Here is a 60948-nt window from a genome sequence, read left to right as displayed (position 1 = left end):
ACCAGCGAAGCAGAAGCTGAGTTCTGACGACACACGCTAAGCAATTATTTCTGTAAACCGCCCAGAGAGCCCTGGCTATGGGAGCGGTATAAAAGTGTAATAAATAAATAAATAAATAAATAAAATTGTTTTCCATTTTTTTCCTATTACACACAGACACACACACGGTTGATCTGTCATCCAAACTCAGCCAGAGTGTCTACAGGCAGTACACAATCACGTCGTGTGTACAGTTGTAGAGAAAAGGGAATGTCAAGGTGTTATTTGTATGCATGCAGCACCTGCTGAAATCCCCCTTCATCACAACAGTTAAAGCTGCAGGAGCCCTGCCCTCTTGACCAGATACAAAGGTGCTGCATGCATACAAACAGCACTTGCTGAAATTCCCTTTTCAATACAATTGTTAGAGATACAGGAGCCTGGTCCTCCTTCCCATATGGTCACCCTATCTAAACCTGAGTTTGTCCTTATGTACACGGGTGCTCAGCGTCCACTCTACCCCCGCCCCTTTCGAGTCCCGACTTCTTCCGGAAAGACCCGAAGGCTTCATCGCGCCTTTAGCTGCCGCTAGAGGGCGTCAGAACTCCCCGCTCCCCACCCCAATGCCGTTGCTGTTCTAGCTTGTCCCTGCTCGGGCACCGTCGTTCTCCCGCGCATGCTCGGCACGGCTTGTCAGCCAGCAGCCCAAGCAGCGGCTGAGGAGGGAAAGCTGAGGCAAAGATGTCGGGGGTCCCGGCGGTGCGCATCAGCATCGAGTCCGCCTGCGAGAAGCATGTGCAGGAGGTGGGCCTGGACGGGAGCGAGACCTACCAGCAGCCGCTCTCCATGTCGCAGAACTTGGCCCGCCTGGCGCAGCGCATCGACTTCAGCCAGGGCAGCTCCGGCTCCGAAGAGGACGAGCCCAGCCAGGCCGGCGCCGGCCGAGACTGGGCCGGAGGAGGGGACGACGAAGAAGAGGAAGGTGAGGGTGAGGTGGGGGGCAGCGGCGGGGGGCGGCCCTGGTTCCCAAAGGGGGCTGTGGGAGGTGGTAGAATCCCGGAGAGGGGGAGGGGCGAAGCTAGCGTGGACTGTACCAGGACTGTTTGAATTGCAGGGGGAGTTAGAGTGGACTGTATTACTGCTGTTTGAATTGGGGAGGGCAGCTAGCGTGGACTGTATTACTACTGTTTGAATTGGGGAGGGCAGCTAGAGTGGACTGTACCAGTAGTGTTTGGATTGTAGGGGGAGTTAGAGTGGACTGTACCAGTAGTGGTTGGATTGTAGGGGGAATTAGAGTGGTCTGTACCAGTAGTGTTTGGATTGTAGGGGGAGTTAGAGTGGACTGTACCAGTAGTGGTTGGATTGTAGGGGGAATTAGAGTGGTCTGTACCAGTAGTGTTTGGATTGTAGGGGGAGTTAGAATGGACTGAACCAGTAGTGTTTGGATTGAGGAGGGCAGCTAGAGTGGACTGTACCAGTAGTGTTTGGATTTTAGGGGGAGTTAGAATGGACTGTACCAGTAGTGTTTGGATTGAGGAGGGCAGCTAGAGTGGACTGTACCAGTAGTGTTTGGATTTGAGGAGGGCAGCTAGCGTGGACTGTACCAGTAGTGTTTGGATTTGAGGAGGGCAGCTAGCGTGGACTGTACCAGTAGTGTTTGGATTGTAGGGGGAATTAGAGTGGACTGTACCAGTAGTGTTTGGATTGTAGGGGGAGTTAGAATGGACTGTACCAGTAGTGTTTGGATTGAGGAGGGCAGCTAGAGTGGACTGTACCAGTAGTGTTTGGATTGTAGGGGGAGTTAGAATGGACTGTACCAGTAGTGTTTGGATTGAGGAGGGCAGCTAGAGTGGACTGTACCAGTAGTGTTTGGATTTGAGGAGGGCAGCTAGCGTGGACTGTACCAGTAGTGTTTGGATTGTAGGGGGAATTAGAGTGGACTGTATTACTACTGTTTGAATTGAGGAGGGCAGCTAGAGTGGACTGTACCAGTAGTGTTTGGATTGGGGGAGGGCAGCTAGCGTGGACTATACCAGTAGTGTTTGAATTGTAGGGGGAGTTAGAGTGGACTGTATTACTACTGTTTGAATTGGGGAGGGCAGCTAGCGTGGACTGTACCAGTAGTATTTGGATTGTAGGGGGAGTTAGAGTGGACTGTACCAGTAGTGTTTGGATTGTAGGGGGAGTTAGAGTGGTCTGTACCAGTAGTGTTTGGATTGTAGGGGGAATTAGAGTGGACTGTACCAGTAGTGTTTGGATTGTAGGGGGAGTTAGAGTGGACTGTACCAGTAGTGTTTGGATTGTAGGGGGAATTAGAGTGGACTGTACCAGTAGTGTTTGGATTGTAGGGGGAGTTAGAATGGACTGTACCAGTAGTGTTTGGATTGAGGAGGGCAGCTAGAGTGGACTGTACCAGTAGTGTTTGGATTGTAGGGGGAGTTAGAATGGACTGTACCAGTAGTGTTTGGATTGTAGGGGGAGTTAAGAGTGGACTGTATTACTACTGTTTGAATTGAGGAGGGCAGCTAGAGTGGACTGTACCAGTAGTGTTTGGATTGGGGGAGGGCAGCTAGCGTGGACTATACCAGTAGTGTTTGAATTGTAGGGGGAGTTAGAGTGGACTGTATTACTACTGTTTGAATTGGGGAGGGCAGCTAGCGTGGACTGTACCAGTAGTATTTGGATTGTAGGGGGAGTTAGAGTGGACTGTACCAGTAGTGTTTGGATTGTAGGGGGAGTTAGAGTGGACTGTACCAGTAGTGTTTGGATTGTAGGGGGAGTTAGAGTGGACTGTTTTACTACTGTTTGAATTGGGGAGGGCAGCTAGAGTGGACTGTACCAGTAGTGTTTGGATTGGGGGAGGGCAGCTAGCGTTGACTGTACCAGTAGTGTTTGGATTGTAGGGGGAGTTAGAGTTGACTGTACCAGTAGTGCTTGAATGGTGGTGGTAGGGAGCTTGAGTGGATTGTGTTTGAATTTTAAGTGAAAGGTAGGGGACATGGGAACCTGCATAAACTGAGTCTGCTATTGGTCTTATTGCAGTAGGGGGGAGCTCGTGGCCTTACAGATGTTGTTGGACTATAATTAACTTAATTCACATTGATTTCATTGGGCCTACTCTAAATATGACTGAATCTGGATCCAACATCTTGAATTTCTCCTTCGTGTTCTCCAGGTTTGGTAAAGTTTCAGCCTTCTCTCTGGCCTTGGGATTCGGTGAGGAATAATCTAAGAAGTGCTTTGACCGAGATGTGTGTGCTCTATGACGTTCTCTGCATTGTCAAAGATAAAAAGTTTATGACTCTAGATCCAGTTGTGCAAGAGACACTTTCCCAAAAGCAGGTACCACACACTGTTTTTCCTTGTTCTGTTCAAACAACTCTTACAGTTATTGAAATATATTAACTTTTCCATTTTAATTAGATTAAATTTCCATTTGAAAATTTTGTTAACAGAGGGCATCTTTCTAAGACCGCTTTTTCATCTTAAAATGTAGGTGCGAAAGGAAGAAGGTAGTTGAACTAGGATATTTAACTAGGGTTATGGCAATAAACCATTGTGTATGCTAATCATGGCTAGGCATTGGCTGCGTTCACACACAGCACTGAGATTCAGGGGAATCCTGGCTTACTGTGAACAAACTGTATTTTAGTGCATGTAGCCTGTTCTCTTCTAGTGCGTGGGTAGGGAACCTGTGGCTCTCCAGATGTTGTTGGACCACAACTCCCATCATCCTTGACCATGCTTGCTGGGATTGATGGAAGTTAGAGCACAACAGCATCTTCAGGGCCACAAATTTCCCAACCGTACATTAGCGACAGCAGCTAAACAAACCAGAAGTCTTGACTTCTTGTTCCCTGTACAAGCAAGGAATTGTAAGCCTGGTTTGTAAAATGAACAACAAACCAACGATCCCTGTTTCAAGTGACATTCTGAACAAGCCACTTCTGGTTTCTTTAGGCATTTGCATGAGTGGAAGGAGCCAAGAGAGAGTTGAACAGTCTGTCTGCACCCGCATATGGCTCACTCACAGAAAGGAGGGATTCTCCCAAATGGCCTCCCCATTATGTCTATACTGAGGCATTGTTTTACTATCTAACCTACAGCCACCCACTCCATTTTCTTCATGGCAACCAGGTTGACATTACTAGGATAATAATGGAATTAAACATCAGTAGATAATTCTTTCTTTGGTTGCTCTACACAAAGATCCCAGTATTCCTGCTTTCACATCCAGATTGTAACCTATGGCCACAATTTATGACTCCTTTACTCTATACATCTATTTATGCCAGTGGGGCTACCCTGCTGAAAATAGATTGAATGTTGCATCTGACTTCCAAAATCCCCAGTCTCTAGACCAGTACCAGGCAGCATACAGCCTGCCATCTTGTTCAGAAATTCTGTAATGGAGCCCAATTAAGAGAACGGGATGTGTTGCCACCATTTGAATGCGTTCAAAGTGGCAATGTGAAACTTTTGCATCTTCTGCCGACAATGCTGTGTATGAAACCAGTGCTACGATACCCCACTTGCTCCCTCCTGCAAATTCTGCATATTTTTCAGCGTTTGGAAATGAAGCCTCCAGCATTGTTCAGGCGAAGACTGGATTGCCTCTTAAATGGGAGTTTAATTCAGCTTCATGGCTGGTATGAATTGTCCTCCTTTAAAAAAGGAAGTGGAAATTGACAACACCTGCTCTTAATTTCAAGCATAAATTGTTGGTTAGTCATGTTTTGGAAATCTTTCAGTGACTACCAATGCAGTCAGAAGATTTTTTTTTTTTGAACTGTGTATACCAGGGGTGGGCAAGTTGCAGCCCTCCAGTTATTTTGACTTATGACTCACATCCTTTACATTGGTTATGCTAACAAGGGCTAATGGGAGGCCAAAACATCTGGAGGCCACAACTTGCCCACCCCAAATGTAGATGGGCAAGATCACATTTAAGTAGATAGCCATTCTGAATTGTTTCTTCATTTCTAGAATCCCCAGGTATTACAGTTGTTCTCCAAGAAAAAGTCGTTAGCTGGAGCAGCCCAAATTCTTCTGAAAGGAGCGGAAAGATTATCAAAATCAGTCGCAGAAAGCCAGGAAAATAAGCGGCAGAGAGACTTCAACTCTGAATTGCTAAGACTGAGACAGCACTGGAAGCTAAGGAAAGTGGGAGACAAAATCCTTGGGGACTTGAGCTACAAGAGTGCAGGTATAGTAGCCGAAGGCTTGGTCTGATAGAGAGAGACGGGGAATGTCTGGACCTCCAGGTGTTGATGGACTGCAACTCTCATTATCCCTCACCATTGACTAATGCTGCCTAAGGCTGATAAAAATTGCAGTCCAACAACATCTCCAAGGGTGACAAGTCTCCCATCTCTGGTTTAAAAGTTCCCCGAATCTGATAATAGGCCTTTGTTCACCTGTTCTTCTTTACACATTTAGGGTGCAATCCTATGCAGGTTTAGACAGGAAAAAAAGTTCTGCAACTCCTAGCATTCCCCAGCTGGCACAGGTCTTAGGTCTTTGTCTCTCCTTCTCAGCTCATCTGACAAGCAAGGTGAGGAAGGGGAAAGATGAATGGTAATAGGCTAAGGAGCAGGCACCAATTGCCAACCCCTGGATTATGCCAATTACTCCTCATACTTGCTTAAACTTTGCTGTAGTTTGTTAGCTTTGAGCTGTTGTAGTGTATAGACAGTGCTGTGAATCAAGCGGTTTCCAATTCAGGTCTCGTCTTTGCCACAGACTCACTCAGTCTCTCAGCTTCTGCCACAGACTCACCTGGGCAAGCCACAGTCTCTCAGCTTCAGTCTGTGATATGGGAATAATAGGGACTGACCAGCTTTACAGGGCTGTTGTGAGGATTATTGAGAATGTATGTAAAGCACTTTGAACACCAAAAATATTATATAAATTTTATTTAATCATTATTCTAAGAACAACATTGTACCTTGTGCCTCTGTAGGCTAACTGAAGTTACTGTTTTAATGTAGCATGAGACTGATAGATTGTATTTTTTTCCCCTTTTAGGGTCTCTCTTTCCACATCATGGTACATTTGAGGTCATAAAAAACACAGACATTGACCTGGATAAAAAGATTCCCGAAGATTACTGTCCTCTAGATGTTCAAATCCCAAGTGATTTAGAGGGATCTGCCTATATCAAGGTTTATTATTATTTGATTTTGTGTCTTTTGTTGGAGTCTTTATGGAATACAAAATAACCCTGTTTTTGTTTTTTGAAAATCTAGGTATCTATTCAGAAACAAGCACCAGATATAGGGGATCTTGGTACAGTAAATCTGTTTAAAAGACCTCTTCTGAAATCAAAGCCAGGTATACTTATTTTTTGTCTTTGAATGTTATGTGTACTCATGAAAAATGGCTTGTTTTCTGAAGCACCAGCTGCTTTGGGAGCTGTGGGAATAAAAACCTGGGAAGTTTTGAATCCTAGTTCCTACAGGAATTCTACATCTGCATTCTTATTGTAAGCTATATCATGTGTGTGTGTTAAATATAGTTATTCTAATGCTGGAGTCTCCAACTATTCCCTTGGCACCCACCAGGCTCTCTGCCCCGCCTAATTTTTAATTTATTTTATTCATATTTTTAAAAATAACATTAACTGGGAGGCTGGCATAGTTCAGTGCTAAAGAACGCCCTCCAGTACTATCTTTAGGTTCAAGAGAGTGTTTTGGATTTCAAACACCGCCTCTGCTTTGCAGTGAAGTCTTTACAAATACAAAATCTATACCTGAAAATAAGGGTTTATTTTTTCTATGCATAGGCATTGTTTAGAACTGTCTACAACTTGAGTGTCTTTAGACACTCTTTTTTACTCAGTTTGGTTGCATAATGTGGTGGACATTACTTTAAACAGATCGGTTTCTTCCCTGATTTCTAGTGATTTATTTATTTATTTTTATTGCAGTTGTGATCTTTTTCTCTCCTATTCAGGAGCTCTGCATTGGCAAGCAAAGCTGGAGACTGCACAGAATGTCTTGCTATGCAAAGAGATCTTTGCCCAACTGTCTCGGGAAGCTGTGCAGATTAAATCTCAAATTCCTCACATAGTTGTGAAGAATCAAATAATTTCCCAGCCATTCCCAGGTAAGAATCCCAGGAAGAATTAACACGGGGGTTCCAGCAGATTACTTGCTTGAACTAGGAGAGGAAAGATATCAAAAATACACTGCGTTTCAGGTTTCATGACTCTTTGAGGCGCTGCTTTCTTGTAAGTGGTAAATAAATCTATGAATCTATTTAGAGCAGGAGTGTTGAACCTCTTTGAGCAAATGCCAAATTCAATTTCAGAGAAGCTCTCGACATCTACATTCCAGTGGCAGGAGGGGACAAAGGCAAAATGGGTAGGGTCAGGATATCAAAACCACCAGGGTAAAACCCCAAGTTCAAGTATAACCTGATGGGATCTGAGCTGGTGGTGACCGACCAAGAAAGAGATCTTGGCGTTGTGGTGGACAGCTCGATGAAAATGTCAACCCAGCATGCGGCCACTGTAAATCAGGCAAACTCCATGTTAGGCATAATTAGAAAAGGAATCAAGAATAAAACTGCCAGTATTATACTGCCTTTATACATGGATGGGAGGGTGCTGTGGCACCCATGTCCTGCTTGTCGGTCCCTGGTTGACAGCTGTTTGGCCCCTGTGTGAACAGAGTGCTGGACTAGATGGTCCCTTGGTCTGATCCAGCAGGGCTCTTCTTATGTTCTTATATTTGAGTTTGAAGCTCTTACTGCCAGTAATTAAGCATTAGGAGATGCACCCCAGCCTTTTAGAATGGAGTGGGGGGAAACATGCAGAAGTAGGTAAGCACCAAACAATGGTGTAACAGGGGAAGGAGCTGTGGCCATCTGGGAAACCCCTGAGGGACAAATTTGGCCCCCAAGTCTGCCAATTTGGCCCACGAGTCTGAGATTCAGCACCCCTGATTTTGAGGATAACCAAAGCAGTCTTCTGTAGTGGCTCAGAGACTATTTGCCTAGATCTAGGCCAAGTCATTAACCATTGTGAATGAATGACTAAATTTTATTATGGTCATTGACCAATACCAGAGTACATTTAACAGACAAACACTCTATACAAAATACGTGTGTTTTCATGGACTAATGTTTACCATCTAAATGTTAGAAATCAACAAGCAAATATAGGGCAAACGGCATGAAATAACTGAGATGGTGTGAAATTACACCAGTTGCTGGGGAACATGGGCAGGAGGGTGCTGTTGCACTCGTGTCCTGCCTTGTAATTTCCCCATCAACAGCTGGGTGAGCAGAATGCTGGGCTAGATGGACCTTCGTCTGATCCAGCGTGTTCTTACGAGTATTTGTTGTGTGTTGCTGTAGGAGGAAATGAAAGGAACCTCTCGTGCAAGCTCTGAGTCATTACTGACTCTTGGAGGGTTGCCAGCTTTCATTGATGTTTTCTTGGCAGGCCTTATAGTGGGGTGGTTTGCCGTTGCCTTCCCCGGCCGTTGTTACCTTTCCCCCAGTTAACTGGGTACTCATTTTACCGACCTCGGGAGGATGGAAGGCTGAGTCGACCCGAGCTGGCTGCCTGAAACCAGCTTCCTCTGGGATCGAACTCAGGCCGTGGGGAGAGTTTCAGCTGCAGAAACTGCTGCTTTAAGACTACGTTTTAAACGACTACGTCTTTTACGCCTGGAAAGCTCTTCCAGAACATTTGAGAACTACAAGTTCAATCGCAGCTTTTAAAGCTCAGCTAAAAACCTTTCTTTTTCCTAAAGCTTTTAAAACTTGATTTTGCTCTGACTTTATACTGTTAGTTTTACCCTACCCTGTGCCTGTTTGGTGCATTCTCTTCCCCTCCTTATTGTTTTATTATGATTTTATTGGAATGTAAGCCTATGCGGCAAGGTCTTGCTATTTACTGTTTTACTCTGTACAGCACCATGTACATTGATGGTGCTATATAAATAAATAAATAAATAATAATAATAATAATAATAATAATAATAATAATAATACGTGGAAAACTCAGCCATCTCTCTTCTCTCTGCCCCCTTTTCGTTTTGTAGGCTTGCAGCTATCTATTTCCTTGTGTCACTCTTCAGATGACAAGAAATCCCAAAGGTCTGCTTCTGAGAAACAAAGCCCAGAGGATCACCTTTATGTTCTGGAACATAATTTGCATCAACTGATCAGGGAGGTAATGTACTTTCCCGCTTTTTTCAGTGACATTTCAGCAGAACCTTGGAATTTTTGTGAACCACCCAGAGAGCTTTGGCTATCGGGCGGTATAAAAATGTAGTAAATAAATAAATAAATGTAACACTCGCGTTAAGAGCTGTGCGATTTTCGATAAATACGTTTCCTCTGTGATTCTTCCCCCCCCCCCCTGCAAAGGATGACACTATGTAGCTGGGCTATTTATTTATTTACGTTTATATACCGCCCCATAGCTGAAGCTCTCTGGCCAGTTTACAAGGGCTATGTTTGTTTCAGTATCTTATCCTGGGTACTGTGGTTCATATCTCTCAAAAATTAGGCTCTAGTGCAGCCTTCCTCAACCTGGGGTGCTCCAGATGTGTTGGACTGCATCTCCCAGAATGCCCCAGCCAGCTGGCTGGGGCATTCTGGGAGTTGTAGTCCAACACATCTGGAGCGCCCCAGGTTGAGGAAGGCTGCTCTAGTGCTTTCTATTAAAACACTAGCCAGGCAGAGAAAACAACAGGCACAATCCAGCAGGCATTGTGAATCCCAGGATCATTTTAGTGGTACTCGCATCTTCCTGCGAGGCTAATTGAAGCAGAGGGTGCAATGTTGAAGTGGTTGTTTGGGATTGGTGCACTCCGCACTTTAAAGGTAAATAGCGGCACAAATAATCATCACTTTCATTGTGTTGTGGGTTCTGCTTGTGCTGACAAAAGCTTTGGACTTTCAGCTTTTGATGGGTCTCTGAGAAGCATTTGTGTGGTGTAGATCTGCAAATGGGCTTCTTGTGACTCTGCCTCTTAACATGAGAGAATAATGTTCCCTATAGACTTGATCTTGGTGTGTGGCTGGAAACTGTCTCCCCACAGTAAAAAAAAAAAGTAATAATTAAAAATGCAAACGGATTATGCATATCAGAAACTCCAGGGGGCGCTTTTCTTCTGCGACACACGTCATGTGCGTGAATATCTGAAGCCCATGGGGACATTTCTCAGTCGTGTTCCAGAGGTAATGGAATGAAGGCACCAACCTCCAGGGGACAATGTTCTTTGGCTTCTCGTTCTTCCCAGATCTGCTTCCTCTGCAGCTGGGGACTGTCGCTTGCTTGTAGGCAACCTCTAGGTTGACGTAATTGAAATAGAACAGATACTGCTCTTCAGACCCAGCTTTCGTAATCCATATTCCCTGCCCTTGCTGTTATTCTTGAGGCTTAGAAGCCACAAGAGCAAATTTGCTTATTTAATCTCTAAAGCATCTGAAGATCCCCTTCTCCTGGAGCCAGAGTGAGGAACCTCTTTCAGTCCACGAGCTAAATTCAACTTCAGAGAAACTCTCAGGGCCACGTTTTAATGGTAGACAAAACCGAAGGCAAAGGGGATGAGGCCAAAAATGCAGGACACCCTCTCCTGTGCAGCATATTGTAATTTAAAGCACTTACTGCCAGTAGCTAAGTCTTAGGAGAGGCATTTCAGTATCTTAGAATGAGAGGCAAATGCGTAAAAGCCAGGAAACCACCAAACGATTGGTGAAAAGTGGGGGGAGGGTGTCCATCTGGGGACCCAGGAGGACCTAATTCGGCCCTTGGGCCTGAAGTTCCTCGCCTGTGCTCTGGAACTTTTGATTGTGAACCATAGGCTTGGAGGACCACTGTTCTGCTTCTGTATTTTGTTGCAGTCAAAATCAGTTGATCATGCTCAGGACAGCATCTAATGCTGTCACTAATGACGTTGCACTACACAAACCAACGCTAGCGCAACTGCATAAACCAACGCTAGGGCAACGTCGTTAGCGCTTGCTAGGCAAAGAGAAAAGCAGTGATGTGCTGCCAAATTTCATCAATAAATCATTGCTTTTTCCCTTTCCCTGACAAATATTGGATGCTTTCCTTAGGTTATAATTGTGCAGCGATTGTCTTTGTCGTTTCTGATTTGAGATTAGACTGGGCTCGTGTGTCCCTGGCTGCTTTTGACTGCTCTCTTTCCTACAGTTTCACAAGCAGACCCTGAGCTCCACTACGATGCCTCACCCAGCTAGCGCACCTTTTGGCCATAAGAGAATGAGACTGGCAGGACCTCAGGCCTTCGATAAAAATGAAATCAATTCCTTGCAACCAAACGAGGGGCTGCTGGAGAAGATTATAAAGCAAGCCAAACACATCTTTCTGAGACGCAGGTATGCAGTCACACCTTTGGAGATCGTTTTCTTTGGTTCCTCCCTATTCAGCCCTTGTTAGGCCTCATCCAGTTCTGGGCTCCACCATTCAAGAAGGACGCAGACAAGCTGGAGCATGTTCAGAGGAGGGCAACCAGGATGATCAGGGTTCTAGAAACAAAGCCCTATGAAGAGAGACTGAAAGAACTGGGCATGTTTAGCCTGGAGAAGAGAAGATTGAGGGGAGACATGAGAGCACTCTTCAAATACTTAAAAGGTTGTCATACAGAGGAGGGCCAGGATCTCTTCTCGATCCTCCCAGAGTGCAGGACACGGAATAACGGGCTCAAGTTACAGGAAGCCAGATTCCAGCTGGACATCAGAAAAAACTTCCTGACTGTTAGAGCAGTACGACAATGGATTCAGTTACCTAGGGAGGTTGTGGGCTCTCCCACACTAGAGGCCTTCAAGAGGCAGCTGGACAACCATCTGTCAGGGATGCTTAGGGTGGATTCCTGCACTGAGCAGGGGGTTGGACTCGATGGCCTTGTAGGAGCCTTCCAACTCTGCTATTCTATCATTCTAAATTAAAGTCTCTAGGTACTGTGCTTGTACAGCAGGTGATTACCGAAAGGCAGGAATGAGCAACCTCTTTTGGCCTGAGGGACTGGATTACAAAATTCACTGGCACGGGCGTAGTGAATGTTCACCCACCCTACGACCTCTACTGCAAGCCAGGGGTTGTGCTATGGGTGAAGGTTCAGTATACCCACACTAGGTGCTGGGTTCGGACGACATGGCAACCCAGAGCACAAGTACTTAGGGTCATCCCAATCACATGACAGGCCGCGAGGGTTGGTGAAACAAACAACTCTGCCTTGTTTCCCCGGCTGCTTTTCCAAACCTGGACTGTGATTCCCAAATGGTGAGTCGTGACCAGCTGCATTGTACAGAGAACTTGTTGGCAGTTGGGTTCCTGGACCCAGGGTGGCATAAATGAACGGAAAGGGAGAAGAAGTAAATTTGGGAATGGGTTCTAATTAAGGAGAGAATACAATTAGTGGGCCATGTTAAAATAAAAGTGTGTGAGTGGGGGCGAGGTCTAGATTTCCTGTTCAGAAAAATAGTGGCTGGAGTGTTGGATGTGGACCAGGGAGATCCAAGTACAAACCCCTCCGCTCAGGCACAAAGTTCACTTGATGACCTTGGGTCAGTAACCACCTCTTAACCTAGCTTACGACACAGGCTTTCTCTAGGGATAAAATGATTAAAATGATTGTACTCCACCCTGGATTTGAAGAAGGATGGGGGGGAAATAGAAGAAATAATAATAGAAGTATATATAAAGCATATATTTGTGCCATTATAAGTAAAATATTAATGGTTTAAGATCGGGGCGTGCACGCAAAATTGGGTAAGGCGGCCTACCCCTGATACCATTTGGTCCCCAGTGGGTACATTGGGAGGATGATCGTTGGGAGGATGATTGCATCCAGTTCTGGGCTCCGCAATTCAAGAAGGATGCAGACAAGCTGGAATGTGTTCAGAGGAGGGCAACCAGGATGATCAGGGGTCTGGAAACAAAGCCCTATGAAGAGAGACTGAAAGAAGTGGGCATGTTTAGCCTGAAGAAGAGAAGATTGAGGGGAGACATGATAGCACTCTTCAAATACTTAAAAGGTTGTCACACAGAGGAGTGCCAGGATCTCTTCTCGATCCTCCCAGAGTGCAGGACACGGAATAACGGGCTCCAGTTAAAGGAAGCCAGATTCCAGCTGGACATCAGGAAAAACTTCCTGACTGTTAGAGCAGTACAACAATGGAATCAGTTGCCTGGTGAGGTTGTGGGCTCTCCCACACTAGAGGCCTTCAAGAGGCAGCTGGACAACCATCTGTCAGGGATGCTTTAGGGTGGATTCCTGCATTGAGCAGGGGGTTGGACTCGATGGCCTTGTAGGCCCCTTCCAACTCTGCTATTCTATGATTCTATGATCTCAGCTGCCATGTGCCTTCTCCCATTGGGGCAGGTGAAGCCGCCGCAGCTGAACCAGCAGTTGGAGGAGTGCTCCTCTAGCTGCTGGCCCCGTTACAGTGGCTTCCCCAATGGGACATTGGTACCTGGGTGAGTTCCCCTTGTTATCTCTGATGAGTGGTTGGAGATAACAGCGGAGATTGCTCCAGGGGATGGGGCTTTGTGTGCCTTTTACTGATAGCTGCTTCTGTCTCTTTCCTTGGGGTGCTTCGCAACTCTTCCTTTGTTTTATGCCTTGCCATTTTGTATGGTACACAGTTGAAGATTATCAATAATATATGCTATCTTCATGAATGCATATAAAATATTGATTTGCAATATAAGCTTCATTTACAATTAGGCATCGAAGACGTTAGTAGCATTTATGACCTGTCTGTATTGTTGGTCTTAAATGTTACGATACCTGTTTATCTTTAGAGACATTTATGGTGTATGTAAATAACTCGATCAGACAGAACCTATTCATCTTTGATTTCCCCTCAGCAATATAGAAAGAGAGATGTTCATCAAACCTTCTGGGATTTTATTTTTATTATTCCAGAACAGCTCGGACCATCGACAGTCTCGCCAGCCGTATTGAAGACCCGCAAATTCAGGCCCATTGGTCAAACATCAATGATGTCTATGAATCGAGTGTCAAGGTCCTGATCACCTCTCAAGGTTACGAGCAGATATGCAAGTGAGTGTGAAATGGGGGAAACCATTTGTGCCTCGGCCCTTTAGTGGGTGAGATGGTTGGGATGTCTCAGTAAATTCCCAGTTGCCAGTTAGGATGGTTGTTTTCTGGTGTCTGCTAACTCAGAGGCCCAAATGCCTTTATGAAAAAGGAGGATGCTTTATTGGAGGAATTGCCTCTGCCCATACCATCCTGCCCACTCCTGAAAATCAGGAAGAGAGGCCATTCTTTGGGTCCCACCAGGGTGAAGGCATAGTTGATGGCAGCAAAAAATAGGGTCTTCTCAGTTGCTGCACCAGTATTGTGGAATTCCTTGTCCCAAGAGGATGGTCCCTGCTCTGACTCTTTCTCACTGGTTGGTAAAGACATTCCATCAGGCTTTTGCCTGCTGTTTGTATATAAAAGTTACGTTTTATCTGTGGTTTGCCTTTCTTGTACTTTTATTATTGTACTCGATGGCATTGTAATTTTAAATAGATTTTAAATGGCTGTAAGCAGTGCATTGGCGCTAGAAGGGTGGGATAGAAATCTCTCCATATATAAACGCTAAGGACAAATGCAAACTCTTAGTATTTGCTGTGCTATTTCCCTATGCAGGATTTGAATTAATGCTTTAAGGATCTCTGTGGTTAAAGGAATGGTTTTTGACCATGATAAATGGCTGTAACAAGCAAAGTCTGGCTTTGCCACCATCCCTCCACCCCTCCCTGCCTCTGTGAAACCCCACTTGTGCTGATACCATCTTGCTTTCCAAGGTCCATTCAGCTGCAACTGAATATCGGCGTTGAACAGATCAGGGTCGTACACAGAGATGGAAGAGTGATTACACTGTCCCATCAAGAACAAGAGCTACAAGATTTTCTTCTCTCGCAGGTAAAAACCAAGACCTTTCCCACCTTGTATGTACATTGCAGGATTGTGTGTATTTTAATGGAATTCCTGGGATTGCAGACTTTTATTTCATGCATTTTTCTCTTTGTGAAGGAGGATTTTGAAATTTGCAGTGCTAGTGACAAATCACAATAAAGAAAAGGGTGTGGGGAGGTAGCAACGGAAACCTATTTTCAATCCAAAGCTAGTAGTGTGTAAACAGCTTGTTTAGCCAGACTGATTGTTCATAACAGCAGAAAAGCAATGGTCACTTCGTACCTCTGAATGTGATTGCCTCCTGTCGTACATGGTTCAGTACTAGACGCTTTCTCAGAAGTGCTAGGAAGAGTTACATAGCAATCTTAACTTCAGTAAGTTGTCATAAATAATCATTTTATCATTTTTCACACCACCAACCAGACTCCTCCATCGCTAGGTTAACTTGAATTCTATAGGAAGTAGATGGAACTACTATAGATTAACTATAAGGTAACTACACTTGCAAGAGGAACTATTATCTTAGAATAGCTAATCAAGTCACTGCTCTGCATTTTGGGAGAAAAATCACAGGCAATCTAGCAGAGGTTAGGAAGAATAAACAGAACTGAAATACATGCCAGTCTTTTACTTTCCCCCCTTTATTTCAGATGTCGCAGCATCAAGTGCATGCAGTTCAGCAATTGGCCAAAGTTATGGGATGGCACGTGCTCAGTTTCAGCAACCATGTGGGGCTGGGTCCAGTCGAGAGTATTGGCAATGCGTCAGCCATAACGGTGGCATCTCCAAACGGGGACTACTCTATTTCAGGTACTGCATCAGAAGTTGAAACTCATTGTGGCTCTTCCAATATGTGAGCTGGAGAGAAACGAATTACCGTTTCGGGAACCAACAGAGTAAACATTGTATTGTTGCGCTCTGTCCTTTTAGAAAAAAGTAGTCAATTGAAAATATAAATTATTGGTATAGGAGTGAAAGAGAATCTTGTGATCAGCATGGTGTGAAAAAGAATGCCTGGAAAAAAGGAGGACAGGAATTATGGCTCCAGAGCATTGCACAGAACAATTTTATGCATTGCTCATAATACATAAAAATGCATAATGCTGTTGCACTGATGTCCTGCTTGTGGGTTTCCCATGGGCAGCTGGATGGCCACTGTGTGAACAGAATGCTGGACTAGATGGACCCTTGGTCTGATCCAGCAAGGCTCTTTTTGGCTTCTTACGTTCATAAATCCTACTGCATTGAGTGAAGCTGTCCCCAGGCGTATGTAGGACTGCAGTCTAGAAGACTCTTCAACGAATCATAGAATAGTAGAGTTGGAAGGGGCCTATATGGCCATTGAATCCACCCCCCTGCCCAATGTTGAATTCCACCTTAAAGCATACCTGACAGTTAGCTGTCCAGCTGCATCTTGAATGCCTCTAGTGTGGGAGAACCCACTACTTCCCTAGGTAATTGGTTCCATTGTCGAACTCCTCTAACAATCAGGAAGTTTTGTTCTGATGTCCAGCTGGAATCTGGCTTCCTGTAACTTGAGCGCATTATTCCGTGTCCTGCGCTCTGGGATGATTGAGAAGAGATCCTGGCCATCCTCTGTGTGACAACCTTTCAAGTCCTTGAAGAGTGCTATCATGTCTCCCCTCAGTCTTCTCTTCTGTTCAGCTTAGTTGCAGCTGGGTCCACCTACCAAGATGTCCCATGTTCCAGGGAAGCGGAACATAGGAAACTGTGTTATAGCTCAGTATTGCCTATTGACTGGCAGCTGATTTCCAGAGCTTCAGAAAGTGTCTTTCCTGGTCCTACATTGTGAGGCCAGGGATGGAAATGGGAACGTTCTGCCTGCAGAGTGTGTGTGCTCTGCCACTGCAGTGTTTTTAGGTGGAAGGGATGGATTGTGAGCCAGACATTGTGCACACTTTTCTGGCAAGGCTTTACTGCTGCAAGTGCAATGCCATGCCTGTGATGTATTTTGTCCTTTCAGTTGGCCAGGGTCCAAAGAACTCCCCGACGATTTCTGTGTGGCAAACGGGGCTTTGGTTTTGTTCCTTGAAGAGCAGTCTCCCATGCTATGCTGCTTCTAAACTTCGGGTGCTTTCTAAAACAATCTGTTAGACCAGCCTTCACCAACCTCATGCCCTCCAGAAGTGTTGGACTACAACTCCCAGCATGCCCCTGGTTGAGGAAGGCTGTGTTAAGATAGCATGTAGGTCTGCTATTCGAAGAAAAAAAATCTATCCCACTGGGCACAGGCAAGCCTTTGGGTGTGTCTTCAGTAGTTCTTAGGGTCCTGGTTATCGTTGCTGTCCTGCTTTGAATATGAAACGGGAGAAAGCACATGATTCCAAAACAAGAGGAAAATATTTCAGTAAGGACACAGTCTTCCCAACCATCTACATTGGGCAGTCAAAACGCGGCAGTAGACCGTGCTGTTCCTGTACCATTGAAGGCCGCAGCGGCAAGTCATTCACATTGACATATGTCTCTCTGTGCTTGTTTCCTTGCAGTACGCAACGGTCCAGAAAGCGGCAGCAAAATTATGGTGCAGTTCCCGCGGTGCCAGTGCAAAGATCTCCCCAAAAGCGACGTGCTGCAAGACAGCAAATGGAACTACCTTCGCGGTCCATTCAAAGAGGTTCAGTGGAACAAAATGGAAGGGCGGAACTTTGTCTACAAAATGGAACTCCTAATGGCAGCTTTGACCCCCTGCACCTAGGTTAAGCAGCATCCCAAGGACTGTTTTGGTACACGCCGAACACAAGGGAATCTGCACAAAAAACAACAGGCAAGCTTGGGAAAGTGTTTGGACTTGCATTACTGCACTCTGATATCCACTCCTGGATTGTTCCTACTAAGTGACATAACTAGTAAAACAATCTCCAGGAACTTGACTCTTTCCCTTAGATAATATTAAATGTCTTTAGTTCTGGATGCATTTTCTCCCACAACGTTCTTCTGAATATTGAATTAAATGATGCCATTTTTGAGATAATCTGTTGCCTTATTTGAGTCCCATGTTCTTGACAAGCGCTTTATTAAGAGCCTTTTATATATATACAAAGGATATCAAGTTTGTATCCACGTCTTACATAAGAGACTGCCTGGACTGCTTAATTATATTATTATTATTATTATTATTATTATTATTATTATTATTATTATTATTATTATTATTGCATTTATATGCCACCTTTTTTCCTCCAAGAAACCCAATCCTCCTCTCCATTTTATTATCCTCACAACAATAACCCTGTGAGGTAGGCTGGGCTGAGAGTCTGTGACTGGCGCAAAGTCACCCAGTGAGTTTCCATGGCTGAGTGGGGACTAGAACCCAGATCTCCCGACTCCCAGTCCAACACTTTAGCCACTACACTACACTGGCTCTTTAGAAAAGGACATTATGCCCAGGGTAGCAAGGGGAACCCAGAACACCAGCAGGGACATATAGGAAGGTCATGGGCCTTAACACAGTTCTTCTCCCTAGCTATACCTTTCTGGGGGGTGCTCAGGGGCACCCACAGCACCATAGTGGCTATTGAAACCGCTGCATAGGCTTGGACAATGCTTACACACACATGCTGGAGCTGAAAGACAGTAAAAAATAAATAGAGGAAACCCTCTTACAAGTTCTTTGGATCTTACTCAAAGGCTGCAACATTGAGTTTAGGAGCAGTTAAATTATTTGAATGGAACTGGACTGCATGAGATGCCTTAGCGCTAAAATGAGACTGCTGATGCTATTGAATGGTTCTAGCAATACATCCTCTTTAATAAGGATCAAAAGATTTTGAAAGTTCCTTTGTCAGTTTCACTTCTGAAACATTGGATAGCAGCCACAGCTTGGGACAGTTGGAGCACCAATGCACTAGGGCAGAGTTTTTAAAAATTCATAGACTACTGCCTCATGCTATTATCATTCCAAAGATATATACGTTTAGGAGACAAAATGTAGAAGAGATCAATGCAAATAGTGGCTATGATTTTGGATTCTGAAGCCAGAAACCCAGATTTAAATCCCCACTGAACCATGATGCTCGTCACATGCCACTCTTAAACTAACTTGCTTCACAGGGTTGTTGTAAGGATAAAATGTGATTGCCCCACCAATGCTACCTTGAGTGCTGCTGCAGGAAAAAGGAGAATACAAAAGTGGAAAATCAACAGTGTTCATTTTATCATTGACCAACGTTGGAAGGTTAATTGAGCAAGCGTGAACTAACAGGAAATAATCCCAAAGTCAGTTATTTCTTCAAACAAACCGTCCGTAACTCTTTGATGGAGGCGGGATGGGGCCAAGGAGGAAACAAAACCAGTTGCTCGCTGCCTTTTTAATGGGTTTTTAAAATGTAGTAACTCAGGAAACAGTTGCAGCTTTTTTAAACGCAATGATTTCATTGGCTACCTATATGCGTTTAAGGCTACTTTGGGTGCATATTTAGCACATTAAAGGTGCAATCTTATGTGAGTTTATGCAGAAAAAAAGCCCTACAACTTCCCAGCATGGCACACTGGGGTATGCTAGGTGTTATAAGACTTTTTTTCTGTCTAAACAGGTATAAGATTGTGCCTTAAGAGCACAGTCACGTCATCTTTGATATTATCAGTGCAAAGTTAGATGCCTTAAGAACATGCAGGTTAAATAACAGAAGCATTCTGCCCTCTTGGTGATACTGAAATTTCAGCATCTCTCAAGGCCTCTGGCTCAGCTGTCTATTATTATTATTATTATTATTATTATTATTATTATTATTATTATTATTTATATAGCACCATCAATGTACATGGTGCTGTACAGAGTAAAACAATAAAATAGCAAAACCCTGCCACATAGGCTTACATTCTAATAAAATCATAATAAAACAATAAGAAGGGGAAGAGAATGCACCAAACAGGCACAGGGTAGAGTAAAACTAACAGTATAAAAGTCCGATCAAAATCAAGTTTTAAAAGCTTTAGAAAAAAGAAAAGTTTTCAGCTGAGCGTTAAAAGCTGCGATTGAACTTGTAGTTCAACCTAGAAAGCGAAGAAACGTACAAAGTCTTTGATATACCAGGTGGTCATCCTCCCCTCTTGTACCCTTGAGGTAAAAAAAAATGACTCGTGCCTTTTAAAAATAGTTCTTGGCTAACATCCCATCATTTGCAGCTCAGTCTCTTCTGTGGTGCTTGCTGGAAGTGAACAGAGAACATTGTTGATTTAAGAACAGTTCAACTGGAAAGGAAACATTCCAGAATACAGTCATAGCAGGAGCAAACAGCACTGACATCTTCGGTAAAACAACAACAACCAACCCGCTGAGGATCATTAAACGGAATTAGATTTGCACAGTCCCCTAGACTCAGGAATATGCATGAATTAAACCGAGGTTCTGTTCTGAGAATTAAAATCAGTCCCATCAACTCTACCTATGCCATCTAAAGCGCTACAAGCGGTTTTTAGTAGAACCTGAGCCACTCATCATTATTATAAACCACTGAGGGATTGTTTTATATTCAGCAGTATGTAAATCCCATGAATAAATTAATCCAATAATTCCGTCCCAAAACACAGATTTCATGTGTATAGGGGCAGTGTTTCTGCAGCATTGTGAAATACAGCCCTGATTTTATGGTTGCTTGTCTTGAGAATCCTGCCACCTTTTCCTGACCTCCTGTGGTGTTTGTGGGCTCTCTGATTGTAGTGAGTTTGTTAGTGAGCAGAAATATGGATTTCACAACGTTCCAAAATGCTGCTAAGAGACCCGTGTAGCTTAACACAGTGAAATAGATTCTAGCAGACTTTAGCTGACAGCAGCAGGCCTCATTCCCTGCATGGGCCTCTCATAGTTATGTCACCCTTTTCTTATAGAGTCATATCTCAAGATGAGGTGGGAAGAGATGCTTTAGAAATAGAAGTAGCTGAAGAAGGTAAGCTCATAAAGCTACTGCTGGTGGGAGAAGAGGAGGGGGTGTCTTAAGAATACAAGAAGAGCCCTGATGCTGGATCACACCAAGGGTCCAATCTGTTCATACAGTGGCTGATCAGCTCTTCGACTGGGAACCCACAGGCAGGACAAGAGTACAATTGCATTCTCCCACCATTAGCAACTACCGAGCATAGGCATTCTGCCTCTTATACTGGAGGTAGCACACAACCATCAGGGTTAGTAGCCGTTGATAGCCTTCTCCAGTAATTTATCTAACTCCCTTTTAGAGCCATCCAAATTGGTGGCCATCACTACATCTTGTGGTAGTGAATTCCATATGAAGTCCTTCCTTTTCTCTGTCCTGAATCTCCTACCAATCAGCTTCATGGGATGACCCCTTTGGGTTCTAGAGAAGAGAAGATTGAGGGGAGACATGATAGCACTCTTCAAATACTTAAAAGGTTGTCACACAAAGGAAGGCCAGGATCTCTTCTCAATCCTCCCAGAGTGCAGGACATGGAATAACGGGCTCAAGTTAAAGGAAGCCAGATTCCAGCTGGACATCAGGAAAAACTTCCTGACTGTTAGAGCAGTACAACAATGGAACTAGTTACCTAGGGAGGTTGTGGGCTCTCCTACACTGGAGGCATTCAAGAGGCAGCTGGACAACCATCTGTCAGGGATGCTTTAGGGTGGATTCCTTCACTGAACAGGAGGTTGGACTCGATGGCCTTGTAGGCCCCTTCCAACTCTGCTATTGTATGATTCTATGATTATGGAAGAGGGAGAAAAATGTCTCCCTATCCACATTCTCCACACCATGCATCATTTTGTACACCTCTATCAGGTCTCCCTTTAGCCTCCTTTTTCCAAGCTAAACAATCCCAGTTCTTGTAACCTCCCCTCATAGGGGAGATGCTTCATAATAGAACAGTCGAGTTGGAAGGGGCCTATAAGGCCATCGAGTCCAACGCCCTGCTCAATGCAGGAATCCACCCTAAAGCATCCCTGACAGATGACATTTGATCATTTTAGTTTCCCTTTTCCGCAATTTCCCCAGCCCTAGATAGCTAACACTTGGGCTTAATTCTCATGGGGGGGGGGGTTGTAAACCTGTCTATGGGATTTCCCTCTTCAAGCCTGCAGTTTGGAGCTAAGATACTCCTTGACCCGAGCACAATCAGGCCACAGCTAGACCTAAGGTTTATCCTGGGATCATCCAGGGTTCGCCCCTGCCTGAGCACTGGATCCCCTGTGTGTCACCTAGATGAACAGGTTTGACCCCTGGACGATCCAGGGATAAACCTTAGGTCTAGCTATGGCCTTGGTGAAGAGAACTGGCAACGCCATCTTGGGCCTGTTCAAAGGCAATCTCCTGTGTTTTACCTTCTACAGGAGCCTTCCGCAACCTGGTTCCTTCCAGATGTGTTTGGACTACAACTACCAGCATCTCTCAGCCAGGAGGGAACCTGGCTGAGAAAGTCTGCTCTAAGGAAAGGGCTATACTAAAACGTCTCATTTGCATTGCACCTCCAGAACAACAGTGCTTTTCTTTGCAGCAGCGAGTTTTCTTGGTTGCGCCTGCAATCGTTATATAAAGCAAATAGGCTCCAGTGTTTGTCTGTTCCTTTGTACGCCTGAAACCACCCGAAGACTCTTTCAAACCAAACAGGCGTGCAGTTTGCAAACAAGGTGGAGAGGAAGGAAAGTTAAAGAGAGAGAGACATAGAGAGAGATTTCTTAATCACCTCCCAAGTTCTGGGCCTGTTGCTGTTCTCTCTGTCCAGGCTTATGTTCCAACCAGACATTTTTCAAACATCCGGGGCTCCTTTCCATGTTGATTCCCTTGCTGAGGAACTCCTGCATAAGTGCAGAGATTGCAGAGAAAGTCTAGGTTGGGTGCTAGGTTTATAAAGGGCACTGGCCAAGCCTGTTGAGCTGACACACAGCATAGACTGGCATGACTTGGGGGTGCACTCTTGAACACACCCAATATTCTTCTTGGGAAGCTCATTGTGGAAAGACCCTTGCACTCAGTAAGCTAGCATCTAAGGGAGAAGAGGGGCAGTTGGTGCATGGCCTAGTTGGGCTTGCTCGGTTGACTTTGTGCCAATGGAGAGCCAGGGTGGCAGCATTTGTCCTATGAGATAGGACCCTTCATCATTTTGGGCCTCAGCAGTTTTTATTTTATTATTACATGTATATCTCACCTTTCCCCCTCTTTCAAGGAACCCAAGGCGGCATACATGATCCTCCTCCTCTCCATTTTATCATCACAACAACCCTGCAAGGTAGGTTCAGCTGAGAGTCTATGACTTGCTGAAAGTTGCCCAGCAAGCTTCATGGTTGAGTGGAGAATAGAACCCAGGTCTCCCAAGTCCCAGTCCAACACTCTAACCACTAGACCACATAGTTGAAATTTCCCCATAGTTGAAATTTCATACCACCTTTTTTCAGAAGAAAACAGGAATATACATATCCTATTCTTATACCATAGAAAGCTGCTTACCCACCCACCCACTCATACAACACACGCTGCTGAAGACCTTACTCAATCCTTCCATATCCTGGCACCCTCCAGATGTGTTGAATGAGAACTCCCATCATCCCCAGCCAGGGGATGGCCATTGGTTAATGAGATCTGTAGTCCAACACATTTGGAGGACATGAGATGAAATTAGGCATTCATGTCATTGTTCTGTAGTAGGTTCATATCTCAAAATGAATTTCTGCAGCTGCACTGGGAGAAATGGCAGCAGCACATGGCGCTCTAGTGGCCACGTGCATGCATTTCTGCGCATGTGCATGAAAGGCAAGTTGCTTCTGTTGCCCACTCTGAGGGAGTTAACTTCTAGAGAAGCTTTCCCCAACTTGTGGTGTCCTCCAGATGCATTCCACTACATAGTCATGCTTGCTGGAAATGATAGGAGTTGCACCAAGTTGAAGAAGTCTGCTCCAGAAATTCTGGGGAGGGAGCATAATGTCAGGATTTCCCCGGATTTGTCCTCTTTTTTGTTCCCAAATATGCTCACCCTACGATAAACAACAACTCTTACAACTCACGGTAACAACATTTTAACAATGTTAAAATTTATGTACCTGCCCATACACTACGTTCATTATCTAAGACCCCCCTCTAGGTGTCTCTTCTGAGGGAGGCTCGGAAGGCGGCAATAAGGGAGAGGGCCTTCTCAGTAGTGGCCCCCCAATTATGGAACAAACTCCCCAATGAGGCATGCCTAGTGCCAACATTTGTCCCCAGGTTCAGATGTTTCTCTTCTCTCAGGTATTTGGCTGCATATGATGATATATTTCTTCTTGATTGTTTAAAGTTGTTTTAGGTACATATGTGTCTCTCTCTGTATGCTGTCTGTTTATATGTTTGTATTTAAATGGTTTTTACACTTGGTATAATATATTTTTAATGGTTTTTTTTAATCTTGGTAAATAGCTTCGGCTATTGGGCGGTACAGGAATGTAAGAAATAAAATGAAAACAAGGGATGGGTAGGAAGAGTAAACCAAATGAAACAAAAATGCAGGGACTGTCCCTGGGAAATTCAAAACGTCCCTTGTTATATAATGTGCTGCTACAAGGTTTACCTTTAAGCCGCTGCCGCTCGTTTTGAATCAGGTGCACGGACTTATTGCACAACCACATGAGGCAGACCAGAATGGCGGACACAGCTGTGAGGAAGGCCAAAAAGACAGCGACGAAGTGCAAGTCTTCATAGAGAATTTCTGAGGAGAAACAGACACAGGACACACGGTGAAGGAGGTGACCCCCCAGTGGAGGCTGGTGGCTCCAATGCCAGTGGGGTGGTGAATCCGCTCCGGGTTTCAGTCGGAACCAGTCAGAACTCTCTGACTGGTTCTGACTGAAACCCGGAGTGGATTCACCACCCCACTGCCTTAGATAGACCCTTGAGAGTTCTGACTGAAACCCGGAGCGGATTCACCGCCCCACTGCCTTAGATAGGCCCTTGGGAGTTCTGACTGGTTCCGACTGAAACCTGGAACGGATTCACCACCCCACTGCCTTGGATAGCCCCTTGTGAGTTCTGACTGGTTCCGACTGAAACCCGGAGCGGATTCACTTCCCCACTGTTGACCACAGTGCATTGTTTACACTTAAGAATCCGGTGAAGAAGAAAGTACAACTAATTCTGCTTGACCTTGCTTCCTGCAAACCACCTTTGCTCTTTGACCTCGCCATTCCCAAATTCCCCACCTTTATCTTTTATTCTTTCAGACTTTTCCAGGGCCTGCTCTACAACACGAGTCCTCCTGAAGTGGCGGCAATGTTCTTTGCATGCGTTTTTACTTTTAAACATTTATACCTTGCTTCCCCCCACCCCGCTCAGACTGGAACCTGATGCTCCCCCTCCCCTAGATGCCTTGGAGATTTATACTCCACTTGGACTACAACTCCCATCATCCCTGCTAAAGAGGACACCATGGGCAGCAGGCCCAAGACAAAATATCAAACCCCCTCATTTCATACCATAAACATTCAATAGGATGGTGCCATAGATGGTGATCCCGAACTCGTCCCTCACCGTGACTAAGTAATACCCGGAATCTCTCATCTCCACCTTCAGCAGCCGAAGGGAGCCGTTCTCATAAATGTTCACTCGGTCTTCGTAACCGCTGGAGATGTTGGTGTAACCTCCCGGTCTCCACTCTGCTATTTTCGTCGTGCCCCTGGCTGACGTGTGCTTCCACTCGATGACCGGGGGTACCTCACAGGTATAGGCAACCGACAGCAAAATGTCCTGGGCCACCGTGGTGTTTAGGTTGGCTTGAGATACTACCAAGGACACTTCTCCTCCTTGGGCTGAAAAATCAAAGGGAAGTGCTCAGGTGGGCGACCATTTTTTTTTCCTGTCGAGGGCCGCATTCCGGTGCGGGTACTTTGTCAGGGGCCGTGTGATGATCGTGAGTCACCTCTTTTCTCTTTTTTTTCCTGGCATCTCCTTTCCTCGCTCTCCCGCCTCCTTCCCAACCAGTAGGATGCCAGAGAAGACACCAATCATTCTTGCCAGAGGTCTCAAACGATTGTATGCATTGCAGAGGGGGATCGAAATGGGTAACTGGCCACCCTAAAGTGGAGGCCAGCATGTTGCTCCCTCCGCCTGTAATGGATGCCTTTTGACTCTTATCTAAGAATTTGTCAAGAAAGAGATCTAACCTCTTCCTTAATTTAAGGGGAAGAACGATCCTCCCAGAATGCAGGGCATGGAATAATGGGCTCAAGTTACAGGAAGTCAGATTCTGGCTGGACAGCAGGAAAAACTTCCTGACTGTTAGAGTTGCCCAACAATGGAATCTGTTACCTAGGGAGGTCGTGGGCTCTCCCACACTAGAGGCCTTCAAGAGGCAGCTGGACAACCATCTGTCAGGGGTGCTTTAAGGTGGATTCCTGCATTGAGCAGGGGGTTGGACTTGACGGTCTTGTAGGCCCCTTCCAACTTTACTATTCTATGATTCTATGAAGTTAGTTCAGATTGACCAATGTGCCACCTCCAACTCCTTTGCCTTTATGACTTTAGATATGACAATTTCTCTCTCCCGGTGTGCACATGGGTCATAATTGCTTTTGCATGACCTTGATAACTTATCTGTTTGTGACTAGTAAATATTCCTACTGCTTTTGTCATACCAGCTCCACACGGATAGTACCATACATTCCCTTGCAGGTCTTCCTGCTCCAATAATATATATTTTATGCTCTCTGCTTTCCCCAAATTATAGGATATTCAGGGCTGCTTAACGGGGTTGACTTTCTTTCCAGACAAGATTAGACTGACCATATGAAAAGGAAGACAGGGCTCCTGTATCTTTGACAGTTGTGTTGAAAGGGGAATTTCAGCAGGTGTCATTTGTATGCATGCAGCACCTGGTGAAATTCCCTCTTCATCGCAACAGTTAAAGCTGCAGGAGCCCTGCCCTCTTGACCAGATACGAAAGAGGCCTAGGCCCTTGCAGGTTTATCTGTTGTGATGAAGAGGGAATTTCACCAGGTGCTGGATGCATACAAATGACACCTGCTGAAATTCCCCTTTCAATACAGCTGTTAAAGATACAAGAGCCCCGTCCTCCTGGTCATATGGTCACCCTAGACAAGACGAATGTTGGCTAACTTGTGGTGCCTTTGTCATCTCTGTTCATCTAGCACAAGGGTGTTGAACCTCTTTCAGCTCAAGGAGTTGTGGCCCTCCAGATGTTTTGGCTTACAATTCCCATGATTCTTCACCATTGACTACGTAGGCTAGGGCTGATAGGACTTATAGGCCAGGTGTCTGATTTTACTGAGGACAGTACTCTGAAGGACTGTCCAGTCCAAGTCAGGTTTAAAGATAAAGAACAATTTTAAAAAAAACATAAGAAGTTTCTTAAAGTTGCCCATCAACAGTTACCACCTGGTCAGCAGGCTCAGCAGGCATAGGATCACCTGGTCACCAGTCCAACACTCTAACCACTACACCATACTGGCACTTCTCAATGTGTGCTGAAAGCTGAATACTGTACGTACTGGGAGATGGACAAGACCAGATCACTACAAACTGGGGTCCTCCATGTGCCAGCTTTTTCTCTTTCCCCATCCCCATGAATGCTTGCGTGAATAGGCTCAGACTTTCACTGCCTTTGCCAGAGACAATGTTCTTTTCCCCGTCAGAGTTATTCCTAATGGAAATCATATTTACCATTTTTAGGGAAACTTGAGCTGTGGCCAAATTAAGTACAGAGACCAGTCGAGAGCAAGTCAAGGCGGCAGTTTTCCTGCGGTGTGCATGGGAAGAGAAAAGAGAAGTTACATTTCATGCTGCGACCTCAGCAAATGGGTTGTATATCACTGCCTTAGAATGCAAATCAATAATGTTGAGGTAGCAGCAGCAACAGCAGAGACAAAAAATGGGAAATCATGTTGGTCCATCAGACAGACCATAAGGAACCGGAAGAAGGGAGAACAGAGCTTTGAGGTTGTCTGTGGCATTACCCACATTTCTATTCCCTTAGGTATGTCTGAGTGAGTATATCTAGAGAGTACAGAATGTTGGACTGAGTGGGTGTGGCTAGTGATGCTGTGGAAAGGGGGGAGGAGTCTATATATGGGGGAGCTGAGTTGTTTGAGGGATTCGGTTGGTGATTGGATTTGGAGGGTAGATGTGTTTAGCTGAGTGATTTTTTGTCAGGAGTTGTGTGAGGAGTGAGTGGAAATAAGATCATAGGGACTAAGGATTGTTATTATTAGATTGGTTACTACCAGTATTCTTAAGAATAGGCAGGATTGGAATAGAATTTGAAGGAACTAAGAACTGTAAACAACAATTTATTTTGCTATCCTAAAACCACGTGTCAGTTTGGCTGTGTCTCCTGCTCTATTGGTTCATAAATAAACACATTACATTAAACCTTCAGCCTGCTATATTCACAGAAAAGCCCTTTTCCAAATCTCCTTACCTTTTCCCTCTGCTTATAAGGGAAAAGTTATACTTTTCTTTTTAGCCCCTTCCTCAGGTATTTAAGTGCTGGTGCTTAGAGTGAGGGAGGTGTGCACGTCAAAGCCTTGTGTGTGAGGTGGTGGCGTGGCATTGTCCCGTCAACGGTTCCACCTGGCCAGCAGGTTCACAGGTCACCTGGTCATGGTCTTTCCTACTATGGTGAGATGTATTGCATTGATATTAAAATTATACATTTCTTTTTCTAAATTTGCATCCTCTTATTTGGATTTTTCTAATGGACCAACACAGTTGGTGTGGGTGTCTCTGTATTTATCTAATGCTCCTGCCTGAAATTATTGATTTGCATTTTGTAGCAGAGATTTATAACCTATTTGCAGCACCAAATGTAACTTTGGCTGCCCAACCTCCCACGCACACTGCAGATCTAAGTGCCAGTCCAGTCCACTTGTCTGCATGTAAATGCATGTAAATGATTCTGGTTTGAGCACACACTGGATAGGGTAGTGGTGGGTGGTGGTGGAAATAAACTATCAGGGAGCTGCAGGTACAATCAACCAACTCATCAGGGCTTATGGTGATAGCATCAATCCTTCTAATCGGCTATTAGTTAGAGCACAATCTTGTACCACCCAACACATTCACTGTTCTAGGCATCTGGATAAAATACGGGTGTCCGGTACAGTATTAAAGGCTCAGTATCAGCAAGATGACTTATATCTTTTTGTACACTTGATTACAAACAGCATATGTATGATTGTTGTAAATATCACCCAAATTGTAGTAATACAATTTGCTTATTTTTCACTTCATATGTGAGTTTTTGTGTGGTTGAGTGCCAAGCACCCCTATTGTGTTTTGGCTTCTAAAAGTGTCTTTGTTTTATCTGGCGCGTCTGTTTTTATTATAAGGATAGTGTGTCTCCTCTGAATGAATGCTTGGAGGCGGTAATGGGCTGGATGAGGAAAAACAAACTGAAGCTGAATCCAGACAAAACAGAAGTGCTTGCTGTCAAGGGCTCTGACCTAGGTTTGTCAACCAGTTCTGGATGGGGCTACACTCCCCCTGAAAGACTGTGTTTGCAGTTTGGGGGTGCTCCTGGATCCGTCGCTCCAAATGACAGAAGCTCTGGAAACATCCCCCCTCCCTCCCCCACACACCCTAGCAGTATTCATTGGAATGTTAAAGCTGTGAACCCCCATCTATGCTCAATCTGTATATATGTGTAAATAAACCACATAAAAAATAAAGAAACCTGTATGTGTATAATGACAGAAGGTGTATTCAGTTGAGGCTGGTGGATCTGATGTCGGTGGGGCTATAAATCCATTCTGAGTTTGAGTCAGAAACAGACAGAACTCTAAAGGAGATGTCCAAGGCACTGTTCTCAAGCCCCCAAATAAATCCAGCACTTTGGATCGCTCGTTTAGAGTTCTGGCTGTTTCTGACTGAAACCCAAAATGGAGTCACAGGCCTCCCGGGATTGGCATCACCAGACTCCACTGATTGTATTATACTAAACAGGATATAAGTATCACTAATGAATAAATATCACAAAAGCACTGCAAGCCTCCGATGACCTCATTTGAAGGAAGCCAAACCCCACAGCAGCCTTCCCCAACCTTGTGCCCTCTGGATACTTTGGATTCCAACTCCTATCAGCCTGAGCCAGCATGGGCAATGGTCAGGAATCCTGGGACATGTAGTCCAAAACATCTGCAGGGCACTAAGTAGGGGGTGACCATCCCAGAGTAAGGCTGGAACCCGTAAAACCTCACCAACTGAAGAACTGGCATACCCATAACACCACCATGCCCTTAGCTAGGCTGCAACGCTGTACTTGTTTTGTTTATTCTTTATTGGCCTTTCAAGTAAGGGATGCCAACTTTTTTTTTTTTAAGCAGGTGTTGCAAAGAATCGCTCCAGTAAGCATTGTCGAGAACAGGTGCCAGGTGGTGTTCCTTCATGCCAAGCTCAGATATCCTTCTCTTGTGAATAAAACGGTCACTCTCTCCAGTTTGGCACAGGGCCCAGCCCAGCAAACACCTACACTTAGCAACAAAGATGGAGGATGAGGAGGCCAAGCAGTTGGAAAGGAGATGGAGCAAGAAAATAATTAGGTGGGGTGAGCATATGAAAAGGAGGACAGGGCTCCTGTAGCTTTAACAGTTGTATAGAAAAAGGGAATTTCAGCAGGTGTCACTTGTATGCCTGCAGCACCAGGTGAAATTCCCTCTCCATCACAACAGTTAAAGCTGCACTAGCTATACTAGAGTGACCAGATACAAAAAAAGGGCAGCGCTCCTGCAGCTTTAACTGTTGTGAAGAAGAGGGAGTTTCACCAGGTGCTGCGTGCATACAAATAACTCCTGCTGAAATTCTCTTTTCTATACAACTGTTAAAGATATAGGATCCCTGCCCTCCTTTTCATGTGGTCATCCTATAATTAGGATAAGGTGGCCACTTCGCACACATAGCCTGGCAGTGTCCCTACAGGGATTGGCAATGTTTAGGGGAAGGGGCTGCATCCTTTGGAAGCCTGGGGTGGCATATCTCTCCTATTGTCGGGCGTGGCCACCACTGCTGGAATCCCTGCAATTCTGCTGGGGAGCAGGGCGCGTGGGGAGCATGTGCTTTGTTTCCCAGTAGACCTGCGTGCCTCCAGCCCACCAAACAGCTTTGCACCCCGATTCCCAGTGAAATTCCTAGGATCTGGGTGGCAGCAGGGATTGGGGGGCTGCATAAATGTCTGGAGGGGTGCATGTGGCCCGCGGACCATGTGTTCCACATCCCTGCTTTAAAAGCTGCATGCTCATTGAGAATTATTAGGGGGTGGGGAATACAGTGTAGAATTTGGGTTGTTCCATCTTAGAAAGGGTATCTTATTTAGAGCTGTGGTGGTGGAAAGCTAGTATGACCCTATGGAAAGGAGGGCAGGGCTCCTGTATCTTTAAAAGTTGTACAGAAAAGGGAATTTCAGCAGATGTCATTTGTATGCATTGTATGCATTTGTTCCCTCTTCATCACAACCATTAAAGCTGCAGGAGCCCTGCCCTCTTGACCAGATACAAAAGAGCGTGGGAGTGTCATCCCCAATTAATTTTTCAATTCCCACCGGGGTCCTGTGCCAAAATTTAAGCAATCTCCCTTCAATGAATTATTCCATCATCGATCATCATTACCTCCATAAATTAAATGAAATAAAGTGGTGCACAATTCTGTGGCTGGATGGAGATGGGCGGATTTCAGAATGCTGGCTGGGTGGTGGGAGGACTGGAGGCAGAGGAAAGTGGGGTGGGGGAGAGAGAAAGATTAGGAAGGAAAGTAGGGGAAGGAAGGAAGGAAGACACAGGCTTGGAGAAGGGGATCAAAGGTAAAGTGGATTGGACACCTCTCTATATGCCACAATACAGGGCAAGGAGACACAGAAAGATCAAAAGGAGTCACAGATAGACAGAGAAACACCAGATCTAACACTTACTTAGTGTACCTGGAAAAGGACCTCCTGCCTAGATTGTTTTAACCCTTTGGGAGGGCAATAAATCCCCCCTTTTCCTTCCCCAACTTCCTTCTCACTTTGATCCAATTTGCACAATCAAAACAAGCCACGTTTCAATCCCCAGTGCATGCTGGGCACCATTAGCCTAATTACCTGTCCCGGCACGGGTTGTCATGTCAGCCAAATCCGGGCAGCACAACACTCAAATAAATCATGGACTGTTGCTAGGTTAGTTGAACATTGTTTCCCGCTCAAACAAGCCAGGCTGCTCAGGTCTGGAGCATACGACAGGTTGTGCCTGGGCAGGTAATTAGGCTAATAGGGCCCAGCACACGCTGGGGATTAAACAAGCCACCGTGGGTTATTTGTCACTAGAACTAGGGTGACCATATTTGGGAAACCAAAAAAGAGGACACCTAGTGTGTGTGGGGGGAAGCAGCTTTCTGAGTCCTGCAGAAAGTACGTTATTCCCCCGCCACCTTAAAGAACCCGATTGGAGTGGAGGAGGGGAAAGGATTTCGTTCTGCACCACCACCATCCACTCCAATTGGGGCCTTTTCTATAATGTCCACGAATGACCCACTTTCCCCTTTAAGACCTCAACTGGAGCTCGGGGTGGGGGAATGATGTGCCGCAAGAAAGCATGTCATTCCCTCCTGCCATGCTAATGGCAGCCTTAAAGAGGAAGGTGTGTCATTCCAGGACATTATTGAAAATTATAGAAAATCCCCCCTGACACCATGGAAAGAACAAAAACCAGGACAAATCCGGGGAAATCCTGACAGTTGGTCACCCTACTAGAACACACCTTTCTTTCCTTCCTGGAGGAAAATTGTCCTTACCCAAAGCAACTGAGCTTGGGAAAAGCTTCCATTAGCACCAATAGAAGGGTTTCCCACCATGACTTAATTAATTTTAACCATAGAAAAACTTCCCATTAGCACCAATACTACTGGTTTCCCCTGCTTAGCTGCCTGTTGGGGGCACGATATGGGGAGGAGAAGGTGGACCTTCCCTTGCTAGCTGCGACCCCCCCCTTGAAAATTGCCCCCTGCATGACAATGGTTACCAAGCCTCTCTGGGCAATAGATTTGTCTCTGACTATTAGTCTTGTTGTTGAAAGCTAATGGGAACTGTCGTCCAAAACATCAGGAGGGCACCATGTTGGGGAAGGGCTGCTTGTCAACAGCTGTTAGCTATGAAAAGTGCAATTTGGAGTGCTCCTGTTCACTGGTCCAGCCAGCCAGCCATGCCCCACTTCAGGGAACTCCATTTCGCCCAACGACTCAGCTTTCTGTGGCTGCTCCTATTGGTGTCTTTTTTTTCTAAAGGTGTTTTGTACTTTTGCAAACCGTGGGGCTCCCCACCCCCCGCCCGCTAATGCCTCCCTCTTGTGCACGGATGATGCCGTAGTGTCTACTTAAGGAACGGCACTCACGCCTGAACATCGGAAATAAACAGAATGGTGAAAAAGAAAAGATCTACATTCAAAGGCAATGTAGCAATAAATACCAGTTGCTGAGGAATGGCTTGCAAATAGAGAAAGGCTTGCAAATTCTGTTTGTGGTTTTTCCAAAAGTATCTGGCTGCCCACTGCAGGAAACAGTCTACTACATAAGCCTTTCATCTCGACCAGCAGGGGCGTTCTTATTATGCCGAGCAGAAATTCAACAGGGGCAGCTTTCCCATCCTTGCAACATTTGTTGCATGTTGGACTGCCATGTGTTTGTTAAAAAGACACAAGAGGCATGTGCGTGTGGGTGGAGATGTCAATAATGTTGAGGAGGGAGAAACACAAACAGTGGGGTAAGGAGAAAGCCAGGCACTTACTTTGGAGAGCCCACCCAGCGGCCAGGCAAAGGGTAACAATCTCTAGCCGTACGCCTCGTCTGCAGCCCTGCAGGTAGTCGAGAGGCCTCATCAGAAAGGAAGAAGCGCTGGCTGGGTGCTCATTTAATGAAGTCTCTGGAGCCACATGTCAAATTCTGAGTTGGAAGGAGCAGCGATCTCATTTCCTTTCCCTTCTTCCATGTGCTGCTCTTGCAGCAGCCAACACTCGCATTCCAGAGGACGGCGTTAGCAAGCTGCCTGATGTGGGTGAGGTTTCCTTCCCGGAGAATCCACGTTACTGTGAGGTGGAGGCTGGCCTCCTGCCGCAGCTCACGCCCTCAGAAGCCTCCGAGATTGATTTAAGATGTGCTGGCAGGAGGAAGGCAGCAGCAGCAGCAGCGAAAAACAGAGACTGCTAAGGAGGAGAACAGTGTCACATTCATTCCAGCCACGAAATAAGCCGCCCAGCCGGGCCTGCAGCATGACGCGTCAATGATAAACACGGTTTCTGTTCTGGCTGTTGTGCCAGGTTGATTCGGATCTGCTGGCAGTTGATCTCTGAGCGATTTGCAGTAGATCCCCTGCCAGGGTTTCTGAATCCCCAGCGTTTAAACATTGCCAGTTAAAAAAACAACATCTGCACCTAAGAACATAGGAATCTGGCCCAAAGTCACCTAGCGAGTTTCATGGTTTCACTAGAAACCTGATCTCCTGAGTCCCGGCCTAACACCCTAACCACTACACCACACTGCTTCTGTAAGTTTGCTGTACATAAAGAAAGGTACGCAGTGGTGTGGTTTTTTTTTCGTTCAAGCGTCACAGGAACATAGGAAGCTGCCTTATACTGAGAGTCTTTTTAGATGAGGCATTTATTGTGTGCTTCCTCACTCATGGTAGTTCGCGAGTGCTTTGCACGACATTGTCATCCTCCAGGGCCTCTCTCATGCTTTTTAACCATTTTAGCAAGGGGGGAGGGGCTTTCTAAAGAGGAGAGTCTGGTATATCCTGAATGGTGGCATGAAACCCTCGTACGTTTTCATAATTCCATTATACAACATCGCCACCTAATGGTTGTGAAATGGAACGTATAGAAAGGCAGAGAAAGAAACTCCCAGAAAAAAAGAAAAACGTGCAAAGGAGCCGATCTCAATCCCATAAAGAATTTGGAAGCAGAAGTCTTGGTAAAGTGGTGGGTTAAAAGCCTCATGTAGAAAAGCCCTGAGTCAGAACACTGGTCCATCTAAACCCAGTACTGTTGATTCTGACTGGCCATAGCTCTCCAGGATTTCAGAGAGGATTCTTTCCCTGAGATGCCAGGAATCGAACGTGGGACCTTCCGGATGCAAAGCAGGTGCTCTACCAACAGAGACGCAGCCTCTCCCCTGCTTGTATACGCAGGCTCAGGGTGAAGTGATGCTATATCAGGGATGGGGACCATTTAGCCCTCCAGATGTTGTTGGGCTGTACACCTCACTCTCCATTGGCTATGCTGGCTAGAGCATTGCAGTCCACCAACATCCGGAGGGCCACATGGTCCCCACCCCTGCAATAGGTAATTGGCTCCCTGAGCCACCCTTTTGCGTCTGGCTCCATCACCCTCAAACACAGCTATGCACTTGTTGGTGGTCTTTTAGTGGGTGCTAGTAAAAACCCACAAAGTAGATTTTACAAACATGATGTCTGCCACCCTGACGTTACATTAAATTGGACCTATGACAAATCTTGATAAAATAGTTAAGAGCAGAGACACCACACTGACAACAAAGGTCCGCATAGTTAAAGCAATGGTATTCCCCGTAGTAACCTATGGCTGCGAGAGCTGGACCATAAGGAAAGCTGAGCGAAGGAAGATAGATGCTTTTGAACTGTGGTGTTGGAGGAAAATTCTGAGAGTGCCTTGGACTGCAAGAAGATCAAACCAGTCCATACTCCAGGAAATAAAGCCAGACTGCTCACTTGAGGGAATGATACTAAAGGCAAAACTGAAGTACTTTGGCCACATAATGAGAAGACAGGATACCCTGGAGAAGAGGCTGATACTAGGGAAAGTGGAAGGCAAAAGGAAGAGGGGCCGACCAAGAGCAAGATGGATGGATGATATTCTGGAGGTGACAGACTTGACCTTGGGGGAGCTAGGGGTGGCAACGGCTGACAGAAAGCTCTGGCGTGGGCTGGGCCATGAAGTCACGAAGAGTCGGAAACGACTGAACGAATAAACAACAAAACTTTTGATTAAGACATGGTGAGGAACCTCAGATCCATGGGCCAAATTGGAGTCTCGATGAAGTCCTAGGGAGGTTCCCCAGGAAGACCCACCCCCTCATCCCTAACCACCAATCATTTGGTGGCTTCCCAGCTTTGGTGCAGTGTTTCCCCCCTCCATTTCTAAAAGGTTGAAATGCCACTTCTATGGCTTACTTACTGGCAGTAAGAACTTTAAACTAAAAAATGCTGATTATCATTATTATTTGTATTTTTGGCCCCACCTTTTGCTTCCACTGGAACGTGCCCCCCCCTGAGAGCGCCTCAGAAATGGAATTCAGACCTCGGGCTGAAAGAATTTCAATACCCCTGGTATAATGGATGTGAAAAGAAGGTTTGGTTGGCTCTCTGCCTCATTAGAGGCATGGAAGGTCTTATCGGCTGCCAGACAACAGAAATATTAATCTTTTGGAAAATGGCTGCTTCTGCTGAATGTCCAAACTGCCAGTACTGTCCAAAATACCTCTGTATATATATGGGGTGTGCACTGCCTCGGGGCCGTACCCCGAATCTGAACTGAAGTGGGCCAATTCAGCCCCCTTTGGTCTGAATCCAGATTGGCACTAGATCAGGCCAAGCCTGAAGTGCTTCCAATTGCCTCAGCCTGATGCGGGGCAACGGTAAGCTGCTGGCCCCACCCGCTCATGGGACTTACCTGTGCCATCCTGCAGCCGCCATTCTAAAGGAAGATGGGGGCTTTGTAGTTTCCTACACCTAAGGTTGTAAACTATGGAAACGTCCCCATTTGGCTGCCGTAGTTTGCGACCTTAAATCTAGGAAACTTCAGAGCCCCATCTTCCTTTAAAATGGCAGCTCTTATTGGGGACGCACAACAGCAGGACGGCTCAGGTAAGTCCTGCAGGTGGCAGGGGTTGGCAACCAGGAACCCAGGCAGTGGGCATTTATTTATTTATTTATTTTTGCATTTATATCCTGCCTTTTTTCCTCCAAGGAACCCAGGGCGGTGTACATAATCTTCCTCTCCATTTTATCCTCACAACAACAACCCTGTGAGGTGGGTTGGGCTGAGAGTCTGTTACTGGCCCAAAGTCACCCAGTGGCCGAGTGGGGACTAGAACATGGATCTCCCGACTCCCAGTCCAACACTTTAGCCATTATGCCACACTGGCATGCAGGAAACTGCAATGGCTGACCCACTTCGGGGAGTCCAGATCCAGATCTGAAGCTGGTCAGCTCGAGCCTGAAACACCCTAAGCCAAATCGGGGTTGATTGTCTCCAAAGCAAATTGTGTGTGTGTGTGTGTGTGTGTGTGTATTCTTAATTTTGTAATTCCATCATTATCCACTAGAGCTGTGTGACTCTCATGCACCATCTGCTGGAGAAGTTGCTAAAGGACCATCTCAACGCTGGTATCTGCTTTCCGACTTCGGTTAACCTTCCTTCTCATTTGTTTTGTTTTCTGACAACCGTTTTCTGTTCCCACAGTGTGCAGAGCTGGGAATGAAGGCATCCTATTCATTTTGTGACCTGCCCAGAGAGTTTTGGCTACCGGCCAGTACGGAAATGAAATAAATGAACGTGAAATTAGATTAAACAAATGTCCTACAGGCAGATACGGGAATATAACCCTGTAAGGATGGCAGTAGTATTTCTCCCACCCCCTCTCCACAGGGGCACTGTCAAGGAAGAAATGGCGCATGCTCTCTCCAGTGTGAAGAGCACTGTGAATAGATGCCTTTAATGGAAAGAGCAGAATGGAAATCCTCCCGACTGCACCATGGGTAACCAAGAAGAACAAAAAGCAAAGGGAAAAAAACATGTTGGTCCGTAATAATAAGAAAAAAAATAACCCTGGAGGGTGGGGGGTGGGCAGAGAAACAAAATTGGTTTGGTTTCTTCTTCCCCCCCCCCCCCCCCACCGGGTTTGTTTACCATCCAGCTTGATGAAGAAGAATTCTGTGAACCTGAAAACTTACTCTTTTGTGACATTTCAGTTGATTGTAATAAAGGTATTGCCCAACACTGGGCCTGTTCAGAAGACACAGCTTGGCTTTCTAGCTTAACAACCAGGGTTAAAGCCATGGTTTAAGGTGTCTTCTGAATGGGGCTTCTGGATCCTGAACTAATATGGATATTTGTAGAATGTGCCCCTTTCAGGTTCCTCAACAGCAATCTTAACAGGTAAAAAGCAAGCAGCTGAGCCATAGAAAGGGGAGAGATGAAGGGGGGGGGGAGAAGAAGCCCTACCTGGAGAAGCCGGGGATTGAACACGGGGCCTTCTGCATGTAAAGCGATTTGCTGGACTTTTTTGCAAATCAAATCATTCGTAACCATTTAACTCTGTCAAATCATTGTTCTGACAGACTGAGATGGATGGGGGCTAGTGCACCATCTAGTCATGTTATAGATACCTTTCGGCTTCTGCAACCTGAGGATGTGGCCTACTACTTTCTCTTTAAATCTTTGTCCATCCTGGCTTGTGAAATCTGCTAGAGCTGTACCGCCAAGGTGCTCAATGCCTCCTTGAGGGATGGTTAGGTTCCTGCAGCTTTGAAGGAAGCAGTAGTGAGGCCCTAGTTGATGTAAACAATTTTAGATTCTATATTTTGTTGTTATCAAAGGTCTGTCAGGCCCCAAGACTAGGGTGACCATATGGAAAGGAGGACAGGGATCCAGTATCTTTAACAGTTGCATAGAAAAGGGAATTTCAGCAGGTGTCATTTGTATGCACGCAGCACCTGGTGAAATTCCCTCCTCAACACAACAGAGAAAGCTGCAGGAGCCCTGCCGGTATTTGTAATGTGTCCTGGACCTGAACAGTTGTCATAACCATTATAAACCGTTACAAGCAGAAGTGTAGATCCTGCCCAGAGATCATAAACAGAATTTGAAAGAAACTCTCATGCCAGCTGCCACTGTTCCAGATATGACTGTGGAGAATTCTGCATGATTTTACTGTGCTAAATTGCTGTAGCCTGTCAAATATAAATTCAAAACAGATTTGCTGAATCAGAATCATAGGTTTCAACACTGTGCACCTGCCTTTGTAGGGGGATTCATCTTTAGCGATCAGGACTGCAGTGTTCTTGCCATCTCTATCCTGTGGTTTTTTGAGTTTCTTTCGAGAAAGGGATCTGAAGTCATTAATAATGGAACAAAATGTGCATTTACAAATGGAGTATCGGTTTAGCAGGTGCCAAAAAAAACCCCTTCTTTGCCATATGCTGCATTAGGTCTTTGAAAGGTTTGCAACAAAGATTGCAGTTTTCTTCCTTTTCTTTTTTAATATGGACTCCCGGGTGTAGGCAATGTTATTATGAATTTGGCTAACACTTCTTCAGAACATCGGAAGTCATTTCTATGTTCACTTGTTTGCTGAAAAATCTCTCCTTGTGTCAGCTACGGAAACCCTGCGCATTGCAGTGGATTCTAGAGGACACACTCAGATAAACACAAACTTGTACAAGTTGGACTCATATATACACTGCCCAACTCTTGGTTGATGTAAGACAGTGGTTCTCAACCACTTTGGGCAGATTTGGGATGTTGAGAGAATGTCACGGTGCTTTCACAAAATGGCTGCTATGAGGGTCTTGTTCATTCCTGTGCACAAACTAATACATTAGATATATAGTTATATATAGTTGTATTGTATATTATAATATATTCTTATAGTGAACTAGCAAACAGATCCAGCTTCGCACAGGTTGGAATTGCCTTTAAGGTGATATACAGATGCCTTCACGCAAACATACACAGCTGACACAGTTGGATACATTGCGCTCGCCCCACCTGAGTGAAGGCAGACCTGCAGGTACCACTAGGCACGATCCTTACTGTGGTCCACCCCTGTAGCCCTCTGAAGGAGGGGTCTGTCATAGAATCATACAGTTGGAAGAGGCCTACAAGGCCATCGAATCCAACCCCCTGCTCAATGCAGGAATCCACCCTAACGCATCCCTGACAGATGGTTGTCCAGCTGCCTCATGAATGCCTCCAGTGTGGGAGAGCCCACAACCTCCCTAGGTAACTGGTTCCATTGTTGTACTGCTCTAACAATCAGGAAATTTTTCCTGATGTCCAGCTGGAATCTGGCTTCCTGTAACTTGAGCCCATTATTCCATGTCCTGCACTCTGGGAGGATCAAAAAGAGATCCTGGCCCTCCTCTGTGTGACAACCTTTCAAGTATTTGAAGAGTGCTATCATGTCTCCCCTTAGTCTTCTCTTCTCCAGACTAAACATGCCCAGTTCTTCCAGTCTCTCCACATAGGACTTTGTTTCCAGACCCCTGATCACCCTCCTCTGAACCCCATCCAGCTTGTCCACGCCATCTCTCTTAGATGGAGCTGTCCCACAGTAGAGGAGAGAGGACAGGCCTATATTTCATCCTCCTAATCTTCCCTGGCTTCAAACTGTGCTTGTTCTCCCCCCCCCCCCCCCATACTTTAATGTGTTTTTGTTTTGTGTGTTTGTTTTCAATATTTGGGGCTTTTTTAATGTTTAAAAAATATAAAAAAAACAGGAGTGTTGTATGGTTAAAATCTGCTTGTTGCAGTGCTGAATCATGAAGAGAAATGGATCAAATGGAATTGAAGCAGTAAATCTTTGAAAATTTTGATTTTCCGCCTTTTTGATTCAAGATGGCGGCTGCAATTTTCCTTAGGCCTACAACCATCCCAGATAGGGATAGAAAAAAATCCTAAAAGTTTCATAGCAATCGGATATACGGTTTTCGAGTCCGTTGACAACATACAATCAAACACTTCCTTTTATTTATATAGAAGAAAACAGTAAAAACAAAAAACAGTTCACAAGTCCATTGGACACTCAGAGTCATGGGCCCCAACAGTTGTCAATAATAGCCCTATAAACTGTTATAAAGCAGTAGTGTAGATACTGCCAAAGTCCCACTTGGTTTATGTATTTATTAATAACATAGAGAAAATGTTTTAGCTAGATGAATGAGGGGGGGAAAAGGTTCCTCTCATCCAGTATTCTGTTTCCAATTGGCTCAGATGAATGGAAGCATGTTGTTAGATCAGTAATGGACAAATTCCTCCACTGCCTTTTTTCCATTGCATGGACCCAAAGAGAGTTAAAAATTCAATAAAAACAATCAATCAATCCATTAAATCAGGGGAGTTGAACCTCTTTCACCCCCAGGGCTAAATTCCATTTTGGAGAAGCTCGTGGGGGCCAAAGGCCGAATCTACACTAAGCAGGATATTCCACTGCGAAAGCAGCATGAAAGCAGTATATAAGAGGCAGGAGCCACACTACTGCTTTATAGCGGTATTGAAGTGCACTGACAACTGTTGGGGCCCATTGGCCCATATACCGCTTTCATATCACTTTTATAGTGCTATATCCTGCTTGGTGTAGATTATGCCAGTGAAGCTCTTTGGGTGGGCCAAAACACCAGCATATGTTCATTTACAGTTCTCATTGGTGGTAATTTATTTATTTTATTTATTTATTTAAGGATTTTTATGCCGCCATTCAGCCAAAAAAGGCTCTCACGGCGGCTTACAAAAGTATTTCTTGACAGTCCCTGCCCACAGGCTTACAATCTAAAAGACATGACACAAAAGGAAAGGGGATGGTATGAAGTCTTAGGAGAGGCATTTTGACCTTTGAGAATGGGGGGAAAATTGCACCAAAGCTGAGAAACCACCCAAGAATCAGTTGTCGGGGGAAAAGATGGGGGTGCAGCTTGGTAAAGGGGTGTTACCAGTGGAGGCTGGTGGCTCTGATATAAGTGGGGCAGTGAATGTGGAGGCACCTTGGATAGCTCCTTTAGAGTTCTAATTGGTTCTGACTGAAACCCAGAGCGGATTTATCATCCCACTGACATTAGAGCCACCAGCTTCCACTGGGTGTGGCCACCTTGGGGATCTCAGAGGGTCAGATTTGGACTCAGGTCTGAGCTTCTCCACCTCTGAATTAAAACACTCAAAGAAAAACAAATCTATTACTATAGCATAGATTAAATGCTTTAGGGGGAAAGAGCTCCAACACTGTATTGAATGGGCTTCTGAAATAAACGGCTTCTAACAACGGTGGTGCCATGACAGGAAAGGCCCTGCTCTGACTTGTGACTGTCAACCTAACTTCAAAAAGGGAGCAGCCCATGGAACAGGGCCTCACTCAATGATCTAAGGAGGCGGTCACTACCTGTGATAACAATGAGGTACAATTATAAAACACCGTTGCTTTTTGCCTCTCCTTCTCGCTCACAGTTCTCCATCCTTTGTACATTCTCCCATTTTTCTTTCTGGCGTAAGGAAATGAGCACTTGATCATCCTTAATTATTTTACAAACATCCCATTCGACAGGAAGGAGATTTGCCTTAAACCCAAAGGCTGCCAGGTATGAAACGGAGACGATGGTCAACAGAGAGACCAGCATGGTGACCATCTTAAATGGGAAGAGTTGAATGTAGGCCCCGTCTACAAGAGAGCATCCTGGGTAACAGATCACTGGGGGGATCTTCAGGGAGGGCTCCCCTGCCAACAGCCGCAGCAGAAACCCCAAGAGGAACCCAGCGGCTGAGCCGTAAGTGTTGGTGCCATGAACGAAGAGGACACAGCAGAGCTGAGGAAAGAGGAGGGCGTACACCAGCTCTCCGCTCACGAACCAGAGATCAAAAATGGAATGCGAGTAAAAGGCCAGAGCAGCTGCCAGTGTCCCAAACACCACCATGGATGCTCTCATCACCCATAATACATCTTTTTCTGTCGCCTGTAAAAAGAGAGAAGAGAACTTTGGGAAAGCGTTGACTTGGAGGTGAGGTGGCTTGTTACAGGGAACTCACTAACTTCCTAAAACAGGATTTTTCTCCATTTGGGAGAAATGTTCAGGTGGCATCCTGATCTGCAAGTTACTGGAAGGGGGCAGGATTAGGGATGGGCAGAGCTGTCAAGTCCATTTCTGCAGACGTCCTCCTTTTTCCACATCGCTTCATCAGATGGGGTGGGGATCATGTTTCCCTAATGTTGCTTTGCCTCCTGCTTCTGTCCCACAATAGGGACGAGCAGCTTCCTCTTTCTTCACATGGGGAAGAAAGAGGAAGCAAGCAACGACCACATGCCCCATTCAGGGGGCGTTTTTATCGCACAGCTTTTCCTGCACACAGGAGGAAATGGCGGCAAATCCCGTTCTAGCAAAAAAGAAAAAAAACACCCTGGATTTTCCAGGTCTTATTTTGTGACGGGGAAAAGGGCAAAAGGAGCAGGAGACGTGCAAGAGGATCACTGCATCATGAAAACGTCCCGCGAAGAAGCATGAGTGGCCAGTAGCGAATGTGCCATAAAATGCTCATCTGTTGATGCTCCCAAGTCTGTTCATTGCCAGTTGTATGCAGATGAGTTTGGTTTGGTTTTGGTGGAAAAGGTCCATATGTTTTTGTGGTTTAGAATTGTATGTTTTTGTGATTTTAAATTTTTGCATATTGTTTTTAAGTGTTTTTATCCTATGTAAACCACCCAGAGAGCTTCAGCTATGGGGAGGTATACAAATGTAAATAATAATAATAATAATAATAATAATAATAATAATAATAATAATTTAGAATATTATGATTTTTGCATATATATGTGAACATCTTGCAAGATGTATGCATTGACTAAAGCATGTTTGTACACATTTCTGAAACGTACCAATTTTTCTTCAGGCAGTCTCAAATGTTAGTCCTCCATAGAGTAGACCCATTGCAATCAATGGGACTTAAATTGGTCTCATTCATTTCAATGGGGCTACTCTAAGGAGGACCCTTTTCAAATGTGTCCATTTTATCAGACAACTTTTTCCTGCTCCAGAGAACACACTGCGAGCCCAGAGACATACAGATTTCTGGACACAAATTGTGTCTGGTCCGTATCCGTTTCCCAGTGGTGCGGATTGGAGAAATCCACCCCCAAAAAACCTGGGAGAGCTAATTTTTCCACATCTGTAGTCAGGATGCTGCTTTTTTCTTGTTCCTGTATTATCTGGGGGGTGAACATTAATAGCAAAATCTCACCTTTTTCCTGAGAATTTTCCTATAGATGTTGTGAGCAAACATGGAGCTGCCGGAGAGCAAGGTAGAATCCCCAGAAGACATCACGGCAGCTGCAATGGCACCCAAGCCAACAATGGAGATATACGTTGGGCAAAGATAGTGGAGAACTAACGGAAGTATGAGGGAAGCATCACCTCTGTCATTGGGCGTGGGAAGGCCATAGCCTGTTTGATTCCAGTCTTGGAAGGGAAATTCAGGAGCATCGTGTTAGAAGGTTTGCTCAATTTCATCATGCCTATTCACTTCCGAGCCCAATTCAAGGTGCTGGTGCTTACTTTTAAAGCCCTAAACGGCTTAGGACCCAAATACCTGCTTTAAGATCTTCAGATAAGATTGTTCTCCAGCACCAGCAGGAGAAGTACATTATGCAGGGCCTTTTCAGTGGTGGCCTCCTGATTATGGAATGCTCTCCCCACTGAGGCCCACTTGGTTTTAGCACTGTCATCTTTTCAGCACCAGGTTAAGACTCCCAGGAATTTAATGGCATATGAGAGGGGCATTTACCCTATTTCTTCGATTCTAAGACGCACTTCCCCCCCCCCATATAAACATCTCTAAAAATGGGGTGCATCTTAGAATCGCAGGTGTGTCTTAGGGTTTGTTTTTTTCTGATGGTGGTACTGAAATTAGTGTGCGTCTTACAATCGATGGCGTCTTACAATTGGAGAAATACGGTATGCCTGTTGTCTAAACAGCTTTAGTATTTTATTGAAATTGCTTTTAAATTATATATTTAAATTTTATGCTGTTTTATCTTATGAATTGTTCTGAAACTCCACACACACAGAGGGCAGTATAGCAATGAACTACTACTACTACTACTACTACTACTACTACTAATAATAATAATAATATACAGACAAAGGAGAGGGCCTTTTCTATGGTAGCACCCCAGCTCTAGAATGTCCTCTTTGAGGATGTTCGACTGGTTCCAACCTTTTCAGTGCAAGTGCTACTTTATTTCTCCAGGCATTTAATTTATTAATTTAAAATAATTACATTAAATGTTAATTTAATTATTGCTTCTGCTTGTTGCCTTAGTCTTAATTGTCTCTCAGTCTTTATCGTTTGTGTGAAGATTATTTTTATTGCTCTTTCTTTGTAATTTTGAGTTGTTGCATCTTGTACAGCAGAAGACACTATAACCCAAGAAACTATCTGAAACTACTCCTTCCGGATCGGGAGAAGTCCACGATCTCAGCTGACTTGTGCCATTCCGGAAGTAATAGTTTCAGGTTGTTTCTAGTTGTATAAGCAAGAAATATTTTCCCATTGTGTTGGCGGTCGTTCCTGCTAGTGCTCCAGTGGTATTGGATACTGCCCTTAATATTTTTCTCTCTATTGTTGTAAGCCCCTTTGAACACCCATGTGCATTCATGCATGCTGCACATGGATACATATGTAGTGCGGATGGTCATAAAACTATGTATAAAGAACCACGTCCTCCTCTGGGTGCCTACTCCGAGGGAAGCTCAGAGGACAGCAACAAGAGGAAAGAGCCTTTTCTGTGATGGCTCCCCAATTATGGAATGATCTCCCCGATGAAGCCCACCTGGCCAACATTGTTATCTTTTCGGCACCAGGTTAAGACTTTCCTTTTCTCTCAGGCTTTTAACAGCATATATTGAGTTTTAACTGACTCCAGAACTAGCTTTGGCCTGGCTGAGTGTTTAAAAATCGTTTTAAATGTTAGCTTTATTTATGTTTTTGTTTTTAAATTTTGTATATTGCTTTTTAATGTTCAGTCTTTTTAATGTAATCTTTTTAACCTTTGTAAACCGCCCAGAGAACTTCGGCTATGGGGCGGTATATAAATATAATAAACAAACAAACAAACAAACAAACTTTCTTGAACTTCCACTTTACGTTGCATGCTCCTCTGTGTCATTTCTGAGTCTAGGACAGTGTTTAGAGCCAGCAGCACACCAAATCACATCCCTCGTAGTACTGACGTTCCCCAAAACATTGGACCTGCCCAGCTCATTATTACACACGTAGGTTTACCTGTGGAGGCTGCAACTGCTCCAATGAGCACAGAAGGGATGGCCATGACAAAGCACCCCAGGCCAGAAAGATAGGAAATGAGCCTGGCTTGTTTTGGAGAAGAAGCCGAGAAAACCCGCTGGAAATAGGATTGCCACGGGATGCCTCCAAGCACCTGGAAGAGAAGAAGACTCTCATGAACCTACAAATGGCCCTACTGGATCACACCAAAGGTCCATCTAGCTCAGCACCTTTTCTCTAGTACTAGCCACCCAGATGACCATGGGAGGTTCACTTAGCAGGGCACGATGGAGATAGTAGTAGTAGCCATCCTGCTACTTGTCCACAGCATCTTAGTACTGGTACACGGGAATTGCTATTCTTAGCTGTATTTGTGGCTAATAATCATTGACAGGTCTATGACTTGTCTCTCCGGTCGCTGATAGATAAATTCGCATTTGAGCATGATAATTATTAGTATCTGGAGGTCCCATTTTTTTATGAAGAATTCATAGTTTCTAGCTATGATTTCTTTATCCCTTATAGATAATTAGGGCATGACTGAGCATGAAGGACTAATTCCGACCATCTGGCAATTAGCATTGGAAGGTCCTTGCTAGACCTGGCTGGATAAGCCAGCAGGGAGGCGGGGCGACGGCGCGCTAACTGTAGCGCGTGCTGCCCAGCCTCCTAGACGGCTGACGCGCAGGGACTATGGAAGCCCTGCAGCGTCGGCCATTTTTTTTTAAAAGGGCCACGTGCTTCCCGAAGACTCCGGACAAGGTAAGGTTTTTTTTTTACTTAAACCCCCCCCCATCCGGTCCTGATCCCTTCCCATGCCTCCTGTCCATGCTTTCCCCGCCCTCCCTCCCCGTCCCCATCCCCCGTGTCGCCCTCCGCCATCCCCCGTGTCGCTCCTCCTCCACCATCTCCCTCCCTGTCCCGTGTCACCCGTCCTCCCTCTCCTTCCCTGTCCCGTGTCGTCCTCCGCCATCTCTCTCTCCTGCCGGTCCGGCCTTCCCCCCCCATCTCCCCCCCTGGGATCCCCCCGGCCCGATGGGCACAGCACTGAGCGCTGTGCCCAGTCTGTGGCTTTTCCTGGCTACTCGCGAGTAAGCGAGTAGCCGCAAAAAGCCACGGACCTTGCTAGATGTTCCGCAGCCCTGGCTTCAGGCCGGGGCTGCGGAAAAGGCGCGCCATAAGTGACTTTGCTTATGGCACGTTAAGGCAAGCTTCAGTGCGGCCTGGGCCCGTATTCCTCTGTGCGTCATCTGGACGCACAGCAGGGAAACCGGGTCTCAAAGCGCGCTAAGGCCTCGTCTAGCAAGGCCCGAAGTCTCACTCCCGACTACTTTTGGCTAATAAACAATGATAGGTCTATGACTTTGCCTGTCATTGATAGATACTTAGCAGCTGAATGTGGAGGTCCCATTCCTAACTTTTACAGCTAATACCCATTAATAGATCTATGACTTCTACCCCTGATAGATTCATCCTTTAAGACATCCTTTTCGACATTCAGTTTAGAATGACCATTCTCCCAATGTCTTACAGAAACACATTTTTCCAGCCTACCTAATACAAACATTGCGATGGTCTGGCTATAAGAGAGCTTTGCAGCAAGCACCAATTTCCTAGCCACTCGCCTCAGGAATAGTCCTTACCAAATATAAAAAGTCATCCATCCACCTTCCAAAATATTGCATTTCTACTTTTCCGATCCATGGTGCTTGGAATGAGTTGTGGGTAGCGGTGTAAGAAATGCTTTCCGTGGCAGAGTTCATCATGGCGAATGGGATGCAAAGCCACTTGCGGTGAAGACAGAAACATCAGAATTATTTCAATGTTTCCCCCCTTTCTTCTGGCCTTCAAAATTTTCCATATGCTTCCACATTGACTTAAGCAGTATCCAAATGTTCACCGACTGAATTATGTCTAGGATCTGACTGTTGGCTCTGCCCCACCCCTGGCTCGTGGCTACACTCTATACCTTCATTCTTGAAGCCAATATACCAAGCAGAGGGCCTTCTTGGTGGTGTCCTCCCCACTATCAATTATGAAATGATCTCCCTAATGAGGCCCACTTAACACCAATATTTTAAACTTGTGTAGACATTTGGCAGCATATAATGAGGTTTTAATCAGCCACCAATCTGGTCACTCTATATCCCATTCTTTTTTATGGGTCTCAGACCTACTGACTGCAGAGGTTATTCCAAATCTTATGCAATGGGTTAGACCAGTCTTAACATTTTGTACCCATAAGAGCCCTAGGGGTTGTCTTCACAGTGCCCAGTTGGCACTGCGAAGGGGTAATCTTGATGCCGAGGAGGGAGCACGGGGTTTCCTGCAGCCATCTGGGTACTGGAACCACCCCAGCCCTCTTCCTGGTGGAAAGGTGACCAATCGCTGGCCGCCTTCCACCAGGCACTGCCCCTAGATTGGCCCCAGAGCGAAGTCAGATGACGGAAGAGCCGTACTGACATCGCTCCGATTGAAAAAGTCAGGGTAAGTCTCCAACTTTTTCAATCTGCAGCTTCACGAAAAAGCCCTGCAGCGGCTGTGAAGCTGCGCCTGCATTGTAAAACTGACGCAGTGCAGATCCGCAGTCTACCCATGTATAGAAAGCCCCCTAGAGCGATTAAAGCCATCACTCATATGTGTAGAATCTGATGCTGTATTTTTAATCACTCCGATATTTCAAGCGAGCGGTAAAACAACAGTACGAGGACTTACCAAGCTGGCTGTTATAAGGAGCAGTTGAATTACATCTGTATATGCAACGGAGTACAAACCTCCTAGGGAAGTATAGAGTATAACTGTGCATGCAGAGGCAATGATGGCTATGTAACCTTGGATATCCAAAATGACCTTCATGGTTGCTCCTATGAGAAAGGACAATGTAGAGCTGTAGCAAAACATGTCATGGCATACAGTTTCCCGTACATAAATGCATTCATGTGTAGCACATGCCAAAGAATCATTTCCAGAGCAATCCTATGTACGCCTGCTCTGAAGTTGGGTGGCCATGCGTCTGGGTCCATCGCTGAGTGGACAACAGAACAAAAGGCAAGATGCAGACAGAATGGATTTTACACACATCACACATCCCTGGGTTGTAGGGCCCTTGACTTCAGCCCCATAGCCCATCCCTAGCTCCACTAGAGCTAGGAACCCTCTGTCTGGAAGCATACCAGGCCTCTGTCGACTGACTGCATTATTTTAGGGTGACCAACTGTCAGGATTTCCCCAGATTTGTCCTGTTTTTTGTTCTTTCCATGATGTCAGGGGGGATTTTCTATAATTTTCAATAATGTCCTGGAATGACACACCTTCCTCTTTAAGGCTGCCATTAGCATGGCAGGAGGGAATGACATGCTTTCTTGAGGCACATCATTCCCCCACCCCGAGCTCCAATTGAGGTCTTAAAGGGGAAAGTGGGTCATTCGTGGACATTATAGAAAAGGCCCCAATTGGAGTGGATGGTGGTGGTGCAGAATGAAATCCTTTCCCCTCCTCCACTCCAATCGGGTTCTTTAAGGTGGCGGGGGAATAACATACTTTCTGCAGGACTCAGAAAGCTGCTTCCCCACACACACACTAGGTGTTCTCTTTTTTGGTTTCCCAAATATGGTCACCCTACATTATTTAGGGCAAATCACTTCACTGCTCATCCCCTAAGTTTCCCCATTTATATAAGAGGCTGTCCAAATGTCAATCAGCTAGAGTGGAACTGAGGGCTGCAAAGGTTCACAGGCCATAATTAAAGCACTTATTGCTTCTGAAAATGCCTCGAGAGATCAATAAATCGCTTAGGGGATGTGAAGCCAGTCTCTGCTGCCTATGCTGCGGCTTGGGGTGAGGGAGGCTATATTTGGTGTCCATTCTTAAGAAGAGCAAGAGACATTTAGGTACCTAAGGAAGCAAGAATCGCTGCAAACCAGAATATGTCTGCTATCAATGGTGGAATAAACAGGAGACTTGCCATCACGTTCCCATAAGTTTCTTGGATTGGATCCATCATTGTCACGTAATTCTTCTCTCTCATTGGATCGACAAAGAAGAGCCCACCTGTTAAAAAACAGTCGTTTCACCATCAATTTTTGCATGTGGCAGGCCGGCAAGGTGTCTTCTTTTAATTTTATAGAGGACCATCCTGTATTTACTTACTTACTTATTTCTTTTCTACACTACCCAATAGATCAGCCTTTCTCAACCTGGGGCGCTCCAGATGTGTTGGACTGCATCTCCCAGAATGCCCCAGCCAGCTGGCTGGGGCATTCTGGGAGTTGTAGTCCAACACATCTGGAGCGCCCCAGGTTGAGAAAGGCTGCAATAGATGAAGTTCTCGGGGAGATTCAACACAATTCACAAGTTAAATTACAGCATAAAAATGTCAATACACAGAATTTGTAAAACAATTTGAACAGCTAAAAACAATTTCAATAAAATGCTAGACCTGTTCAAACAGCTGAGATGAATGCCCCCATCATATGCCATTAAATGCCTGGGAATTGAGGCTAGTCTTAATGACAATGTCGGTGCCAGGAGGGCCTCAATGGGGAGATCATTCTATAATCACAGGGGCCACCCCTGAAAAGTCCCTCTCCTTTGTTGCCACTTCCTGAGACTCCCTTGGAGGTGGCTCTTGGAGGAAGGCCTCGGATATTTGAAGGGCTGTCTTGTGCAATTTCAGTTTAAATATAACAAACCATCAGAACTGTTGGCTCCAGGACAGCAGCCTGAACAGGCGTGCACTGCTCAATCTTCTGCATTATGGTGAGATGTACTGCATTTCTAGTTAAATTGTAATAATTATTTCTAAATTTTATGCGAATGGCAGCTGTAAATGGGCCATTTATGCGATGTTACAGGTAGAAGTGGACCATTAACACAATGACCCCTTTATGGCTGCCATTTGTGCAACATGGCTACCAGGTGGCTACCAGGAGGAGGGCCATCTCTGCTGTGGCACCCCGGCTGTGGAATGAACTCCCTAAGGAGGTTCGCTTGGCACCTACATTATATTCTTTTAGATGCCAGTTGAAGACCTTTTTATTCTCCCAGTATTTTAACAGTCTATAAATTAATTTTAACTTTGCTGTTTTAAATTTGTATTTTAAATTTGCATTTTTGCATTGCTGCTGCTTTTATCTTCATTGTGCTTTTATATTGTATTTTATATTATGGTTTTATACTATTGTTTTGTTTTGAATTGTCTTAAATTTGTAAACCGCCCAGACAGCTTCGGCTATTGGGCGGTATAGAAATGCAGTAAATAAATAAAATAAATTACTTTCCTGGAAAATTCTGAACCTCCATTTTTGTGCAAAATGGTAGCTCGCTTAGAGGACAGGCTTGCTGGGCTCTTGTTGAGTGCTCGCTGGGCCTATCAGAGGCTGACATGGAACGGTGAGCAGGGGCAGGTGGAGTTGGCAGGGGCTCAGTGAGCACCTGGTGAAACCAAGAGCAGGTGAGTCCATCCATCCCTAAGGACAGCATGTTCACATTTGCCTCTAAAATGAAGGCCAGTTCACTGATCATTGGGTGCATTCTAGGATGAAAATCCTTCTGATTTTGATTTCCCAACCCTGCCAAGTGACTCTTGTCCACATCCACCCCCACAGGCAGGTGTCCATCTTTGGCACTGTATCACAAGCGGTTCTTTTTGAGCATTGGTCAATGAGTGCCGGCACATGAACATTGCACATGGCCATCCCTCAATGGCATCCCCAAGAGATCTGCACATGACTGGTTGGCAGCTCTCAGGAGCATTTATTCTTCTGGTCAACTCACCAAACTATGTCCTAGAGAAGCGTAACATTTCACTGACTGACATCTAACTGTTTAGTATTTGTGGCCAACTTTGGAGTTTCACTGAATTTGATTTGCCTGATGAAGAACCATGTGTTGCAAATTCCAAACCACTACAAAAATGGAGTGTGTGTCTTTGCATATTGAGCCTCAGGGACTTCTCATATAGGAGAAAGGAAATTCTTGAGGAAAGCAATCTTAGTCGTATTCAAACTCACCAAAATATAAGTTATGGATACATTTTTAAGCATTTCCAATCTTGGGGGAGGGGGGAAACCCACTAGATTTTAACAAGTAAAGCATTACATATTTAAGCTTTAAAATCATCTTTACCAACAAGGAGGGACAAAGCAAATCCTGCAGGGGCTTGAACCCAGGCTAGTCCTCTTGAAGGAAGATAGACAATTTCAGCTGTGCCATTGATATATCCTCCGCCAACCCATGTTGCTGAAAGGAAGCAAGAGGAAGAGGGATGAGATATTAGTGAGTGTATCTACACTGCAAACGTGCAGGGTACACTGTTGTTCGATGAGCTTTACTTCCTGCAAAGAATCCTGGGAGTTTAGGTTTGGTAAGGATGATGCTGGCAATTCTTTGTTGGAGATTCCAACCACACACACACACACACACACACACACACACACTCACTCCCAAACACACATCTATTTCTCACAGAGCTATTCACAGGGTTCTGGAAAGAAGGAATGGTTACGAGAATGATTTCAAATCTTTGGATTAGACGCACAATATGTGGTATTGGAAAGGTATACAATACACTAGATTAGTACACAGGTGGACAGGTGTGCTACTTTACAATCTTCTATTTGAAGAGCTATTAGAAGGACAGTCTTCTATTTGAAGTTTTCCTCTCTTTTATGGATTGTAAGTCACAAGAACATAAGAAGAGCCATGCTAAATCAGACCAAAGGTTGGTCTAGTCCAGCATTCTGTTCACCAAGTGGCCAACCAGCTGTCAACCAGGGACCAACAAGCAGCACATGGTGCAACAGCAGCATCCCACCCATGTTCCCCAGCAACTGGTGCACACGGGATTACTGCCTCTGATACTGGAGGCAGCACATAGCCATCAGGACTGGTATCCACTGATAGCCTTCTCCTCCAGGAATTTATCCACCACCCCCCTTTTAAAGCCATCGAAATTGGTGGCCATCACTACAGCAAATTCCATAGTTTTTAACTATGCACTGTGTGAAGAAGTACTTACTTTTATCTGTCCTGAATTTCCCACCAGTCAGCTTCATGGGATGAACCCGGGTTCTAGTATTATATGAGAGGGATAATAATACCTCCTCTTTGTTTCTCAGAGGCCCTGTTTCAGCTCGTTTTCTGTCAGCATTTTGCCACTTGAATTGGCTATTAGAGGAAGTGATGGTGATACATGCTATACATCCATTTTGAAATGTTTGCACTTACCAGTTGCCGTGAACAGTCCAATGAAAAAGTTCATGTTTCTGTCTCCCACCATGGCTACTTCACTGGGCTTCTTGTTCTTCTCTTTCTTGGTTTTCCGGGAAGCCCATATTCCAGTGGCTAAAGTCAGGACATAAAATACAACCACAGCTACCAAGCCACTTACGTTCAAAGCCATTTTCCTCAGATCTCTTTGTTCAAGCAGCAAACCTTTGAGTTTTGCCAGATGAACCGTATGCGACAAAGTGGCTCACAGCTAATAACAGAGTAACTGAACTGGGAAGGTTTTTGAAAAATGCAAGGAAAAAACCCTACGACCTTGTAGACAAGACACAAAACTCTACCCCGCTCAAGCCAGACAAAACAATTTCTACTGAATGTTCAATGGCGAAAAAAGAAAAAGAAAATGGAACCAAAAAATGTGAGTCTATCTTCCGGATTAATAAACACCACACCTAGAAAGTAGGTGTAATGAGATCAAGTGAGAACCTAGACTTGAGTATGGTGTAGAGCAGGAGTGGAGAACCTCCAATCTGTGAGCCAATTTGGACCTTCATGGATCTCAGTCCAGTCCTCCAGATTCTCTCCAGCCACATCCCTTCCCCTTGTGCTGTCTTGCCAAAGGCAAGAAGTTCGTGGGATACAGGGGCAAGGACTATTTATTTATTTATTGCATTTATATACTGCCCCATAGCCGAAGCTCTCTGGGCGGTTTACAAAAGTTATCCAACCCCCTTTTAAAGTTATTCCAGTTGGTGGCCATCACTACAACTTGTGATAGCGAATTCCATGGTTTGACTCTGTAGTGAGTGAAGAAGTCCTTCCTTTGATCTGTCCTGAATCTCCCACCAATCAGCTTCATGGGATGACCCTTTTGGGTTCTAGTATTTTGAGAGAGGGGGGGAAATGTCTCCCTATCCACATTCTCCACACCATGCATCATTTCATGTCTCCCCTTAGCCTCCTTTTTTCCAAGCTAAACAGCCCCAGCTGTTGTTGCCTTCCTTCATAGGGGAGATGCTCCAGCCCTTTAATCATTTTAGTTGCCGTTTTCTGTAACATCAGGAGGCATTGCTGGTCCTTGCTGGTTCCCCATCAAAAGCACCTGGACAGCAAAGTGAGCAAGGGGCAAAGGTCACCTGGTCACAGTTTTCCACATTATGGTGAGATGTGCTGTATTCCGCTTTAAATTATAACAATTATTTCTAAATTAGCATTTATATATATTAATTAGCATAAGCAAATTTTATACATATTGCTCCCTCTTTTGTGTGAAGCATGCCTTCTCCCTGACTGTTAGAGCAGTACGACAATGGAATCAGTTGCCTAGTGAGGTTGTGGGCTCTCCCACACTAGAGGCCTTCAAGAGGCAGCTGGACAACCATCTGTCAGGGATGCTTTAGGGTGGATTCCTGCATTGAGCAGGGGGTTGGACTCGATGGCCTCGTAGGCCCCTTCCAACTCTGTTATTCTATGATTCTATGATTCTTTTTTGAGGATTCACAAGTGGCCACTCTAATGTGGGTGTACGGCTTTGGGTTCATACCCACGGCTGGAACGTGGACCCTGAATTGAACCCTGGCTGCTCCAGTGAAGGTAGCAAGTGATGGACTAGAACTTTGACTGAGGCCCAAGAAAGCTGCTGCTACTTGGGGTTGAGAATACTGGGCTAGAGGGGCAAAAAGTGTGACCTGTTCACACTGGAGGCCAGTGGCTTCGATTTGGGGTGGGTGGGTGCTTTGGGGTTAGGATTCAGCATTTTGGATAGCTCTTTTAGAGTTCTGACTGGTTCTGACTGAAACCCAGAATAGATTCACAGCCCCACTGAAATCGGAACCACCGGCCTCCACTGCCTGGCACAGCTTCTTTGGGAGACTCCTGGGCCGGATCTACACTATTGCTTTAAAGCGCTTTATAACAGTTTTATAGCGCTTTAAAGCAGTTAAAGCGCTTTATAACGGTTATAAAGTGCTTTAGTTTAAAGCAGTAGTGCAGATCCGGCCCTGGGCAACTTTTTGGAAGAATAGAGGTGGGCAACTTTTGGTTCTCCAGGTGTTTTGGCTCAGAACACCAATCGTCCCTCACCATTGAATATGCTAGTTAGGGCTGATGGAAGTTGTAGACCAAAACAGCTGGAGGGCCACAAATTGCCCACCTCTGATGCAGACGCCACAAGTTGGACAGCAGTATAGTTATGCGTGAATAGTGTAGCCACCAGGGCAGGCCCAAGATAATGTGCAGCCTGAGGCAAACAACAAGATGGTGCCCCCTCCCATTCCATGTACAAAAGCCATCTGCACTGGTAGTTGAATCTTTCTTCCACACTGGTGATGGAACAGCATCCTCCCTTGCACCTGAGGACATCAGGGGGGATCTACACTACTGCTTTAAAGCGCTTTATAACAGTTTTGACAACTGTTGGGGCCCAGGACACACTGCATATGCAGTTTTCAAAACATTTTCAAAGTGCTTTAAAGCGCTTTAAAACCAGTTGTGTAGATCCCCCCCCCCCCAGGCTATCTTAGGGAGTACAGGCTTGGTGGTGCAGCATGCATACTCTCTCCTTCAACATCCTGCTGCTGTCTCCCAGCATCTGCTGCCTGAGGCAGTCCCCTCACTCTGCCTAATGATAGGGCCCAGCCCTGATAGCCAGAACAGTTCAAGGGTTACCGAGGGGTGTGTGTCTCTCCCAAGCAAATTGGCACCCTTCAAAGAGGAGGCTTGCTGACTGAAGGGTAAAGATATAAGCAATTGTTCCTGTATACATCGTTGTGTTATTCATATGTGCTCCCCGTGAAGTGAGGGAGAGTACCACAAGAAAGAGGCTCGTTTGTGTGTGTGTGTAAAGAGGTCTCAAAACAGAACAAAAGGACCACAAAAATTATAATATACTCAATTACAAAACTAATGTAGTCAATCACAAGGCTAGTGCTAGTGTAAATCAAAATGTAATTGCAAAGTTTACAAGAATTATTCTAGAGTATACAGGTACACCACGCTGTCTGAGATTTAACAAGGATAAATGCGGTCATATACAGTGAAGTAAGTTAATACAGTTGATGTTCCAACCCAAATTATCTAGGTCAATTTTAACAAAAATAAAAGCTGTCATACATAGTAAATACTGAAAGACAGGATGGGCGTTCCCCCTCCCTCCCTAAACGGCAACATCCCCTGGCCAGCTCAGACTGTTGCAGCAACATGTCATTCATATTTATTTATTTATTTATTGTTGCATTTATATCCCTCCTTTTTTCCTTCAAGGAACCCAAGGCGGCGTACATAATTCTCCTCCTTTCCATTTTTTCCTCACAACAACAACCCTGTGAGGTAGGTTGGGCTGAGAGTCTGTGACTGGCCCAAAGTCACCCAGTGCGTTTCCATGGCCGAGTGGGGACTAGAACCCGGATCTCCCAACTCCCAGTCTGACACTCTAGCCACTACACCACACTGGCTCTTATTTAATGCAGACATGCAGAACGCTCAAATCTAGCTCTCCAGGGGTCCCCAGCTGGCCCCACCCCTTCCCTTAGCCCCGCCCACTTCCCCAAGCATTGATCATTTGGGATTTTCCCAACTTTTGCATAGATCCCCCCGCCCTCTAAATGGTTGAAATGCCTCTTGCACAGCTTCGTTACTGGTATTTTTTGATATTGTGACCCACCCCCCTTTTCCTTCATTTCCGCAATGTGGTCCTCCAAGAGCTTTTCTGAAATGAGATGTGGCCCTTGGGCTGAAAGAGGTTCTGCACCTCTGATTTAAGGCACAATCCTATGCAGGTTTAGATCGAAAAAAGTCCTACAATTCCCAGCATTGCCCAGCCAGCATGGATGGTTGGGGAATGCTGGGAGTTGTAGGAATTTCTTTTTCTATCTAAACATGCATAGGATTGCACCTTTAATGTATCCACCATTCCCAACCTGGCACACTTCAGATGTGCCTGTCCCTATACCGGCCAGGGATTATGGGTGTTGTAGTCCAACACACCTGGAGAGCATTAGGCTGGAGAAGGCTGTATCAGATCTTTCAGCTGGCCATTTAGAGTTGCAATTCACACAGATGTTGAATTCTTACACAAACCAAACAACAAACGATAGTGAATAATGCAACAGTGGAAATGAGAGGACGCGTCATCTACAGAAAAAAAGACAAGAGGTAATCATGCTTTTTCACTTGGCTTTTCTACACAAGGCATTTATCATGCACTCATCATTCCCTACTCATGGTTGTTTACAGGTTCTTTAGAAGATGACATGAACCCCCAGTTTCGCTTCTGTGTCTAAAGAGCACTTTGGGCGAGTTTTTTTTTTTTTTTTTTTTAGAGCAACCACTTTTTTCACTTGTGTATTTACACTATTCCTGTATACTGTACACTGAGTGACAACGGACCAGTCACTGACTCTCAGCCCAATCTACCTCACAGGGTAGTTGTGAGGTTAAAACACAAAGGAAGAGCAGCATGTTAGATGCCCTGGGTTACTTGCAAGACAGAAAAAGTTGGGATAGAAGTGTAATAATAAATAGATCCACCCTTCCTCTGTATGTTTGCCCAATTGTTCTTTTTTTTCTTTTAAATAACCCCATTGTGGTGCTTGCAGTGCCACGATTCCATAGTTCTGGGAAACGTAAATTTATTTATTACATTTTATATTTATTTATTTACTTTTATTTTTATTTATTTATTATTTATTTATTTAACCATTACGAATTTATTTATTTATTTATTATTTTTAATTTTATTTATTTATTTCTTGGGAGGAGAGCAATGACAAATCTTGATAAAATAGTTAAGAGCAGAGACACCACACTGATAACAAAGGTCCGCATAGTTAAAGCAATGGTGTTCCCCGTAGTAACCTATGGCTGCGAGAGCTGGACCATAAGGAAAGCTGAGCGAAGGAAGATAGATGCTTTTGAACTGGGGTGTTGGAGGAAAATTCTGAGAGTGCCTTGGACTGCAAGAAGATCAAACCAGTCCATACTCCAGGAAATAAAGCCAGACTGCTCATTTGAGGGAATGGTATTAAAGGCAAAACTGAAGTACTTTGGACACATAATGAGAAGACAGGACACCCTGGAGAAGAGGCTGATGCTAGGGAAAGTGGAAGGCAAAAGGAAGAGGGGCCGACCAAGGGCAAGATGGATGGATGATATTCTGGAGGTGACAGACTTGACCTTGAGGGAGCTAGGGGTGGCGACGGCCAACAGAAAGCTCTGGCGTGGGCTGGTCCATGAAGTCACAAAGAGTCGGAAGCGACTGAACGAATAAACAACAATATTTATTTATTACATTTTTATACCGCCTAATAGCCGAAGCTCTCTGGGCAGTTCACAAAAAAGAGTAGTGTGGTAGACATGTGCAAGCCTGATAGAGAGGGGATCAGAACTGGACTCTGCACTGTGTTCAGGAGAGGGTGAACAGGAGGTTGAGGGATCTGGAAACCAAGGCCTGATCTTCACCAAGCAGGATATCGCACTATACTGAAAGCAGTATATAAGAGGCAGGAGCCATACTACTGCTTTATAGCGGTATTGAAGTGCACTGACAACTGTTGGGGCCCATTGACACATACTATATCATATACCGCTTTCATAGTGCAATATCCTGCTTGGTATAGATTAGGCCCAAGTCTTGTGAGGAATGGCTGAAAGAGCAGGGTACGTTTAGCTTGGAGAAGAGAAAAATTAAAGGGAAATGTGATACCAGTGTCCAAATAGGCTGTATGCAGTGTAATTCTAGCCCTAGTCCTATTGATTTCAGTGGGTCTATTCTAAGTAGGACAAACATTGGATACAACCCAATTTCTGAAGGGATATCACCCCAGAGATCATAGAGCAAAATTGTTCTCTGTGGCTCCAGAGGACAGGATACTTAGTACTAATACTTAGAAATGCTAATACTTAGTGCTTATACTTAGAAGTACTAAGACACTGCAAGGAAACAGATTTAGTTTAAGATGAGAAGCATCCTAAAAGTGAGAACTGTTCAACAGTGGAACAGACTTTCTCAGGAGGTAGTAGGCTCTTTCTTTCTCTTCTTTCTCTTCTTGCTGGAGGTATTTAAGCAGAGGCTGGATCTGTGCGAGATGCTGTAATTGTATCCTGTACTACAGGTCTGCATTAAGCTCAGAATCCCAAATGATCTAAGACCAGCCCTGGTAAATAATATAACAGCATCGGTCAACCAGCAGAAAGAGTGTCGTGTTGTTCTTAAGAAGCTCTGGATGGAAATAGGCAACCAGGAAACACGCAGCCATTGCTATGGGAACATTTGTAATGTGATGGCTTTGATGGTGCTGGTGGAGTTGGTGGTAGGTAAATGCCAGCTACTTGGTAAGGCCACCACTTCCCCAGATTTCTAAGTGAAGGTGTGTGACAAAAACCAGAGTGGAAGTGATGGGATGGTTACAGATGATAAATGGTCTGCCTTTTATCAGAAGAGCCCTGCGGGATCAGATCAAAGTTCCATCTAGTCCAGATGTTGTTGGATTCCAACTTCCATCAGCCCCAGCCAGCAGGGCCAGTGGTCACGGGTGATGGGAGTTGTTGTCCATCAACACCTGGGTGGCCACAGGTTCCCCATCTGTGTTCTGATCTACCAAGGAGGGTTGACTGCTTTGTGATTCCCCCTGCTAAAGTTTTTTTGGTACTTCTGCAAACCTTATGACCCCCCCAAGCCTGCTGAGGCCCCGTCTTGTTTCCCATAGGTCCCATTTTTGCTGCAGTTATATTGGCGCTCATCAGCTGAGTTTGCTATTAGAAAGTGTGATGATACTGCCTATAAATGTTCCATGTAGTTGTCAGACCTGACATCCAATGATAGACCTATCTTCCATAAATATGTCTCTTTCTTTTTAAAAATCTGTTTAAGAGACTGGCCCTCACCATTATATCTTGCGGCAGTCAACTGAGGGAACCCTGTATTGGATGAAGAAGTACTCCATGTGTCTATCCTGAACGTAATCGAAGCCAATTTTATCGGGGTGGTGGTAGTGATTTTCTTCACAGTTCCACTTTGCTGCTGCTTCCTGATAAAACCCCATGATATCACCGCTGTGGGGTGGGGGTGGGAAAACCCCATGGCCAGAGGGAGCGTGGGCTTTCCAGCAGCCATCTGGCTCATCAAGGCTGCCCTTTGCCCGGCCTCCCCGCGCTTCTGGCAACCAAACAGTGGTGGCGATCCATCCCCACCCCCAGCGTGAACCCAAAGCAAGGTCCTTATTGTCACATGGAAGGGCAGTGGTGACCTCGTAACAAATGGAAAAGTCTCAGTAAGTCCATGACTTTTTTTTAATGCGCAGCTTTTGGGAAATGCCCTCTGATACCTGCAAGTTGGCAGCTGCGTCATATAACTGATACAGCGCCAGCGTACAGTCACCGTGGGATAAATAGGGCTTCTAGACAAGCCCAGGGTGACCTGAATTTTAAACCTTTTCTACATGGTTCCTGGTTGATTTCTTCCGACCCTTTGCTTGATTTCAAAGGGGAGAGAAATAAAAGTAAAGTATAATCTCAGAAAATCTTAAATAAAATTACATCACCCTTTCCTTCTAACTATATAGAAATTCTCATATACATTTTTGATGATTCCTGTATGAGTATCCTTTGTGATTCTTCTTCCTAGAAATATATAGCAATACACACTATCTTGACTGTACACGTATTGGTCGGTTGTTGAATCTGCCTTCTTCCTAGTCTGGTCACATTCCTGCAATATCAGTCTGCAAACAAGCAAAAAAAGAAAAGAAAAAAGGAAGGGTGAGTAAGAAGATAATCAAGATTATGACCACATAATTTATATTTTTACAGAAGATGGGTTGTATTGAGTGATCCACTCATGCAAGC

General features: G+C 45.1%; 4 protein-coding genes across 4 annotated transcripts in view; 1 reads left to right on the top strand and 3 right to left on the bottom strand.

The window, feature by feature from the left end:
- The first annotated feature begins 681 nt into the window (after nt 1–681).
- Nucleotides 682–17886, top strand: MED17 (mediator complex subunit 17). The gene is made up of 12 exons (XM_063127136.1): nt 682–961; nt 3155–3321; nt 4966–5185; nt 6007–6143; nt 6228–6312; nt 6934–7086; nt 9033–9163; nt 11156–11340; nt 13893–14030; nt 14783–14900; nt 15545–15704; nt 17402–17886. The coding sequence occupies exons 1-12, from the start codon at nt 721–723 to the stop codon at nt 17608–17610; spliced, it is 1944 nt and encodes a 647-aa protein (XP_062983206.1). The 5' UTR covers nt 682–720; the 3' UTR covers nt 17611–17886.
- Nucleotides 17887–20009: 2123 nt separating this feature from the next.
- On the bottom strand, nt 20010–33711 carry VSTM5 (V-set and transmembrane domain containing 5). Its single transcript, XM_063127137.1, has 4 exons — nt 33591–33711; nt 25303–25635; nt 24402–24539; nt 20010–20062 (listed from the first exon to the last, which is right to left on the bottom strand). Exons 1-4 carry the CDS (start codon nt 33679–33681, stop codon nt 20019–20021), a joined length of 606 nt encoding a protein of 201 aa, XP_062983207.1. The 5' UTR covers nt 33682–33711; the 3' UTR covers nt 20010–20018.
- Nucleotides 33712–42011: 8300 nt separating this feature from the next.
- Nucleotides 42012–53281, bottom strand: LOC134399363 (high affinity choline transporter 1-like). The gene is made up of 8 exons (XM_063127386.1): nt 53107–53281; nt 52006–52119; nt 49774–49929; nt 48595–48743; nt 47523–47666; nt 45880–46033; nt 43837–44054; nt 42012–42557 (listed from the first exon to the last, which is right to left on the bottom strand). The coding sequence occupies exons 1-8, from the start codon at nt 53279–53281 to the stop codon at nt 42012–42014; spliced, it is 1656 nt and encodes a 551-aa protein (XP_062983456.1).
- A 7522-nt stretch (nt 53282–60803) lies between these two features.
- Nucleotides 60804–60948, bottom strand: part of LOC134399754 (transmembrane 4 L6 family member 1-like) — a 12961-nt gene continuing 12816 nt past the window's right edge. Inside the window, exon 5 of the mRNA XM_063127850.1 lies at nt 60804–60824. Within this exon, the coding sequence (XP_062983920.1) occupies nt 60804–60824 (21 nt within the window). The remainder of the gene's footprint in view (nt 60825–60948) is intronic.

Source organism: Elgaria multicarinata, chromosome 5, assembly GCF_023053635.1.
Source record: "Elgaria multicarinata webbii isolate HBS135686 ecotype San Diego chromosome 5, rElgMul1.1.pri, whole genome shotgun sequence".
Classification (NCBI taxonomy): domain Eukaryota; kingdom Metazoa; phylum Chordata; class Lepidosauria; order Squamata; family Anguidae; genus Elgaria; species Elgaria multicarinata.
The sequence above is the reverse complement of the archived record's forward strand: the minus strand, read 5'-3'. Positions and strand labels throughout refer to the sequence as shown.

Excerpts from the sequence above, each read along its gene's own strand:
- MED17 (XM_063127136.1), top strand. The coding sequence starts at position 721 with ATGTCGGGGGTCCCGGCGGTGCGCATCAGCATCGAGTCCGCCTGCGAG. Across the intron at positions 11,341-13,892 it reads CACATCTTTCTGAGACGCAG|AACAGCTCGGACCATCGACA; the intron begins GTATGCAGTCAC and ends TTATTATTCCAG. Across the intron at positions 14,901-15,544 it reads AAGATTTTCTTCTCTCGCAG|ATGTCGCAGCATCAAGTGCA; the intron begins GTAAAAACCAAG and ends CCTTTATTTCAG.
- VSTM5 (XM_063127137.1), bottom strand. The coding sequence starts at position 33,681 with ATGAGGCCTCTCGACTACCTGCAGGGCTGCAGACGAGGCGTACGGCTA. Across the intron at positions 24,540-25,302 it reads CATCCTATTGAATGTTTATG|AAATTCTCTATGAAGACTTG; the intron begins GTATGAAATGAG and ends GTTTCTCCTCAG. Across the intron at positions 20,063-24,401 it reads CGAGCGGCAGCGGCTTAAAG|CAAGCACCACAGAAGAGACT; the intron begins GTAAACCTTGTA and ends GTTCACTTCCAG.
- LOC134399363 (XM_063127386.1), bottom strand. The coding sequence starts at position 53,281 with ATGGCTTTGAACGTAAGTGGCTTGGTAGCTGTGGTTGTATTTTATGTC. Across the intron at positions 49,930-52,005 it reads TGCTTTGTCCCTCCTTGTTG|GTGGGCTCTTCTTTGTCGAT; the intron begins GTAAAGATGATT and ends GTTTTTTAACAG. Across the intron at positions 44,055-45,879 it reads AGCAGTTGCAGCCTCCACAG|ACTGGAATCAAACAGGCTAT; the intron begins GTAAACCTACGT and ends TTCCCTTCCAAG.